General features: G+C 42.3%; 2 protein-coding genes across 5 annotated transcripts; both read left to right on the top strand.

Annotated features, from left to right (window-relative positions):
* The first annotated feature begins 4,120 nt into the window (after window positions 1–4,120).
* LOC138750440 (microtubule-actin cross-linking factor 1-like) lies at window positions 4,121–35,841 on the top strand. Of its 3 annotated transcripts, none has more exons than XM_069912480.1 (8): window positions 4,121–4,490; window positions 16,371–16,580; window positions 20,727–20,955; window positions 21,170–21,486; window positions 22,347–22,514; window positions 25,140–25,263; window positions 26,769–26,864; window positions 31,733–35,839. In XM_069912480.1, exons 1-8 carry the CDS (start codon window positions 4,293–4,295, stop codon window positions 31,738–31,740), a joined length of 1,350 nt encoding a protein of 449 aa, XP_069768581.1. In that variant the 5' UTR covers window positions 4,121–4,292; the 3' UTR covers window positions 31,741–35,839. The 3 variants fall into 3 exon arrangements, with proteins under 3 accessions (XP_069768581.1, XP_069768582.1, XP_069768583.1); XM_069912481.1 differs by lacking the exon at window positions 4,121–4,490 and adding an exon at window positions 7,756–8,011 and having other exon boundaries at window positions 31,733–35,841; XM_069912482.1 differs by lacking the exon at window positions 4,121–4,490 and adding an exon at window positions 8,879–9,369.
* A 4,840-nt stretch (window positions 35,842–40,681) lies between these two features.
* LOC138750437 (uncharacterized) lies at window positions 40,682–47,010 on the top strand. 2 transcript variants are annotated; one of them, XM_069912478.1, is made up of 2 exons: window positions 40,682–46,307; window positions 46,413–47,010. In XM_069912478.1, exon 1 carries the CDS (start codon window positions 40,693–40,695, stop codon window positions 41,803–41,805), a length of 1,113 nt encoding a protein of 370 aa, XP_069768579.1. In that variant the 5' UTR covers window positions 40,682–40,692; the 3' UTR covers window positions 41,806–46,307; window positions 46,413–47,010. Both variants share the same exon structure in this region, with proteins under 2 accessions (XP_069768579.1, XP_069768580.1).
* The last annotated feature ends 25,079 nt before the right edge of the window (window positions 47,011–72,089 follow it).

Here is a 72,089-nt window from a genome sequence, read left to right on the forward strand (position 1 = left end):
ACTTTTGGGGTAATATAAGCCATGGTCCCACTGCTGAAGTTTGAGACTCTCCAAGAGGTGGCAACATCTCTCAGCAAGAAGAAGAACTTCAAGAATCCAGCTAACGTCCCGGTCAAGGGAGGTGGAGAAGCTGCTACCAGCGCCCCGACAACCTTCTACAAATGTGCAGTCGTTGCCTTGCTTCAGCAGTTGGGACCAGTCCAGGTGTTGATGTATAATTGGGAAGGGCTTGCATATTGTAGTGTGAATTCAGATTTAAATTTAGTAATAAAGCCTTGTATAAACTGAACTGCTCTCGGTGTGTGTGTGTCTATTTTCTTTCGGTAGCTCAAACACTGTGACCAATCTAAAACGAACAAAATGAGAGGTATAAGTTTACCCAAGACAGGGTGTAGGGCTTTCCGTCGGTTGCAGGGCGGAAGTATGCTGAGGAGGTGTAGGGCTTCCCGTCGGTTGCAGGGTGGGAGTATACTGAGGGGGTGTAGGGCTTCATGTCAGTTGCAGGGTGGGAGTATGCCGAGGGGGTGTAGGGCTTCCCGTCAGTTGCAGGGTGGATGTATGCTGAGGGGGTGTAGGGCTTCCCATCGGTTGCAGGGTGGGAATATGCTGAGGGGATGTAGGGCTTCCTGTCGGTTGCAAGGTGGGAGTATGCTGAGGGGGTGTAGGGATTCCTGTCGGTTGCAGGGTGGGAGGGGGTGTATGGTTTTCTGTACGAGTACTGGTTGTTGGGAGTGTATTGTTTGGCGGGGCCCTTTGGGGTGATGTGATGGTTGGCTGTCCTAGTGTCTGTTGCCTTCATGCTGATCCATAGGGGACTGTGAGTCTCCCACATTGTCCACGATTGCAACCGGTGCGAAGTCCCTGGTGGCCACCGAGTCTTCCCGTCCGTCCCTGAATGTGACAAATGCATAGTGGGGATTCGCCTGGCTCAACTCCACTGGGTCCACCCGTGGGTCCATTTTGTGGGGCTGGGCAGTGCTTCCAGAGGAGTGCTGGTCCCAGTGTCATCAACCATCTAGGCAGCACTGTGCCTGTCGCGGCTTTCCTCGTAAAGGAAAACATATGGTCATGTGGTGTTGTGTTAGTGGTGGTACACAATAACGAGCGTATAGAATGTAAAGCCTCTGGTAACACATCTTGCCATCTTGTCACGAGTAGGTCTTTTGCCTTTCAGATCAACAGGATGGTTTTCCAGAGAGAGGCATTTTCCCTTTCTACTTGCCCATTTCCCCTGGAACTGTAGCTTGCGGTGCAGTTGGTGGCAAAACCTCTGTCCTGTAGGTACTGGGTCGACTTCGGCATTCATAAAGCGGAACCCCTCTTTGTGTACATAGCTGGAGTACTCACACATGCTGAAAATGGATTGCAGGCACTTTACTACTGTGGCTGCCGATACGTGGGGACATGGGATTCCAAAAGATCAGTGGGAGTATTCGTCTGTGGCATTAAGGAAATAGACATTCCTGTCGTAGGAAGGGTGCGGGCCTTTAAAGACAAGGCTGAGGTGCTCAAAAGATCTAGTAGCTTTCATAAGTGTAGCTTTATCCGGCCAGTACAATTGTAGTTTGCATTCCGCACAGATGGGACAACCCTTGTTTACTGTCCTTACTTCCTCTCCCGAGAATGGGAGATTTTGGGTCCTTTTGAAGTGAAACAGTCTAGTGACTCCCGGGTGGCCCAGCTCATTGTGCAAGCTCTGCAGTTGGGACATGTGGTTGAGGGCCTCACAGTTGTCCCTGGACAGTGTATCTGAGGGCTCATTGAGCCTCCCTGGATGGTAAAGAATGTCGTAATTATATGTAGTCAATTCTATCCTCCAGCACAAGATTTTATTGTTTTTTTATCTTCTCCTGTTCTGGTTGGCGAACGTAAAAGCCATAGATCATTGGTCCTGACAAGGTTTCCATGCCAGATAATCTCTCCAGTGCCTTACTGCTTCCACAATGGCTTGAGCCTCCTTTTCCACTGCTGAGTCTCTCACCTCTGACCACCGTAGGGTCCATGAGAAAAAGGCTACCGGTCGCCCCTCCTGGTTCAGTGTAGGAGCTAGCGCTACATCTGATACATCGGTCTCCTCTTGGAATGGGATCGTCTCATCTATGGATGGCAGGATTGCTTTTGCAGTCAGGTCCTTAATATCTGTGAAGGCTTTGACAGCTGCTGGGCAGGTTGGGAACCGGAGGCTTTTATCAGTGGGCAAGCCCTGTCCTCATAGTTGGGGACCCACTGTGCATAATATGCAAAATGTCCCAAATATCTCTTTAAGGTTTTCTGTTAGTGTGGGACTGGGAGGTCTGGGAGCAGGTGCATGCGGACAGGGTCTGGGCTGATTTTCCCCGTTCTGTACCACATATCCCAGGATGGCCAGTTACCTAGTGCTAAAGACACACTTGTCCCTATTATACATTAGATTGAGTTCCTCTGCTGCCTGAAAACAAATGGAAGGTTAATGTCATGGTCAGATTGTGAGTGGACACCTACCAACTGATCCCTTCGCCATGCGGACACTCGGTCCTGGGCAAGCGTGTGCACCCTGTGGGACATTGGGGTTGGCTAGGGGTGTCTCAGAGTTAGCAACCCATCCAGGAGATCCTGGTAGTAGATCATGATCAGGAGGGCGACTTGTCGTACGCCTTCTGCCCGTGCTTGTCGCGATCCTTAATTGTAAGTCAGAAACCCAGGTGGTTGCACGGCCAATCCCGGTTCCGTTGAATTAACTAACAGGCGGAGCTGTATATATATATATATATAAAAATATATATTAGTCTATTAAATTGTGACTAACATCAACCACATTAGACAGAGTCCAAGTTAAATGCTAGTTTTAATAGACAAGTATATAAAGCAAGTTCTTGCCTCTGTGCAAGCCCAGGTCAGAATGGAGGAGCCTAGGATTGGTCGGCTTTATATATGAGGTTGTCAGGTGGTGGTGCTGGTGACCTAGAGGAGTAATAGCATATCACCACAGTATATTCTCCACTTATATAAATGCAGAACATTTATAAAGAAGGGCAAGACAGGTCAGGTGCCTATTCTTTGAAGGTGAAAAGAATGATGTCATTAGAACATAGAACACTACAGCACAGTAGAGGCCCTTATGCCCTTAATGTTGTGCAGACCCATATATTCGTTCCAAACTAAAATACTAAAGTCTTCCTGCCTTGTGACCCTCTATTATTCGCTAATCTAGGTGCCAGTCTAAGGGTCTCTTAAATGCCCATAGAGGGGAGGCAGCACCCACTTTGGGAATCACTATGCGATGTTAACTTTTGGTTTACGGTATCTTGACCTTTTCTCCAGCACGGTGAAGGATGTGAATGTGTCGTAACGGCTCTTTGTCACAGAATTTACAATCTTCCATTCATCTTCACGTCCAACCCAAAACTGTACTCTCCGAATGTGATCTTCCCAGCAAGAAGCCAGTGCAATCCTCTGGTGTTCCATAAATGGAAGAGAGGTATTTCAGCCCCTGAATGCTGCTGTCCTGGTCAACCTGCCCGAAGGTCAGTGCCCACAGAACACCTGTGTAGGATTCCACTATTGTCCTGGGAGTTGGGGCTTAATGGGTTAGAGAAGAACACATTGTCGATGTTGACCACGGCATACCAGGGTTTGTCGCCCCTGCCCGTGATATCCTCCACCAATTTAACCACATCGAAAACGACCGCAGCAAGAGTGAGTAGGGGGGGGGGTGGGGGTGGGGGGGTGGGGAGTGAATTTGTCCAATTTACAGTATCATACACCACGTGCCATTTTTATTACAGACAGGCCAGATTGGGCTGTCTTATCACACCCCCTCATAGAGGAGGGTATCAATCACTTCCCCGATCTCCTTATAGCCCCCTGGCACCCGATCCAGGTGGGTGCAGACTACCTGGGAGGGAGGGGCAATGACAAGAGGAGTCCACCTGGCTGCCCCGACAACAATGGTTGGCGGGAGACCCTCAAATATAAACTGCCCCTTGAGTACATTCATTCCGAGAATGTGGGGGGGTTGGGGTCTCATTGTGACATCATAGCGAGAGAGTAAATATTGGGAGATTGCCATGGTTTCACTTGTCTTTCTGTATTATTGTGTAACAATAAACCCATTGATGACATCACACAGCCAGCAAACCCAGTTGCTGAGACTGCAGTCGTGTTCATTGTGAGGGTTGAACGTGGTGCGAGCGCGTGGCACAGTCTTTGCCGAATACCAGGGCTTTTTGGCCAAGTGAGGCTCACGGTGGTGACGTATTTGAATTACTACATCACACGTCACTGGAAACACCTCGCGTGTGACTTGCAGGAGAATGGGCAATGCCTTGTGCTGTCTACGAGTGGCACGAGTGGCTGGGGAAGAGGAGCAGAGTAGGAGATCCCTCACTCCTCGGAAAAGAATGACGTGCAACTGCTGCAAGAAGATCAGAGGCAGGTGGTTTCATTCCCGAGTTGCTGCGGAGGAATCGTCAGACTTCAACGTCGACCGCAGGGAAGAAAACACGCAGCAGGTACTCTCGGTCACGTGTGAAACCTTCTATGAGGCAATGTCGAAATGAACATAAGTTGTACTGTGTGCACAAGGTTCATTACTCACGTAAACATCAGACACTCATCCTATAAGGAGAGTTTGGTGTTTCGCAGCTAATTACCTCCAATTCAGTGTTGGTAAATCAGTTATGCTTTGTCTTATCTTTTTCCAAAGCATCTACAGATTGGGTGCTTCATTTATTCTGAAACTTAAACAAGGTCTTCAACAAGTGAATCCTACTTGGAATTTATACATTCCTACTTAATAAATGGGTCCAGATAGTCTTATTTTTGTAAATTAAAATGAAAAACATTCTCTTTCCTTTCACAGCACAAAGGATCCCCAAGGTTTAAAGTGTAAATGATAAAACTGGAATTACTGGATATTTCAATAAGAACAGAAAAGGCTGGAAACTCCCAGCAAGTCAGGAGGTGACCAACCTGCTGACTATTTCCAACATTTTCTGTTGTTACATTTGAAGTATAATTATTTTTAATATTTCTTCTGGGAACAATTGGCTGTCAAAGGCAGGAATTAAATTCTCTTTATTGTTTTGGAGTAGGGAGAGTTTAGTGCTTTTTTTAGGAAGGAATATATGGGTTGGCACAACATCAAGGGCTGAAGGGCCTGTACTATGCTGCAGTGTTCTATGTTCTGTGTTTCTGCCATGGTGATTTAAGAGTAAATATTAACCAAGGACCCCCAGAAGAATGTGCCCTTTCCTTTGGTTTCTGCCCTGGAAGAAAGACTGATGAAAGACTGGAGTCCTGGTTTTCTAGCTGAAATCAAAACAAGAGTGTTCTTCGTAAAGATGCACCAAGAATCTGTGGTTTGCCTTTCATCAAATTCAAGTCAGAAACCTCAGCCTTGAGTGTATAGGTGTAAAATCTGAATGTCTCTGGGGATTGACCCTGTGCCATGTGTTCAGTTGCAATGCCTTCAGCAACCCTTGAACCAATGTTCATTGGGCCAATCCTGAAAGGTGTTTTGCCTTGCTTTTTCCAGATACTTTTGTTCTGTTCACTGCCATGGTTCACATGATGAAGATAATGCTTTGCAGTGGATTTGAAAATAGTCATTAAGTTTTAACTGTGACTTTTACCTTCAAGACCACATGCTTGTTCTTGGTAAAATGTTTTTATTGAGTTTAACATATAAGCATACATACAGAAATCTGAAAACCACGTGACAATTCATTCCATTACGAGTAAGGACACGCGAAGAAAACAAAGTTAATGAAACTACATTCAGGATGACTTGTTAACCTCCAAAACAATTACACTCCAACTCCAATCATCCAAAATCAGATTCGCTGAAATCCTCATTTATCCAAAAGTTTACAAAAATTCAAATAAATGAAGATATCCAAAACAAATCAGGAATCTGCATTTATCTGAAATATTTTTCAGAGACAAACTAACCTCTCAGGTTGAAAAAAAAATTATTGCACGTGAAATTAGAACATCGATTGTTCTCGTTTCAGGTAACTCCCTCCCCTCTCTTTTTCTATTCCTTCTTTACCTTCCCCTATTGACTTTTCTCTCCAACTCTCCCATCAAACTGCACACCACTCACTCCCAGCAAGTGGTTAGAAGAATCCCTTGTCCTGCCGTCATCCAGGAGAGCGGCCTCTCGTCAGCAGCCGGTTGGTCACAGCCCTTTCAGATAATCGGAGTTGTAATGTAATAAGAAATAATCTATATGGTGAACCCATTTATTGAAATAAATTGTACAAAACAAAAGAAGAAAAAGAAAACAACTCGAAAAATTAAATCTAAAAAATACATCTAATCTAATGCCTCTCTCTAATCAAGGTTACCTTGCAGACAGAGTAAAATGGGGATTTTTGTTTAAGGTATTGGAAAAATTTAAATTTGGGCCACTCTTTATTGGTTGGGTGAAGGCCTTATATAAAAATCCATTGGCTAGAGTGGTGACAAATGGACAAGTATCTTCTTCGTTTATATTATCTAGATCAACTTGACAGGGTGTCCTTTGTCACCGGCTTTATTTGCTTTGGTTATTGAACCGTTAGCGCGAATGATTAGACAAGATGGTGATATTAAAGATATTAAGGCAAATGAGGAAGAGTATAAAATGAATTTATTTGCCGATGATGCTTTGATATATTTAACAAATCCTACGCAGTCGTTAGGAAGGTTACATGCAAGGTTGGAACAGTGTGGTGCATTATCAGGATATAAGGTTAATTGGGATAAGAGTGAAATGATGCCTTTGACAAGAATGGATTATGCAAACTGCAGATATTGTTACATTTAAGCGGTTGGATAAAATTAAGTATTTTGGGATAAATGTAGATGATAATTATAATCATTTATATGAGTTGAATTATAGACTATTATAGCATAAAATTAAATTAGATTTAAATAGGTGGAAAGATTTACTGATAACTTTAATAGGGCGATGTGGCGGCGCAGTCTCCCATGGTGTATAACGCCACATGGCGGAGCAGCCATGGGAAGATGGCGCTGTCAAGGTTTTCTCCCTGCCTCAAGTCACCTGCCCAGCGCACGCCTGGGGCAGCGATTCTGATATCACAATGCACGAGGTGACTGAGCTTAGGCTGCCCTTAAGCGGGCGCGGGCTGAATTTGAATAAAAACGTCATTAATGGCTTTCAATGTGGTGGCTGAGTCTTTCTTGGTTGTGTCCATCACGACAGTGTTTTAAAATGAATGTTTTCCCCCGTATTCAGTATTTTTGTCAATCAATTACATGTGGGATTCCTAAAAGGTTTTAAGGATTTCCATGTGCTGGGAAGATCTTTATTATGAAAAGGTAAATTGGCAAGAGTATCTATACAAAAATTGACTTGGAGTTTTATAATTACCACATTTTCAGGATTATTATGAAGCGGCACAATTCAAGTTTATTAATAGAATGGTTGGATCACAACAATCTTTACGTTGGGCTAAAATCCAAATGGCTCAGCTTCATGAACAAAGAATGCAACAGTTTATTTATAAATGGAATGCTCAACTTTTCCAAAATTATCCTTTACCGGTGTTAAAACATTTCATGGAAATATGGTATCGGACCAACGTTGCTATTGGTGCTGAGGGCAAAATTTCGGCTAAAACCCTTTGTATTAAAATAAGCTTTGTATAAAAATAAATCACGTATTCCTGAATATTTGGGAAAAGAAAGGTATTATCTTGGCCGAAGATTGTTATGAAGCTGGAAATTTTGTTTCATATCAGTGATAGAATGAAAAAATGGATCAGGTCCATGCTTAGTAACTTTGTTACTAGATAATTTTGGACACAGTTTGAGATTACCTCGAAGGAAGAGATTTGAATGTTCAATTATTGAAGGAGGGGAAAGGGGATTGATTACACAAATGTATGCTTTATTACAAAATAAGATGCCTAAGTCGGATATTTATAAAGTGAGAAGTAAAAGGAAGAAGGATCTGTCGGTTTTAATTTCTCAGGATGATTGGATGACATTATGTGAGGACAGTGTGACTAAGCCAGTAAACGTAAGATAAAGATTCGTTCATTATAATTTTATTCATCAACTTTACTTAACACCTGAGAAGTTGAAGAGGTATAGATTTATCTCTTTGGATATGTGTTTTCAATGTGGGGAATAGATAGGGTCTTTTTTACATTCAGTATGGTTAGGTGATCAGGTGAAACCCTTTCTGAATGGAATTATGGAATTTTTATTGGGACATATGAAGTAAAATGGAGTTTGGAAATGAAATTGGATACATTTCAAATTGCATTTATTCAGTTGGAATAGGCAGTAGCGAGAAAATGTAAAGCTATAACCTGGAAAGATGAAATTGAATTAAGTATTCAGAGATGGCACATGGACTTGCAATCATGTATTCCATTGGAAAAGATAACTTACAATTTACGCCATCCGTCTACCATTTTTGTTAATGTGCGGGTCCCTCTGTGAAATGTATGGGTCTAAATATGTCATGGTTGATTGGTGACATCAAACCCGACTATGATGGTTTGTTTCTTTAGTTTGAGGTTGTAGAGGATGGGAGGGAGCTAAGAGAGGGGGTGGGAGGGGGGTATATATGGGGGAAATTTTTGTATGTTAATATGATGTGTTTTATTATGGATTTTGAATTTGATTTTAAATAAAGTATACAAAAAGAAGGTTACTTTGTAGACCACATGCTAATAGTTCCTTTCATTGTTGTTCAATAACATCTGATCCTTTCCTGCTTCTAAACTGTATTTCTGTGAAATCTCCACACAGCGGCTTCTCTGTGTATTTCCGGCACTACCTGATCCAATGCACTAATTGATAAGGTGGTGTCTGCAACCTATCTTAAGGAAGGCTGAGACGACCACAGATCGCTAGTGATTGTTGTTTACTTTCAAGCAAAGTTGGCTCGGCCAAGGGTTCTTCTCAGATCTCTGAATGTGCAGTGTGACAAGAGTTTTAGAGGTAGCTTGGAATGAATTACTCGAGCAGCTTCCACACACACACATTTGAAAAGCCAGAATTTTAGCAGGATTATTGCATCCTGCTTTTTGCAAAGGAGCAACAAAGTATCCACATACAGCTTGCCTAGGAGAGCATGTGGCGTTAGCAGGCAGAGTTAGAACAGCTTTGCTCTCAGAGAGGGAGGGAGTGAGAGAGAAGGAGTCAGAGAAATCTGTTCCAGAGGGACAAGCTGCCAAACTTTGGAAGGCTGCCTGGTCAAAGGAGAAGACTGATGGTCTGAAAGATGACCTGAAAGAAAAAGGATCATCCGGAGAACCCTGAAGGGGGCAAGTTCTGTCAGAAAGACAGAATTAAGAAGAAATCAGTTGCAGATGCTCTGGAAATGGAATCTCTCTCTCTGAAAACCAGCAAGAGCCCTTCTGAGTGGTAACCATATGTCTGTTAAACACCAAAGCTTGGTGAACTTTGTTAATGCTAATGTATGAGCACTGTTGCAAGAATTGCCTGCAACCAGTGAGATTGGACTGTGATCCAAAGAACTTTTCTAATCTTCAATACACATTACACTCACCTGCACTTAGTATTTGAGGGCGGATTAAGTGGGTTAGGTAGGTTAAGTAATAAGTTAAAGTTCAATTCTGTTTTCATGTTCAAATAAAATTCTAAACTACTTTTGTTTAAATAACCCTGTGTTGTCGTGCATATCTATTGCTACTGGTTTTTGGGATCATCTGGACTCCGTAACATTTTATGGGGGCTCATCCTTTAGGATTTGAACATTGCAGTTTCATGATTTATTAGTTGATTGGGATGTTTTTGCAGGCTATTTTTACAAGCTTACAGAAAGCTTGTGTCTGGAAAAACTGCAGCAATGGATGTTGATACATTTTTGTTACAACCATCACCTGCAGAACTGCAGAAGGTGAGAAAATAGGAAGTGATGGCTATTTCTGAGGCATTGAAAATTGTTGAAGTTAAACATTGGATGAGAAAAGTACAAACGTAGAGGATTATAATAGTGAAATATTACATGTGAAGGAAAATTTGTTGAGGAAGACTCACAAAAGGACATTCCAGAATAATAGGCATTTTCAGAGAGCTCATGTGGACCAGATTAATAAACCTGTTCATGAGGTTAGGATGGAGCGGGATAGTAGGGCTGAAATAAAGTCTGGAGAAAATGTTCAGAAAAAAGATGAAGGAAAGGTAGGAAAGGACAGAACTTCTGTATTTATATGCCATTTGTGTAAGAAAGCTGGTCGTGTGACTGTCTAGTCTTGAAACAGAAAAGGTAAAAACAGGTTTAACCAGAACCATGTATACAGAAACAGTGGAATTTAAGGAGAGCAGAGGTGCATAACCTGATCAGTAGGTCATGGATGTTTTCAAGCCTTTTGTGTCAGAGGGCTTTGTCTCAATAAAGGAGGGAGAACCACAGGTTCCAGTTAACATTCTTAGAGATACTGAGGCTGCTCAGTCATTGTTGTTAGAAACCGTTTTAACTGTGGATCAAAGGACAGACACAGAGGAGACAACTTTGATTAAAGGTGTTGGAGATGAGGTAGGGTCAATATTGCTTCACAAGGTTGTGCTAAATTCAGAATTAGTCAAAGGAACTGTTGTAGTAGGAGTTACCCATGCAAGGTGTCTCGTTTTTGCTGGGGAATGATTTGTCAGAGAATAAAGTTGGGTCAGTTTTAAGATTGACAAATTGGCCTAGTAAGGATGTGGTTAGAGAGGATGGTGAGATATATCCTGCATGTGCGGTAACTAGGTCTGTGACTAAGAAAATGATGACAGCTGAAGATGATCCAGATGGGGGGAGTCACGTGATGGAGTAGTGGCCGGTCAGGGAATTCCAGCCCTCTCCGGAAAAGTTAAAAAACGCACAAAACACAAAGGTACAAGATTAAAATTTAAAACAAAGTAAAAATAAAGGTGAGAAGAAAATGGCAGCGAAGAGAGAAAAGTCGAAAACAACGGGAAGAAGAGAAGAAGAAAAAACGTCGGAAGAAGAAGGTGAAGGCCTTACCTGTCCGAGGAGGCCCGCCGCGGAGAGAGAAGCCCGCTCCCTCAGGTCAGTGGAAGTCCCGGGCTCGGGACTACAAAAATGGCTCGCAGAGCCGAGTACAAGTGCGCAACCGCGCAAGAAAAAAAACACACTGACGGGAGGGGGAAACAGCTGCGGAGTCGATCTCCACAGCTGAGAGAGACACCTGCAGCACAGCAGCTGGTGCAGAACAGAGACAATAACGACAACAAGAAAGAAGAAGGTAAAAAGAAAAGAAGGAAACAACAGATGGTCAATCCAGAGGAAGAAGAAGAAGAAGAAGAACAGAAAGAAGTGGAAGAAGAAGAGAAAGGCAAGACAATGGATGTATCTTTTTTCAAAGAATATATGGAATCAGTGAAAGAATGGCAATTACAAGAATTTAATGAGGTAAAAAGAAGAATTAAGAATGCAGAAGAAAAAATGAATAAAATTGAAATGGTCATATCAGAGATAGGAAAAAGAGTGGAGAATGTGGAAGAACGAGAAATAATCGTAGAAATGGAAGTAGAGGAAAAAAGAGAAATTAGAAGAATCTAATAAAAAAGTTAAAGAGGCACATGAGCTGTAAGCTCAGAAGACAGATATAATGGAAAACTACATTAGAAGAAATAATATAAAGATAGTGGGCCTTAAGGAAGATGAAGAAGGCAAGAATATGAGAGAATTTATAAAAGATTGGATCCCCAGGGTCCTAGGAAGACCAGAATTACAGGAAGAAATGGAAATAGAGAGGGCACATAGAACATTAGCCCCGAAACCACAACCGCAGCAAAAACCAAGATCCATTTTAGTAAAATTTTTAAGATATACAACAAGAGAAAATATATTGGAGAAAGCAATGAAGAAAATAAGAGAAGACAAAAAGCCACTGGAATACAAAGGTCAAAATTTTTTTTTCTATCCAGACATAAGTTTTGATCTCCTGAAGAAGAGGAAGGAGTTCAATACAGCAAAAACGATCTTATGGAAAAAAGGATATAAATTTATGTTAAAGTACCCAGCGGTACTTAAAATAGTTATTCCAGGGCAACAAAACAGACTATTCTCGGATCCAGAGGAAGCACGAAAATTTGCAGAACAACTACAAAACAAGCAGAGAGATGAAGACATGTAATGAGAGTAAAAATGACCACGAACTATATGTATGTGTGTATATGGGTATATGTATGTATATATTATATATATAAATATATATATATATATATATGTAGATGTGTATGTATGTGTGTGTATACATGAATGTATACGTATTTAGAGGAAAATATATAGAGTATAGATAAGAATTAATAAGGGAATGAAAGGGAATAGAGGGAATTAAAAGAGTGACCTTTGTTACATATGAAAATTGAAATCTTTTCCGGGGGGGGCTGGGTGGGGATGAGTTACGGTCACTGCAAAATCAGTTGACATTTGCGAGTGAATTCGCAAATCCAAATGGAGAGGGGAGATGTGTTTGCCCAACAAGAGATAAAGGGCAACTCAGGAGGGGGAGGGGAGAATGGGGTTAAAGAAGTTTTAAATAGGAGAATAAGGAAAATGTTTGATGTTTTAGAAATGTTGTCTTATAAAGTGTTCAAAACAAGAAAACAGAAATGGATAAGAAGGAAAGGTGATGATGGAGAAATGGAAAGGGAAGATAAACAAAGTTTGAAATGGCTACATTGAACTATATGACTTTAAATATTAACGGAATACATAACCAAATCAAAAGGAAGAAACTGCTAAATTTACTGAAAAAAGAAAAAATTGATATAACATTTGTGCAAGAAACACATTTAACTGAATTGGAGCACAAGAAATTAAAGAGAGATTGGGTAGGACATGTAACAGCAGCGTCGTATAATTTAAAAGCAAGAGGAGTAGCTATATTAATCAGTAAAAATGTACCAATTAAAATAGAAGAGGAAATAATAGATCCAGCAGGGAGATATGTAATGATAAAATGTCAGATATATTTGGAGTTTTGGAATCTACTCAATGTATATTCACCTAACGAAGAAGATCAAAAGTTTATGCAAGATATTTTTCTGAAGATAGCAGATACGCAAGGGAACATATTAATAGGAGGGGATTTCAACCTTAATTTGAATTCAAATATGGATAAAACTGGGAAAAAAATTAACAGAAAGAACAAAATAACCAAATTTATAATTAAATCGATGCAAGAAATGCAACTTTTGGATATATGGAGGAAACAACACCCAAAGGAAAAGGAATATTCATATTATTCGGGTAGACATAAAACATACTCAAGAATAGACCTATTCCTGTTATCAGCTCGTAAGCAAGATAGAGTAAGAAAAACAGAATATAAAGCAAGAATATTATCGGACCATTCACCCTTGATATTGACAACAGAGTTAGAGGACATCCCTCCAAGAATGTATAGATGGAAATTAAACTCCATGCTACTTAAAAGGCAGGATTTTAGAGAATTCATTGAAAGACAAATTAAAATGTACTTTGAAATAAATACGGAATCAGTGAAAGATAAGTTTATACTATGGGATGCAATGAAAGCGTTCATTAGAGGGCAAATAATAAGTTATGTAACCAAGATGAAGAAGGACTATAATCAGGAAACAGAGCAGTTGGAAAGGGAAATCTTCTTTTCTTTGGCTTGGCTTCGCGAACGAAGATTTATGGAGGGGGTAAAAAGTCCACGTCAGCTGCAGGCTCGTTTGTGGCTGACCAGTCCGATGCGGGACAGGCAGACACGATTGCAGCGGTTGCAAGGGAAAATTGGTTGGTTGGGGTTGGGTGTTGGGTTTTTCCTCCTTTGCCTTTTGTCAGTGAGGTGGGCTCTGCGGTCTTCTTCAAAGGAGGCTGCTGCCCGCCAAACTGTGAGGCGCCAAGATGCACGGTTTGAGGCGTTATCAGCCCACTGGCGGTGGTCAATGTGGCAGGCACCAAGAGATTTCTTTAGGCAGTCCTTGTACCTTTTCTTTGGTGCACCTCTGTCACGGTGGCCAGTGGAGAGCTCGCCATATAATACGATCTTGGGAAGGCGATGGTCCTCCATTCTGGAGACATGACCCATCCAGCGCAGCTGGATCTTCAGCAGCGTGGACTCGATGCTGTCGACCTCTGCCATCTCGAGTACCTCGACGTTAGGGGTGTGAGCGCTCCAATGGATGTTGAGGATGGAGCGGAGACAACGCTGGTGGAAGCGTTCTAGGAGCCGTAGGTGGTGCCGGTAGAGGACCCATGATTCGGAGCCGAACAGGAGTGTGGGTATGACAACGGCTCTGTATACGCTTATCTTTGTGAGGTTTTTCAGTTGGTTGTTTTTCCAGACTCTTTTGTGTAGTCTTCCAAAGGCGCTATTTGCCTTGGCGAGTCTGTTGTCTATCTCATTGTCGATCCTTGCATCTGATGAAATGGTGCAGCCGAGATAGGTAAACTGGTTGACCGTTTTGAGTTTTGTGTGCCCGATGGAGATGTGGGGGGGCTGGTAGTCATGGTGGGGAGCTGGCTGATGGAGGACCTCAGTTTTCTTCAGGCTGACTTCCAGGCCAAACATTTTGGCAGTTTCCGCAAAGCAGGACGTCAAGCGCTGAAGAGCTGGCTCTGAATGGGCAACTAAAGCGGCATCATCTGCAAAGAGTAGTTCACGGACAAGTTTCTCTTGTGTCTTGGTGTGAGCTTGCAGGCGCCTCAGATTGAAGAGACTGCCATCCGTGCGGTACCGGATGTAAACAGCGTCTTCATTGTTGGGGTCTTTCATGGCTTGGTTCAGCATCATGCTGAAGAAGATTGAAAAGAGGGTTGGTGCGAGAACACAGCCTTGCTTCACGCCATTGTTAATGGAGAAGGGTTCAGAGAGCTCATTGCTGTATCTGACCCGACCTTGTTGGTTTTCGTGCAGTTGGATAATCATGTTGAGGAACTTTGGGGGACATCCGATGCGCTCTAGTATTTGCCAAAGCCCTTTCCTGCTCACGGTGTCGAAGGCTTTGGTGAGGTCAACAAAGGTGATGTAGAGTCCTTTGTTTTGTTCTCTACACTTTTCTTGGAGCTGTCTGAGGGCAAAGACCATGTCAGTGGTTCCTCTGTTAGCGCGAAAGCCGCACTGTGATTCTGGGAGAATATTCTCAGCGACACTAGGTATTATTCTATTTAGTAGAATCCTAGCGAAGATTTTGCCTGCAATGGAGAGCAAATATAGAAAAAGAATTAGCAATGAAGGAAGATACAACTAAAAGTAGAGAATTGGCAGATCAAAAAATAAAATATGAAACACTACAAACATATAAGGTGGAGAAGAACATAATGAAGACAAAACAGAAATATTATGAACTAAGGGAAAAAACGCACAAAATCCTAGCATAGCAGCTTAAGACAGAACAAGCTAAGAAAATGGTATTGGCATCAAGGAAAAAAGACAAACAAATCACATATAATCCAACGGAGATCAATGAAAACTTTAGAGAATTCTATGAACAATTATACCAAACTAAAAACGAAGGGAAAGAAGGCAAAATAGATGAATTTTTAACTAAAATTGAACTACCAAAATCACAAATAGAGGAATAAAATAAATTAACAGAACCATTTGAAATAGTAGAAATACAAGAGATAATAAAAAAAAACTACCAAATAATAAAACACCAGGAGAGGATGAATTCCCAATAGAATTCTATAAAACATTTAAAGATTTATTAATTCCTCCCCTCCTGGAAGTAATCAACCAGATTGACAAAACACAAAGCTTACCAGATTCATGTAAAACAGCAATAATTACAGTAATACCAAAGGCAGGGAAAGATCCACTCGCACCAGCATCATATAGACCAATATCATTACTTAACACAGATTATAAGATAATAGCTAAACTAGTAGCAAACAGATTAGCAGATTATGTACCTAAAATGGTAAATCTAGACCAAACTGGATTTATTAAAAAAAGATGCACAACAGACAATATTTGTAAATTTATTAACTTAATTCATGCAGTAGAAGGGAGTAAAGCGCCAACAGTAGCAGTTGCTTTAGACGCAGAGAAGGCCTTTGAAATGAAAGGGGAGGGATTAGACGAAGGGGCCCGAGAAATGAAGGCAGTGTTAGGGAGACATGAGCAGGGAAATGATGAAGCGGAATTCCGTCGATGCCCGTGTGTGTGTATAGGAGGCTGGTCTTTAGTATTTTCCATCCTTTTCGTATTGATCCAAGGCTGGGCAAGACCACGTGTTGCCCATGTGCATATTCCGATGAAATGGTGTGGAATGGCCCCTGTTTATAAACAGGCATCTTCCACTCAAGTGGTTTCACATCCTCCTCAATCCCAAGGGTTTGCAAATAGATGAGGGAATATGGAATTGCTGCCAGGAAAGTACAACACGTCTTCAAACTAACAGGATTTTGCAATTTGTAGGAAACAACAGAAGATCACCTACAAAAACATAAGAAGACAGTAGGTGATCTTCTGAAATGGTTGGCAGTCGAGGGTCACTATGGAGTTCATATCACCGAAGACGAATTCTACGCATTAGGTGATGGTTTCCAGATGGAGGAAGAGGACGATGCGATGGGGTCATTTGCTGAGATGGGCGAAAGACTGAATGACCACCAGCAAGGCCTGAAGGTATGAACACTTCCAGGTGTTTTGGATAAGTGTATATTCGAACAATTGTAAAAATATTTTGGATTGGACTTTTCATCAGAACCTCTGATCAGTACAGATTTGATGAAAGGCGACTGACTAAATTTCACTTAAATAATGACTAACACAATTTCCAAATAATGTTGAATTGAATTTTGACGATCTTCTCCCAATCCTATTCAAAGATCTAGCAGATCCTCTTTCTAACTCAGTCCTACTTTCTGTTCTTTGCTCTGGCCCAGTCACGCAAGTGATGAGAGATGACGGGAATATGATTAACTCACTAGTGAAGGGGCAGTGATTGACGATGGTCACAGAGGCCCTTCACTAACAATCTCACCATGGCAGCTTCTTAACAAAAACTCTTCACCTCAGTAATGCTGTATTCTCAGATAATGTGGATCTTGATGTTGTAAAGGGAAGAACCTCCTCCCCTATTTTGATAACTCCAGCACCCACTCATGTGATTAACTCTTTATAACCCATTGAATGGGCCATGCAAGCTATTCACAACCAAAAAGGGTTGAGGAAGCATACACCACCGGAATGAATTCTGGCGTAGCAACGTCACTGTTCGTCCACTCAACCAGGCCAGATCCTTGTGCAGATCTAGGGATTGGTTTGGAAAAGAGAGTGAGTAAGGCTACACCCCCTCACTACCACAATTTTCCTGTTGTTGAGGCAACTGTTGGTGACAGCAGGAGCAGAAAGACTCATCCCATGTTTCTCCAGGGGCTCCCTCAATTCTGATGTGTGGTAGCACCATTGTGCTAAATGGGATAGATTCAGAATAAATTGACAGCTGGAATCACAGTGGCCAAAAGGTACGATGGGCCTTTAACATTTGCAGCAGGAAAGTGTTACTTACCATCGTTAGTTCTCCCATTACAACCAAGACAAGTCATCACCATGGTTTAATAGGGAATGCAGATGCACATGAGGTGCCAGACTGATAATCTTACAACACTGGACAGTGGGCAGGCAATGCAGAAAAAAAAATAACATTCCAAAGACAGAATTAACCACTGATGAAATTTGAGCTCTGTCGTCCTTCCGGCTGGGTCATGAACAGTAAACAGGAAAAGAGGGACCAAGGGTCTCCTCATTCTCAGTGGTGGTAGGCCTCAGCTTCTGAATAACAATGTTGGGGTTAAGACACTTTCTAGCATGTTCCATCAGGTTCTTCCGACACCATCACAGAAATCACTTTCACCCTATTTGATTTACTTAGGAACACCAAGTGCAGCAGACAAATAGGACCAGACTCCATCACATTCGAAGTACTGGAGAAGTTCAGTCTAGATTTTTTTGCACCTCTTGTCACAGTTGATCCACTGACATCCTTCTGACAAAGTGGCAAATTCTTCAGGTACCTGGTCCATCTACCAAAAGCAGGACAAAGCCATACTTTATTTAATCAGCTGCCCGATGGGAAGTGTGTCGCACACACTGTGACATAAAGTGGCATTGTTCACCAATAACCTGCATAATGGTACTTCAATTGGGTTTTGTCACATGACTCCAGGTCTCCTTCTCACTGTGGTCCTAACATGGACCAGCCACTTTGAGTACTGTGATAACTAAAACAGATCAGAGGCTACCTGTCAAGCAGTAGGTGGCGAACCTTTGCTCCGCACTTGACTGGATGAGCACAATTCCCAAAGGGCCCAAGGAACTCAACAGCAGAGCAAAGCAGTTGGCTTGATTAGCCCTCCATTCATTCTCTCCACTGAGGTAGTCCTGTATTCTATCAACGGAGTGAACGACATCTACTCGACTCCAAGAATATGTCCAAAGAGGAGCCTTCTGACATGGAGAGGGACGTGCATTAGGTCCGTAGGAACATTACTACCTGCTGATTCCCCTCCACACTCCTCTCCCTTCTAACTGGGAAAGATATTGCCGTTCGTTCAGTTTGGGCCCTGGCAGGGACACCTGCATCTTGAAGCACTAATGTGAAAATGATAATTACCCAGAATGTTTTCACTCAAATGGGGATAGATTTTCACGTTTGTCATTCCTTAATATGCAGTGCTCAAGTCAGATTTTCATCGTTAAAAAAGAGCAAAGATCTTTAAACATTTACCAATTGATGTTATCTTCTTTTCGTAAAGCATTGCTTAACATGTATGCAAATTATTGCCCTGTGTGTGCTTGACAGCCTGGTTTGTTTTGGAATAAGGCGACTTGAATAAAGTCTTGTAAAGTCCAAAGGATGTTGAACAAAATGGTAAAGATCAATACAATAAAGTCACCGTTATGTCTCTGTGTGGGAGGCTTCTTAAATAACTTAGAGATGCAAGATTCAAATAGCAGAAGAGATTTTACTTATTGATGCCTTCCACCATGCCAGGAAATGTTCATACTCACATAGACATGCACCCCACATTGGTGCACGACATTTACGACAGTGAGAAGGGTGTGTTATCTCGTCAGGATCATGTGAACTCTTTTGTAACTTCCTAGGAATACACCCTTCTCACTGTGGTAACCGTCGTGCACTACTGGGGGGCACCTATACATGAGTATGAGTGTGAACAGTTTCCTGAGATGGTGGAAGGCATCAGTAAGTAAACTCCCTTCTGTTATTTGAATCTTGCATCTTTAAGTTATTTAAGAATCCTCCCAGGTAACACGGAGACAGAACATGTTGGCAGTGGTCGGTCTGAGAGAACAAGAATAAAACTATAAAATGGATTGGAAGTGACTGAAATCTGAAGGGGAAGAAGAGAAAAAGTACACCTGGAAATGAATGGCTGGTGCAACAGCAGTTCACCCAGTGATGGACGGGAGGCTGAAGACATGGTTGAATCGTTTAAAACGTTTCAGCAGATGTACAATTTAGCAGTGAAAAGCTATTTTAAAAATGCAACAGCGAGGAGAAGGTTAGTTCTATACATGTCTGGACAGGGGAGCCAGGCCGTGACTTATTTAATAGCTGAGAGCTTACGGGGTGGAGAAAAATGATCCAGAGCAGATATTTGCAAAGGTTGTTTCTCACCTTGAACTCAGCTCTAATCCTAGACTTGAATGCAATGAATTTCAAGGTTTTGTGTAAGAGACTGATGAGACTGTTACTAACTTCCTTACTACACCAAAAATTAATGCTGCAAAATGCAGATGGAAGGATATAGAGGAAAGATTAGCTGATCCACTAATATGCCCATCCTGAAGTGCAAAAGTCTCTTCTAGGGAAGGATAGCTTGAAATTGGCCAAAGACTCTGACACAGCCAGAGTCTTCAAAGCCACGAGGACGCAAATGAAATCCCTATCAATGCAGACCCACCCACAGCAAAGAGAAGGAAGGGTTGATGCTATAAAAAATACAATCAGAAAAGTGCCACCCCCAGGACCTGTAGGAAGGGCAGCGGACAACACCCCTCCGTGACCAAAATGATTGCCCCGCATACGGTTCTGAATGTGGAGCCTACGGCATAGCAAACCACTGGGCGAAGATGTGCAAGTCTGGCGTGAAGGAAACAGTGATACCAGTGAAGAAAAAAGACAAGAAGATCCACCATCTCTTAAAAATGTTGACACACTCATATACATAGACATCCACCCCACAGTTACTTCAGTGAGAAGGGTGCATTCTTACACAGTTACAAACTAGTTCACATTCTCCTGACTAGATCACAGTCACCTCTCGTTAGATTTCACGTGTTCTCTTTTACATCATGAAAGAATATTAAATCCCTGAATTGAAAGTTAAGGATGAGATCATTCAAATGACAAAAGTTTAATGTGCTTAAGTTTAAATAAAAGTAAGTCTGTTTGACAGGGAAGGGATTGTGTACAAATACTGAAGGAGAGGATTTATTTTCTTGTCAGTCAAATTAAATATGGAATATATTCTACTCCATCTCAGCAGGATTCATCCTTTGACACAAGCAAAGAATTGTAGATCAAGGTAGTTGATTAAACCTCCGAAAGCATAAAACCATTTAGATTTCTGGACTTGAAGTACGTTTCCTGTGTGTATTTAAGGGTGTTTTGGTACCCTGATTTTTAATAAATTGGGAAACCTGAATATTTTATTTCAATTGCAAATGCAATAAATAGAAACCTTACCTCCCCCAAGACAACTTGGAGCAATAAAAATGAACCTAGGATTGTTTCTTTTCTAGGAACATCGCCAAAAGTTGTCCCAGAAAGAGCAAGAGTTGGTTTTGGCCATAGAGGCAGCTCAGACTTTCCTGGAACAAAATGTCCAGGACCCTTTGCGAGACGAGGAAGTTGCACTGCAGGAGAACTTGAATGTCTTGATGGAGGAGTACGAATCCGCTTTATCAAGTGCAGATTCTCAATTAAACGTGATTGAGGATCTGCATCTAGAACTGCAGAAGTTCCGAAAAGGTGAGGGAAAGTATTCATTTATTTTCCAGATTACTATAAAATACTATTTACTGAGAGTTAAAAAGAATTCTAAGTAAGACAACTGAAAGCTACATGTGGTTTGGAATAACCCCAACTTGTAATTATTACAGGATCCTGTCAATGTGTCAAAGTCTATATAATCTGGTATTATTTGATCATTTTGATTATTTCACCATTATATTCCTTTAAACAGATCATGATGAATTTGAAACATTAATGATTCATTCAGAAAAGGAACTACAAAAAATAAAAGCTGAGGAATTTGACTCCACGTCATTGACATTCAAACTTAAGAAGCAGAAATTCCTCTTCAATGATCTTCAGTTTCTCAAAGGGGATCTAAGATACCTCAGACGATCTTGGAAAAGTCTCTTCGATGCTGCCTTTCTCTTTGAAATCAGGAATGCAATTGAAAGCTACAAGATCCCAATTGATCCTGATGCCATAAGCCAACGTGTGGAGGAGACGGTTGAAAGCGCCGATGCTCGCTTCAACGCACTTCGATCAGAAGTATGACATATCTCCTTTTTTTTGACTAATAGCATTTAAACTCCAATTTTACTTTAGATCAGTAACATGAGAGCATTTTGATAGACTGAGCAACTTGTGTAAGTTTTAGTCTTATAAGAGTGGCTCTGGAAAAGGTTTGCGGCTGTGATTAATAATACCCATGAAGAACAGGAACAATGATCAAATCTTTCCAGTATTGTGGAGCTCTCTTGGTGGCCAAACTCACTCGAGTTGGACAGAGACCACTGCAGAAAATAAGTCATGAACTCATTTCCTTTTAATAAAATCAAATGTCGAACAGATCATAATTGGTGAAGATTTTCCAGACTGGCCTCCCACGTGCATTTGTCACTGAACACGGTGTAATGTGTCCAATCCACAAAGGTCACCTCGCTGGCTCAGTATGTCCTAAACCCAAGGGTTAGGCTTGAATGGCATAACAGAAATGCAGAGTGTTCGGCTGGAACAAGCCCAGCCCCAAAAGAATTTCTGTCTAATCTTCACTGACACACTAAATTTGTGAAGGTTTTCAATGCTTCTGATATATTCCTGACCATCAGTTTATTTTGAAAGCAAACTCAAAATATTAATTAAAAGATTTATTGACATAACAAGAAAATGGAACAGTACGGCAGGGTAACAGGCATTTCACCTTTGGTGAGGAGTGAACATTGCCTTTTTGTCTGTGACCCTCAAAAAACTTGATGCAGGGAACAAAAAAATGATAGTTGGCATAAGTAATGGACCAGTAATGTATCGCTTGACCCATTTTGGATCGATTGGACACTCGATATTTGATCGCGTCACAAAATCGTACATTTTAAAAATCCACATACTCATTCATTTCTTTCACTCTATAGTGCATTGGACTTGGAATCCGTCTTAGCACCAAGGTATTTGAACAATGGCAAGAGAAGGCAGATGAGCTGCGTTTGTGGCTAGAGAGAGTAGAAAGAGAAAGACGAATGGTTCAGCTGGAGGCCATCCCTAATCCAGAAATCTTGCAGCAAGAACTTGAAAATATCATGGTAAATTAAAGTTGTTATTTCATAAATCACTGTGTAATGTTGCTTATTCTAATTTACGAGTAGAATGATGAATGCTTTGAAATAATGATAATGTGCACATCCAATAACAGTGGTTAAGGCCACATGGGAGGTTGTAAGTTTGGCACCTGAAATAGGAAGTTGAGCTCCATTCATTCCAACTTGATCAGGTTTTAATGGGAGCCTGATGAAGATCCAACAGCCAATTTGCTTCCAGATGGTGGGGGCGAGATTGGAAACTGTAACAAAGAAGCCAAACAGTTCTGCTCTCATTGTGTGTCTATTTTCAGTATGGGTTTCCTCAGACCTTATCCATGTTTAATGGGGGCCTAAGAAAATGGTGGCAGAATTTTGGACGACCTCCAAGATTATAACAGCAGAGCAAAAAATCTCAGCAAATCATTAATGGGATCATCAGGTGCAGAGACGATAACTCCATAGATGGGGGTTTCAGGAACAGGTGAAGGGGGGTGGGAGGAAAGTGGTGATTTGGAGCACATTTGGAGGTAAGATTTGTTTGCAAAGTGGCAGAGATTGATTTATTCCAAAGAAGTATTCGAACCATAGAACCTTACAATATTACAGAACAGAAACAGGCTCCTTTGGCCCTTCTTGTCTGTTCCGAACCCTTTTTCTGCCGAGGCCCTCTGACGCACCTAGTCCATAGCCCTCCATACCTCTCCCATCCATGTACCAGTCCAAATTCTTTTCAAATTAAAAATTGAGCCCACAGTCACCACTTCAACGGACAGCTTGTTCCACTCTCCCACCTCTTCACTCTGTGTGAAGACGTTCTCCCTCATGTTCCCCCTAAATTTATCCCCTTCACCCTTATCACATGTCCTCTGGTTTGTATTTCACTTGCTCTCAGTGGAACAAGCCTACCTATATTTACTCTGTCCTCCACATCATTTTAAATCTCTCTCTCAATTCTTCCCTCATTCTACACTCCAGGGAATAAAATCATAACCTGTTTAACCTTTTCCTACAACTCTGCTCCTGACGTCCAGGCCACATCCAAGTCAATCTCTGCACAATTGCCATCCTTCCTGCAGTTAGGTGATCCAAACTGCACACAATAATCCAAATTGGGTCTCACCAATGAAAATTATACTTTATCCTTTGATTGATCAAGGTCAATGTGCCAAAAGTTCTCTTTGCAACCCTATCCACATGTGACACCATTTTCAGAGAATGAGGTGTCTGTATTCCCAGATCCGTCTGTTCTATCGTACTCCTCACTGCCCGACTGGTTACCATGTATGTCCTTTCTTGGCTTGTCCTTCCAAAATGCAACACCTCACACTCATCTGCATTAAATTCCATTTGTCAGCCCATGTTTCCAGCTGGTCCTGATCCCTCTTCAAGCTTTGAAAACCTTCTTTAGTGTCCACAACACCTGCAAGCTTACTCATCCAATTTACCCCATTATCATCCACATAGCCTTCCTGGTTTCTTTCTTGAGGTTTTTTCTTGCATTTTCTATACTCTTCAAGCACCTCATTTGCTCTGTGATGTCTATACCTGCTGCACACCTCTCTTCTTCCAAACCAGATTCCTAAGCCTGCTAATCTTGACAGGAACATGCAAAGTCTGTACTCTCCAAATTTCACCTTTGTAGGTCTTCCACTCACCCCGCACATACTTTTCCAGGTCAACACCTTCTCATTCCTTTCTAATTTCCTCAAATTGGCCTTTCTCCAATTTAAAATCTCAACCCGAGTCCCAGACCTATCCTTTTCTATCATTAACGAAACTAATGGCATCATGTTGACTGGAGTTGATGTTTGAGGAATTGGAATTTGCATCAGAAAGACAAATCAGAAAGTTTTGCTTTATTGAGGTGGAGGGCATTTCTGGTCTTGCAGTCAGAGAAAAATCGGACCATTTATTGCAATAATGGCCTGGGATTGATGGTCATGGAGAAAAGCTGTGGGCCATTAAGTGCTCGAGAGAATAGGAGTTGCAAACGGGTCGGATTGCTGAGGGAGAACACATATTTACCTTTGAAGGATGATGGATTGGGGAGAGGGGTCATCTGGAGTAAAAGTAGACAGGCAGAAAAACGATAATGCAGAATAACCCTCTGCAGCCAAATCTATGTCCATTAGTGGTGAAAAGCCAAATGAGTTCTTCAGCATTATTTTATCAATGCTGATGTAAATCTAAGCATCAGAACATTTTTAAATATTTTCTTGTGACCTTGATGGTTTGCAAGGGGACTTCAGGGCCGGTCAAGAGATGTAGACAAGATAAAGATGATGAGCTCAACAGCATCAGAAAATGCTCAAACATCAGGCGTATTAAATACGTCGAAGCATTAATGAGTAATGAGTAATGATCAATAGAAAGTTTGATCTGGTTGTTTGAGAAAATTCCAATATCCTGTGGTTATTGGGTCCTTGAAAATGTTCGCCTCCTCACCCCAAAGCAGGCCAGAGAGTTGTTGGTATTTATGATAATTTATAGAATCGCCTTCACAGGCTGTTTATCTCCTTGACCCAAAGACAATATCGAAATTAAGCAAGGCATCGGCAAATCTAAGATATACAGAAATAAATATTAATTTTATTGTGAATGAGTCATTGTGTCATTTTGAAATCACAGGTTCTTCAGGGAGAAATTTCTGAACATGAAGATGGTGTCGAAAAGTTACAGGAGGCAGCAAAGTGCCTGCTGAATTTGAGCAATGACGTTGTTCCAAATATAGTCCAGCTTCGAAAGACCACAGGTACCATTTCAACATTTGATGTTTAGATCAAAAGGTGGTTCTCTAATTCCAACAAATACAAGTGATGCTTCCAGCTGGTAAATTAGACATTTTCAAATTGTGCAAATTACCAGTGGGGACCCACCAACCTCTTTGAACCATTCTAAAATATTTCTTGCAATTGATTGGATTTCAAATGTTGAATCATCTTTACCTAGCACGTCATAAATAGGCTATCATTTCATAAACAGCTCTGAAAATGACCATTTACTAAAGAACTGTGCACACTTCAATGTTTGAATAAAATGCAGTATTTAAGAAAGTTCAATCGAACTTTCTCCACTGAATTGTGGTCAGTGATTCAGACTCGTAGGCCAGAATCGCAATAGTATTGCAAAATGTGTGTTTATTGAATGAAATTTCTGCTCGAGAGGTGCATCTTAGAAGTGTTGGGTCTTATAAAATTGTTGCATTAAAGGTACTGAATTGAGAACCATATTTGGAGCGTTGGAAATGAAAATGGCGGCAAATGGGAATTCTTGCAGTGAATTCGTTGAAAGTGATGCTCTGCGATTATTTAATAAAGCAGCCAGGCTCCAGTCATGCATACTTGTCCGTGGCTCATCAATTAAAGAGAAGATTGAATGATTGGAAACCAGACAACTTCCAATCATAGAAACAAGACTGGAAATAGGAAACATATGTTAAAATATGCCAGCAAGGCGGTGAAGTCACGAGCTCCATCGAAATGTTAATGTTGCTTTTCTTTTTTCCAGATGCTCTATCAGCTCATTTATTTTTATACATTTTTGTTTCCTTTCCTAAACCTCAGAAATTCTATATTTTCCGTTTGTCTTGTTGATCAGTTATTAATAGAAATAGAGGGTATGTAGAAATGGTAGAAGGTTAAGCAGCGGCCATTTACCAAGTGTGAACATCTGGCAAACATGCAGCCAAGGAAGTGTTTAGGGCTGTGATGTCTCAAAGACCCCCCAATGAGAGGGGATTTCTCATGCTGTGCTGGGAGGGCACTGAAGATCCATGCATCTGAGCACCTGAAGGGCGGGATACAGTTCTGGTGAGAACGGTTGCAGCTGCTCTCAGAGTCTTCTCTATTCAGCAGGGTATTCTTTGTTGTTCCTGCTCCTCCCCGGCCCCAGCTCCCCCCCACTTCACCTGCTCCTCTCGATGAGTAAAAGGCCTTGAAGTCAACATGTTTTCAACAGAGTTGCACAACTGTCCCTCTCTTTCTCTCTCCATTTTCTTTTGCAAATGTCCCTTCCTTTTCACTGTTCTTCATTTCACTTGTCTGCTATTTCACGCTGATTCCCTCCAAACTTTTTTCATTCCTTGCTCACCTTTTCTCTCGTCATCTTCTGTTCTGCATTGCTTTAAATATTACTAAACCCACAGTTCTCTCTCCAAAACAAAAAAATGTGTTTCTTGGGAAGAAAACACCGGAAACATGGTAAATCTTTGAAGACATTTTTAAATGTATGTGTAACAGAACCTTGTGTTCATTTTAGCTACCATTGAACAGAGATTCCAGCGTTTGCGTCAGGAAACATCAGAGCAGAAGAGGACGTTGGAACGGACAAATGTCCAAGTGGAAGATCTTGAAGGTTTACTTTTACCTGGCACTTCTCACCACTGCGATTTTGGAAATGTTTTATTTCTGGATTGATGAAGCAGGGTCGTTGACCTAGTTGAGAAACATTGCTATTTTGCACACATAACTGGTCCCTAATAGCAATGCAGGAATGACCAGATGATGTTGATTGCAAGATAAATCTTGGCTGAGACAATTACAGTCCAGATACAGGACATCTCGGCCCCTCGAGTCCACACCGATTTAAGTGGGCTCCTCTAGCCCCACTTACCCACTCCCTGTCCATAACCCTCCAATCCCCTCACATCCATGCAGCTATCCAACTTGTTCTGAAATGACACAGGAAGTTACATCCCAGACCCTGGCACCAATCTGTTTCCTTAATCGTATCCACAGAATCCACAATTTGTCATCCTGACCATCGAATCCCCTAACACTATTACTCTCCTCTTCCTTTCCCTACACTTTTGGGCAACAGAGGTTGACCTTGTGCTAGAGATACAGCCACTGATTCCTTCCCCAGCCTGAATGCTCCTCAAGGAGGTGTACCATTTGTTGAGTGCTTCAGTCACAGGTGCCCCCTCCTGTATCTGTCTCTTCCCTTTCCCCTCTCCTAACTGGAACCCACTGATCCTCCTCCTGTGGCCCTGTTGAGACCACCTGGCTATAGCTCCTATCTATGATGGCCTCACTCTCACTGACCAGGTCGAGGTCATTGAGCTGCAGCTCCAATTCCCTAACACGGTCCCTGAGATGCTGCAGCTCAGTACACCTAGTGCAATCGTGGATGTCCAGGAGGTCGAAGACTCCAGGACCTTTCACATCTAACACTGAATAGAGCAAACTGCTCTCACACTCAACCCTTCTCTCTTCCCCCTCACCTTACAAAGAGAAAATAACAAAAAAAATATAGTCTTACCTTAATCTAGATACACTCGACCTCAGCCTCTACTCGCTGAACCCTCTCGAGCCAAAGCCTCGAAACCCCACTCTTTCACCAGGCCACTTCTCACTGGGCCACTCCTCGCTGGCCTCTCTTTTGCGTTTCCCTCCTTTTATCGGCCTTGACCAATTAAACCTGTCACTCTCAACTCGCTCCACCTCCGAACACTGCCCAAACTCTGGTCTCCGCCTCCTCCGACTCACTGCTCGAACCGACTAGGCCCGAGGCCGGGTAAAGAACAGAATTTATTGTACGATAGAATCTTGTATGTTCTTTAAAAACCATATAGGATGTGGTTTAAGGTCTCATCCAAACCAATTGCATCCACTCATGCAATTTGATTTCACTACTTCCCCAATGTGCCATTTAGAAATGCACAGAATGACGTGGATGTTGCTTCTCTTCACCATCTGAAACAAGTAAATGGGTTCTTACTATTAAAGCTTCTGCCTCGCATGTTCGAAGTTTGAAAAAGATCAAAGCTGGTGCATAGTTTCATGCATCCACAAGTGTATAAAAAATGGGTTGTGGCAAATCATCGGCAATTATCCATGCCTGCTGCATCCAGGCATATTTGAAGATTGGAGCACGACTGCAACGCCATGTCAACTGTGGCGGATTAACTACCACTCCAGGCTGAGCTTTAGTAAAGCCCCCCTAACCTTGCCTCCCTGCCCCACTCTTTGCTGAATCGAATAAAGTGACATTAAGTTACTTTAAATAACATATTAGGGGTCTCCAAAGTGGTCGATATCGACCCTTGGTGAAGGGGTGGGGGGGTGGGTTGGAGAGGCAGCAGCGTGACCCAGATGTGTGGGGGGGGGGTGAGACAGCAGCACCACTCACGTGGGCAAGGAGGGAGATAGACGGCAGCGCGACTCGGGTGGATTGGAGAATGGTAAATAGAGTCCCCTTGTTTAAAAAAGGTAATAGGGAGAATCTTGGGAATTAGGGTTAGTCTTACATTATTGGTGAGTAAACTAATGGAAGGGATTCTTAAGGATGGGATCTATGAAGATCTGGAGAAATACACTCTACTCAAGGATAGTCAGCATGTCTTTGTGAAGGCAAGCTTGGGCCTCACAAATCTAACTCAGTCTTTGGAGGAGGTTACAAAAGAAATTAATGAGGGTACGGTGATAGATGAGGTCTACGAGGATTTTAGCAAGGCGTCTGAGAAGGTCGGTCACAGGAGACTCCTTCGGAAAGTCCTGAGTCATGGGATGAGCGAAAAATTACCTGCATGAAATAAAAGCTGTCATGTCGGAAGAAAGCAGAGTGTCGTAGTGGAATGAAAGTATTCTGCCTGGAGGTTGGTGCCGCAGGGATCTGTTCTGCGACCCCTGCTCTTTGTGATTTTCATGTCACCTGGATGAAGAGGCGGATGGATAGGTCAGTAAGTTTGCGGATGTCACGGAGGTTGGTTTGGAGGAGTTGTGGATGGAGATGAAGGCTGTTAAAGGTTACAAAATGATGAAGGTGGGATGCAGAGTTAGGCAGAAAAGTGGTGGATGGATTTCAATCCAGATAACTGAGAGTTGATGCATTTTGGAAGGACAAACCAGAAAGCTGAGTCCAGAGTTAATGGTCGGTTACTTAAGAGTGTGGATGAACAGAGGAACCTTGGGTTGCAAATCTACACATTTCTCAAGGTTGCCGCACAGTTTGATAGGAGAGTGAAGAAGGATTATGGTGTGCTGAGATTCCTTCATAGGTGGTTTGAATTCAGGAGTAGAGTTGTCATGTTGCAAATCTATAAATCTTTGGTATGACTCACTTAGAATATTATGTTCAGTTCTGGTCACCTCATTATAGGAAGGAGAGGGGACAGAGGAGATTTACCAGGATGCTGCCTGGATTGGGAAACAATTCTCATGAGTCAAGGTTCGCAGAGCTGGAGTGTAGAAGGATTAGAGGAGACGTGATAGAGGTCTACAAGATCTTCGACATCCTCCCGTGAATTCAGGGACCAGAACACTACGTAATATTCCAAATGCGGCGAACCAAAATTTTATACAGCTGTAACTTGACTCACCAACTTTTACACTCAGTGCCCCAAATCATGAAGTCCAGCAGGCTGGATGTTTTTTTACCATCCTCTCCACCATGTTGTCTCTTTCAGGGTGCAGAGAGCGTTCAGCTCAATATCCTTCTCTCCATCAATGCTAGAAAGGATATATTGTAGACTTTCCCTTGCATTTGACCTCCCCCCCTCCCAAATCCAGCACCTCACTCAGGGGAGGGAAAGGGGAAGAGGAGGGAGAGGGGAAGGAGAGGGAGAGGAAAAGAGAGGGAGGGAGTGTTGTCGAGGAAGGGGGAGGGATATAGTGAGAGGGTGAAGGGAAGAGGAAAAAGAGAGAGAGTGGGGAAGGAGAGGGAGGGAGAGTTGTCAAGGAAGGCGGTGGGATAGAGGGAGAGAGGGTGAGTGGAAGAGGAGGAGAGGGAAAGGGGAAGGAGAGAGGAAGAAATGTCGAGGAAGGGGGGAAGGATACAGGGAGAGTTTGAGGAGAAGGAGAGGAAGTGGAGAAGGAGAGGGAGAGAAAAGGATAGGGAGGAAGAGTTGTAAAGGAAGGGGGAGGAATATAGGGAGAGGGTGAGGGGCATAAGAGAGGGGAAGGAGAGAGAGAAGAATGGAGTGGGAGGTAGACTTGTCGAAGAAGGGGGTGGGTTAGAGGGGAAGAGGAGAGGGAGAGGCAGGGAGAGTTGTCAAAGAAGGGAAGGGATAGGGGAAGTGGGTGTGGGGAAGAGGAGAAGTAGATGGATAGGGGAAAGAGAGGAAGAGGAAAGGAGGGAGAGTTGTCGAGGAAGGGTAAGGAATATAGGGAGAGGGTGAGGGGAAGGAGAAGGAGAAGGGAAAGAGGATGAGGGATAGTTGTCAAGGAAGGCAGAGGGTTATAGGGAGATTGTGAGGGGAAGGGAAGGGGAGGGAGGGAGAGTTATCGAGGAAGGGGGAGGGATATAGGGTGAGAGTGGGGGAGGAGAAGAGGATGGAAAGTGGAAGGAATGGGAGAGGGAGGGAGAGTTGTCGAGGAAGGGGAGGGATAGTGGGAGGGTGAGAAGAAAGAGAGGGAGAGAGGAAGGAGATGGAGAGGGAGGGAGACTTGTCGAGGAATGGGGAAGGATATAGGGAAGAGTGTGAGGGTAAGAGGAGAAGGAGAGCGATAAGAGATGGAGAGGAAGAGGAAAGGAGAGAGGGAGAGTTGGTGAGGAAGGGGGAGCGATATAGGCTGAGGGTGAGGGGAAGAGGAGGAGAGGGAAAGGAGAGGGAGAGGAAAGGAGAGTGAGGGAGAGTTTTCGAGGAAGGGGGAGTAATGGGGTGAGGGTGAGGAGGGGAAGGAGAGGGAGGGGAAGGAGGGGGAAAGGGAGAGGGAGGGAGAGTTGTTGAGGAAGAGATAGGGATTTTGGGAGAGGGTGAGGGGAAGAGGAGGAGAGGGAGAGGAAAGGAGAGGAGAGTTTTTGAGGAATGGGAGGGATATAGGGAGAGAGTGAGGGCAGGAGAAGGAGAGGGAGAGGGGAAGGAGAGGGAGAGGGGAAAGAGGAGGAAAGGGAGGGAAATTTTTTGAGGGGAGGGATTTTGGGAGAGGGTGAGGGGAGAGGGAGAGGAAAGTAGAGGGAGGGAGAGTTGTCGAGGAAAGGGGATAGAGGGAGAGGGTGAGGGGAAAAGGAGAGGGAGAGGAAAGGAGAGTTTTTGAGGATGGAGAGGGATATTCGTAGAGAGTGAGAGTTAGAGGGGAAGGAGAGGGAGGGAGAGGGAAGAAGAGTTGTCGACGAAGGGGGAGGGATAGAGGGATAGGGGATTAATGGGTTTCTATTGTCTCTGAATCTTTACGAAAAAGTGAAGATGATTTTGAGCTGAAGACCATTGGTCGTCTTCGCGTGATCTTCCTCAACTCTGTTCATCTCTTCCCTTGAATGACTTTTGTTTCCATTGCTTGTAGATTCGTGAAGCGTAGAAGGGAGGACAACAACTTGTGCTGGAAGTCGAGCTGGTAGCAGGACCAACTGTCAATAAGGCAGCCACACTTGGAAACACAATCAACATGTTCAGGTATTTCTACATCCAGTCCTGGAGGATCTCAACAAAGTTCAAGCGAGATTTCTGCCAACACCTAAAAATTCGACAACTCCAAAAAAATGTAGTGAACAGATCCAACTTTTGTACACGTCATTCATCACCCACACCAAAGCCTTTAACTCTGCATCAAGGAAACAACTATAGGACACCCCTTCTAGTATTAGATGAACTGAAATGGAAGTACGGATCCTGAGGCTCTTCAACAAAGGCATATTGGCCACAGTCATGGTCAACATGAGTACTTGGGAGCCTTTTTGCATGAAGTGAAGAGTAAACAAGGATCTGTGTCAGGTCACTCACCTGAGTGCTACTGGTACCATGTAACCCAGTACTACCTGTCGCATGGTCGAGTGGTCGGCGACTAAACCGGCTCCCCCACCAGGCTTGCCTGGTGAGGAGGGTGGCTAGACACCCTGCAGGATGAAAAACAAGACCTGTCAAAGGGTGGATGAACCATGGACAGAAAGGTCTGGCAAACCATCATCTGAGAGGGAACAGCAACCTTTGAAGCCAGCAGATGTGCAGAAATAGAAGAAGATGAGAGGAGAGGCCGTACCAACCCAAGCCTGATCTGCCATCTGGAACAACCTGTCCTGAATGCAGAAGAACTTTCAAAGGCAAGATTGAACACAGAAGCCACTTGATAGCAACGAGGAGGAGAACTTTCTGACAGACAGCGCAGAATTCAAACTGAGGTCCAGTCCTGACCACTGGCCATGTAAAGGCATTGCCCTAACCACTACATCAACCGTGACACCCTGCTCAGAGAAGCCGGCTGGAATCTCGAGCGTCTGGAGGAATCGATGTGTCAGGCAGCAGTGGGGAGGGGTCGGGGATCAGCGGCGGCAGTGGGGAGGACTCGGGGATCAGCGGCAGTTCCTACCACACCCCCACACACACAAACCCTGACGCACACGCCCCCCACACACACACACATACACACTCGATTCTTTGAAAGATTTTATTTAATATTCTCAAATTACATAAAGAAAATCAAATACACATAAAATAACTGTAAACTACATCCCCTCCCCTTACTAATACAATAAAAACCAAAAAAAGAAAAAAATAACCAAAATAAAGAAAAAAAAAACAACCTCTCCTCCCCCAAAACCTTAGAGAAATGTATCAAATATTCCCTGATTGGTCTGCCAACATTACAACATTGATTTAATTTCTATAGCCATGTGTTTCAAATATAAACACCACATATAAATAAAAAAGTGTAATTACTTACATAATATGTTAATTTTTCTAAATATAGACAAGAGTGCAATCCGTTATGCCATCTTTGCAAGTTTATATTCTTCCATGTGACAGCTATATATTTTCTCGCTACTGCTAACCCAAATCTTAACAAAGCCAAATATGGTTTAGGCATTTTGAATCAACAAATGGAACATTAAAATAACCCAACAAACATATTTTTGGATCCATTAAATATCCCTTTGAAACAAATCCCTCAAAAATTTTATAATTTCCTCCCAAAAATGCTTAATTTTCTTTCACGACCAAACTGAATGTACAAAAGTAACTTTCTGCTCTCTACATCTAAAACAGAAATCTGTTAAACTGAATCCATATCTCTTCAATTTCTCAGGGGTTGAATATAATTGATGCAAAAAATTCTAATTGACCATAGTATACCTCACATTAATTAACTTGGTAACACCGTCAACACACAGTTTTGACGATTCCTCCCATGTCAAAATAATATTTAATTCTTTCCCATTTGTCTTTTTCCATTTTCTCCTGCAACAACCTATACATATCAGAAATAAAGCATTTTTCACCTTTATCTGCAATTAATAATTCAAATTTCTTTTGACCTGGTAAATTTATTTCCTTCCCATAATTCTTCTTTAAATAATCTCAAAGTTGGTAATAAACAAAGAATTTGATGCAATACCATATCTTTCCTGCAACCTTTTAAATGAACAAAACCTCTCTGCTTCAAAACAATCTATTACATTCACTAATCCTTTAATTTCCCAATCTTTTAAGTAAGGATTCTATCATGAAAAGGGAATTAATTTATTCTGATATAATGGTGATCTTATCGAAACTATTCCGATAGAATCAAGAATTAAATTGCGATTTTACCAAATATTCATTATATGTCGAAAAACGGATAATTTAAATTCTTGTAACAATAAAGGATTCCATTTATAAATGAAATGATTAATATTATTTTCCAAAATCTGAGCCATCTTTATCTTTGCCCACCTAGGAGATTGTTGATTATCAAATAACCAATTAATAAACTTCATCGGTGCCACCTCATAATAATTATAAAAACAATGTAATTGCAAACCACCCAATTTATAATGCCAAGTCCATTTTTGGAAAGAAACCCTCGATAATTTACCTTTCCATAAGAATAACCCAACTATGCAAGGAATAGATTGAAAAAAGTATTGTACTCAAGCATAAATGTTCATCTTTATGCAATTCACTCTTCCTATTAATGTCAGTGGTAAATCTTTCCACTTATCTAAATCAATTTTAACCTTATTTAATAAAGGTACATAATGCAAAATAAATCATTCATGATCATTTTTATTTACAACTATTCCTAAATATTTAATTTTATTTGACCATCTAAATTTAGTAATTTGTCTACAATCCATAAAATCTTCTTCTGCTATTGGTAAAACCTCACTCTTTTCCCAATTAATCTCATATCCCGATAATTTACCATACTTATTCAACAAGTCCTGTGATAATTTTAGTGAAGTTTTTGGATTAGTTAAATATACAAAAACATCATGTGTAAATAAGCTAATTTTATTTTCATTTTCTCTCACTTTAAGTCCTCTAACACCAAAATCATGTCAAACAGCCTGAGCTAAAGGTTCTGTCACCAAAGCAAGTAAAGCAGGTGAAAGAGGAAAACCCTGTCTTGTAGAACAAGATAAATTAAAAGATTTTGAAATCTCACCATTCGTTATTACCCTTGTCGTAAGTTCTGCATATAAAGCCCTAACCCAACCCCTAAAAAATGGAACAAAATTAAATTTTTCCAATACTTTAAACAAAAACTTCCACTCAACTCGATCAAATGCCTTCTCAGCATCCAAAGATATATCCGTTGGTTGATTATCTTGTTGTTTTTAGCATTAATTAATGAAATCAATTTAACTATATTATCTGATGACAATTTAACTATATTGTCTTTGACAAACCCTACCTGATTGTTACGTAAAAAAATTTGGCAAATAATTCACTAACCTATTATCTGAAACTTTTGACACCAATCTATAATCAACATTTAATAATGATATCGGTCTGTAAGGTGACACTTTTAAAGAGTTCCTTTCTTTTTTTAGGTATAACTGTAATCAATGCTTTTGAGAAAGATTCTGGAAATACATCCATTTTAGTTGCTTGTTTCAAAACATCTTTATATAATGGAAATAATAAATCATTAAATTTTTTATAAAACACCACCTTAAATCCATCCTCTCCAGGAGATTTCCCATCAGGCATCGATTGCAAAGCTTCTCTCAATTCTAATTCAGTAAATAAAATATCTAAATTCTTTACCTCAAATTCATTCAACACTGGCAAATTTAAACTAGATAAAAATAAATCAATTTGATCCATTTTTTGATAACCCTCTGACATATATAAATTTTCATTAAATTTTAAAAATTCATCAGTATTCATTTATGTAATTTCTCCATTCTTCCTAATAGCATTAATTGTCCTTGATACTTGCTCAGTTTTATGTTGCCATTCCAAACCATATGCACTCTTTCTCCCAATTGATAATAACATTGTTTAGACTGCAAAATCATTTTCTCATATTTATACGTTTGTAAATTATAACGTAATTTCACTTTAGATAAATTTATCCTTTCATCCTCTGTATAATTTTTTTAAATTTTTTTCTCCAAGCCTTCGATTTCCTTTTCCAAATTTAAACTTACGAATAAATAGTTTTTTTCTCTCTTAGTTGTATCGCTAATAATTTGTCCCCTCAAATATGCTTTTAAAGCATCCCACAAAATAAATTTACTTTGAACTGAATTTTCTTTCATTTGTAAATAAAAAATAATTTGATCTCTCATCCACTAAATGAAATCTGGTCTCTTCAATAACTTTTCATTCAACCTCCATCGATAAGCTGTCTCAGTTAATTCAGTCCCTAAACATTTAATGAAGGATATGAGAATAACCTACTTTTATATTCTGCAAAATTAAATCTACTTGTAAATGCACATAAATCAAAAATACATTTATTCTAGAGAAAGAATTATGCAGAGCTGAATAAAGTGAATAATCTTTCTCAGTTGGATTTAATTTCCTCCAAATTTCCACTAAATTTAAATCCTCCATCATCTTAAACAGTCTTTTTGCCATTTTAGTTCTTTCAACAATTTTTGGAGATTTGTCCAACAAGGGATCCAAACAACAGTTAAAATCTACTCCGACTAACACATTCCCATATGCCTGATTCGAATTTAAAAATGTCCCTGAAATAAATGTCTGATCATCTTCATTTGGTGCATAAACATACATTAAAGTCCAACTTTCAGAAAAAAAATCTTCCAATTAACAATCAGTACTCTTCCAACTTTATCAAAAAAAAAATCCACAGCAAAAAGTTTTTTTTTATTAACTAATATCACCACGCCTCTAGTTTTAGAGTTTAATGAAGACAAAATTACATGTCCTGACCAATCTCTCTTCAACTTCAAATGTTCTTTTTCTGTCAAATGAGTCCTTTGTAAAAATACAATATCTACTTTTAGCTTCTTTAAATTTTTATTTTTTCTGCCTTTTTCTCCATTGATTGTAATTCAAAAGATACATTTTTACGTATCAAAATAGCTACATCTTTAGCCTTAGAATTAAATGAAGAAGAATATACATGCCCAACCCAGTTCCTTTTTAATTTCACGCTTTCCTTCACATTCAAATGTGTTTCTTGTAAAAAAGCAATATCAATTTTCATTTTCTTAATATACGCCAAGACCCACGTATATTAATCTAACTATTTAATCCTCGAACATTAAAAGTAGCAAACCTCAACTTTGACATATCTACTATTATTACTAAATACCAATAATATCTTTATATAAAAACTCAAATTAATGTATATAGGCCCTCCAATAAAAAAAATCACAAATTAAAAACTAAAAAAAAATTAAAAATAAAAAAAATTAAAAAATAAAGAAAAAGGAAAAAAAAAGAAAATCCCCCCCCAAAAAAAACTACCAGAAGGTAGTAATCCCCTAAACAAAAATTGGGTGTGGGTCACCCACCAGTGGCTGATGACTAGTAAAGAAAGTCCAAATCTCTCCTTCCCCAGCCAAACAGTCAGTAACATCAAAATATTATAAGAACAAAAGAAAAAGTAGAATAAGAAAATTCTTTTTACCCAAAAGACTCCAATCTTGAAAATCCCATTTCAGAAGTTGGACTCTTTCCATTCCTGTTTTTTTCCCATTTTTGCCATTTCTTCCTTTTCCAGAGCAACCAAAGTTTTCTTTAGGAGATAATGCTGGACTATGTCTTTGTCCTCTTATATCTGGCCATGAGTCAGCAAAAATCATTGCTTCACAATCAGTTTCAAAAAACCAAAATTGATAGACTCCGTAAAACACCTTCAACACTGCAGGGTAACGAAAAGTAGACTTATAACCTTTATGCCACAAAACTTCTTTAACTGGATTGAATCGACGTCGACCTGATGCATTTCCAACAATGGAGACATTTTCCTGTGTGCTCCCTCCATTGAAATCAAAAGGCTTTCTACTTCTTGGGAACACGCACCATCTTCCGGGGAATGGGTAATTCCAGCGCCATCCTTCATTTGGTAGCAATAGATTTTTTTTCAGCCCGCACAGGAAATCTTTGGGGTCTAGGCAATGAAGAAATTGAGCCAGGGGCTGTTTCAGGTCGTCTAGTCCCCAGATCCTCAGCACTTCGAAAATGTATATTCTTATGAACTTGAGGTTTAATCTTTTTACCATTAGTGGCCATAATAATTGCTTGATACTTTAAACTAAAATTTAAAAAGTTTAAACTTGAAAACAAAGGGTTAAAAAACAGGTATTTAAAAATCTGGCCAGAGAGGTCGTGATTACATGTCTAGACTCTACGCTATCTTGCCACGATCCCTACTTTTAGCTTCTTAATATAATCTATCACACATTGCCTTTTTATTGGGTGATTTAAACCCTTAACATTAACAATTGTAAAATTTAAATTACTTATTACAACTTACACAATGGCACCCAATCTTTCACAATTAACTTAAACAAAAACCCTCCACCAACAATAAAAAACACTAGACCCCCCCCTGAAAAAACTGCAACACACTCGAGACACATACCCCAGACACATACCCCAACAATCACACACCTCCCACACACACACCCTACACACAACCCCCAACACACATCCCCAGACACACATTCCACACATACAAGCCCCGACTCACACCCCCCACAATCACACACCTCCCACATGCACACCCCACACACACATACACATCCCAGGAACACACCCTCACGCTCACAAACTCCCACACATACACTCTGCGCACACACACACACACATATCCCCCATACACATACTCCCCCACACACAACCTCTGACAGATATACACAAACACTCTTCGACACTCATACACACCTTCCACACCCTCACTCCACAAACACCCAATGCACCCACAGTCCCCTTCCCACACACCACACCTACACATATACCCCGACGCACAACCCAGAAACACCGCCCACATACACCCCTCACACACACCTTCACACATGACCACCTCCCACACACAACTCACAAAATCAACTCCCAGCCACACATCCCACACATAAACGCACACTCACACTCACCCGATACAACCCCTGGACAGATAAACCTCCCACACACATACCCGTACACACATCCTCTCACACTCAGTCCCCCCCACACACACCCACCCACACCCCATATACCTCTCACGCACAACCCCAAACACACACACACCTTCACACTTGACCACCTCCCACACACAACCAACACAAAATCAACACCCAGCTACACACACACACACACACGCACACTCACACAATACAACCCCTACACAGATAAACCTCCCACACACATACCCGTACACACATCCTCTCACACACACAGTCCCCCCCACACACACCCACCCACACCCCATATACCTCTCACACACACACCTTCACACTTGACCACCTCCCACACACAACCAACACAAAATCAACACCCAGCTACACACACACATACACGCACACTCACACAATACAACCCTACACATCTGCCCCAAAAAACATGGCCCCAATGGACATCCCCCACTCACTCCCCACATACACACCCCACACAATCATAACCCTACAGACTTCCCCACAAAAACAATAACATACCCGTCCCACACACACCCAACACAAACCACACACACACCCATTCATAGACCTCCACCCATCCCCCAAACACATACCCCACATACACACCCAGCACATGGACGCCCCTCCATATTCACCACCGCATTCACACCCCTGCACACACAACCCACGCACAAACCCATTCCCAATCATGCCCCCTACACACTCCCTCCCTCGCATGCACTGCCACACTTATTTCTCCGCACACACACCCTTCACACCCTTGACACAAACATTGCCAGACAAATCCCACCATGCACACGCACTAATGCGACCCTGCACAAACACCTTCCCACACAAGTCCCTCACACATGCACTCCCACTCACATGGCCCTACACACACATCCCGAGCCACATACCCCTACACACACACACCCCATAAATACGCCCACACACACACTCCCTCATACAACCCCCTCACACACAAACCCGCAAATCCACCCACCCACACCACCCCACACATATTTCCCCCACACTCATGCGCTCACACAGACACACACACATTCCCTCCACGTATATCACACACACACACACACACACACACACACACACACACACCAACCCTCCATATGCAAACCCCACACAAGCCACACATCCCATACCCACACACACACTCTCTATATTCAAATCCCACACACACACAAACCCCACTCATAAACACCACACAAGCACAAAACCCCTAACACACACAAACTCACACACAAAAACACCACACAAACACAAACAACCCCCACACTCAAATCCACCCCACACACTAACCCACCACACACACTAACCCACCACACATACACACCATACTCACATCCCCAAACATCAGAGACTTAACCAAATTCCCCACACACACAAACCCCAAAATAGTGCCCATGGTGGAAGTGAGGGCATTGGTGCAGTCGCTGACCCATGGGGAGGTGTGGGTGAGGGCATTGGTGCCATCGCTGATGGAGGGAGGGGGTGGTGCCGTCGCTGATGGAGGGAGGGGGGTTGGTGCCGTCGCTGATGGAGGGAGGGGGGGTGGTGCCTTCGCTGATGGAGGGAGGGGGGTTGGTGCCGTCGCTGATGGAGGGAGGGGGATTGGTGCCATCGCTGATGGAGGGAGGGGGGGTGGTGCATTCGCTGATGGAGGGAGGGGGGTTGGTGCTGTCGCTGATGGAGGGAGGGGGGTGGTGCCTTCGCTGATGGAGGGAGGGGGGTTGGTGCCGTCGCTGATGGAGGGAGGTGGATTGGTGCCATCGCTGATGGAGGGAGGGAGGTTGGTGCCATCGCTGATGGAGGGAGGGGGGTGGTGCCATCGCTGATGGAGGGAGGGAGGTTGGTGCCATCGCTGATGGAAGGAGGGGGGGTGGTGCCATCGCTGATGGAGGGAGGGAGGTTGGTGCCATCGCTGATGTAGGGAGGGAGGTTGGTGCCATCGCTGATGGAGGGAGGGAGGTTGGTGCCATCGCTGATGTGTCAAGGGGTGCAAGATGACGTCGTCATTGACAAGTATGGGGATGGAAGTAGCGCTGACAAGCGGGGTGGGGGCGCATGCAATGCTTGCCATGTCCTATATACGTTGATGCCCCACACAGACACTGACACACACACTCACCCTGCCACACACACCCACTCACACATACACACCCCCACACACACCCCAAACCCACACCCCTCACCCACTCCCCATACACCCATCCCCCACAAACTCACACCCCTCACAACCACACACACACCCCTCACACACACCACACATAACCCACACCCACACCCCTCATACACACACCCTCACACATGCCCCACAACACACACCCCTCCACATCATCTCTCCACCCATCCCACACACTCTCACCCCCCACCCACACATCCACACACTCAGACACCCCCACACTGCCCCCTACATATATTCTCACAAACACACATCTACACACACTTCCCACACACACCCATCCCTCACACACACACCACATTAACACACCATACACACACCCACCCCCACACACCCCACTCCCCACACACCCACTCCCCACAAACACACATCCCTCACAAACACACACCACACATAACCCACACACACTGCCACACACATACCACACAACACACACCCCTCCACAACACCCACCCACCCATCTCACACACACTCTCACACCCCACCCACACACTCAGACACCCCCACACAGCCCCTACACTTATCTTCACAAACACTCATCTACACACATTTCCCACACACACCCCTCTCGCACCCATCACTCACACACACACACCCCACACTAACACACTATACACACACCACCCCCCACACACCCCACTCCCTACACATCCACCCTCCACAAACACACATCCCTCACAAACACACACCACACATAACCCACACCCACACCCCTCATACACACACCCCTCCACACCATCTCTCCACCCATTTCACACACTCTCACCCCCCACCCACACATCCACACACTCAGACACCCCCACACTGCCCCCTACACTTATTCTCACAAACACACATCTACACACACTTCCCACACACATCCATCCCTCACACACACCACATTAACACACCATACACACACCCACCCCCACACACCCCACTCCCTACACATCCACCCCCCACAAACACACATCCCTCACAAACACACACCACACACACCCACAAACACATTTCCCACACACTCAGACACCTTCCACATTGACTCCACACAACACACAGACCACACACAATTCCCACACACACCCCACACACCCACATACTTACACACACTTCCCACACACACTCCCACTTACACACACACCCCACATCCCCACACTTACCAAACACTCACCCCACACAAACCTCTCACATCCACTTCCCACACACTCAATCCACACACTCAGACAACTCCCACAGTGACCCCACACACACACACATCCACACTCCAATAGAATCTCTTTTCTCCCTCTCCCCTTAATCCCGTCTCCGAACCAGATTCTTGTATTTAAAGTAGACTTTGTTCCTAGACGAATATAATATGGGTCTGGAAGTCGGGTTTTAGAATGAAAGGTTCTGAAAATCGTTCAGGATAGGTCCCCCCAATTATTTCGGGGCAAATTGGAAGATGTTCTTTTATATCAGCGACATGTTCTATCAGTGAGATAATTTTGTCGAGTTCCTTCCATTTGACGTCGATGTTGTGCTTTGTACAAATGTCTGCATATATTTGTTCACTTATGGAAAATGGAAAGAAGGAAATGCACACACGCACACATACCCACTCCCACACCCTCCCACACGCACACATACATACACACAACCTCCCTCACACCCCTTCTTACACACACCCACACACATACCTACCCAAAAGGACCCAAGCACATACACTCCACACATATCCACCACACAATCCTACCCACACACCCCACACACAACCCCTCACCCATTCGCTCCATACCCCACATGCAGACCCCAAACACACACCCCAATCCCACACACACATCCACACACTCAGACACCCCCACACTGCCCCCTACACATATTCTCACAAACACACATCTACACACACTTTCCACACACACCCATCCCTCACACACACACCACATTAACACACCATACACACACCCACCCCCACACACCCCACTCCCCAAAACTCCAGACACACATCCCAATGATTTTGGGGCAAATTGGAAGATGTGCTTTTCTATCAGGGACGTTTTCCATAAGTGAGTTAATTTTGTCGAGTTCCTTCCATTTGACGTCGATGTTGTGCTTTGTGCAAATGTTCTGTATATATTTGATCGTTGATATATTTGTATATATTTGTTCACTGTTCTGTATATATTCTGTATATACTTTTTCACTGTAAACAAAAGCCCCACATATCTGCACACACACCCTCACACACACACCCTCCCCCACACCCCTTCTTACACACGCCCACACACATTCCCACCCACAAGCAACCATGCACATATAACCCACACACATCCACCGCACAATCTCACCCACACACACCACACACATCCACTCACACGTTCCATCCAACACCCCAATACCCGAACATGCAGTCCACAAACACACAACCAATTCCACACAACTCCACACACACATCCCAAATCCCACACACAACCCCAACTATTTCGGGGCAAATTGGTAGATGTGCTTTTATATCAGGGACGTGTTCGATAAGTGAGATAATTTTGTCGAGTTCTTTTCATTTGACGTCGATGTTGTGCTTTGTACATATGTTCTGTATATATTTGATCGTTGATATATTTGTATATATTTGTTCACTCTTCTGTATATATTCTGTATATATTGTAAATATTCTGTATATACTTTTTCACTGTAAATAAAACCCCCACATACATGCACGCACACACACACTACCACACACACCCAAATGCCAACAGACACTCCCACTCCCTCACACATACACACACACACACACACACTGTCCCTCACACCCCTTCTTACACACGCTCACACATATACCCACCCACAAGCACCCATGCACTTATACCCCACACACATCCACTACACAATCTTAAAAAATCAAACAAAAGATGAGAAACATTAAATCGGACTGACCCGACAGGACGGAGGAACTAAGGTCGTTTGGAATCAGCAGATGCGATAGAATCGGCAATCTCCGTCAGGCCGAGGGACCTTGAAACACCACACAAGTACAAACTAAACTGGATGAGAGGGTCCTTGCAGAGAAATGGATTGGAGTCAATCCACAGGACCCTCAGAGCAACAGAGAGGATCACTGGAGTCTCCCTCTTCCCCATCAGTGTGATCTAGCAGGATCCTTGTCTGAAGAGGCCATGCCAAATCCTGGAGAAGCCCTTTGACCCTGCCCACAGCATCTCTCAGCTGCTCCCATCAAGGAAGAGAAAGGAGGATCAGAACCAGAATCAGCAGGATGAAGAACAGCTTCTGTGCAGGGGTCGGGAGAAGGTTGAAGCACCAAAGGAACTGCTCCCACTCACCATCCAAGTGCAAACAGAGAGCGCATGTAAAATGTTCAATGATGGGAATGTATGGACATGATACTAAGGGCTGAAAGAGACTTGGAACAGGGTTTTTTGTGGTCGATCATTTATTACGAATAAAGTCTTACACGAAAGGGCAAGAAGCAGCTAAGGTTGTTCTTTCCACACAGATCTACTGTTAGTCCTCTAATTCTATGGGAACTGTCGCAGGGTTGTAGCTCCCAGTTGTTGGGATAGGCTGACACAAAGTGGTAGGTCCAGGTACTAATGAGGATGCCATCAGATGGTTCCCCACCCTCCACTCTCTCCCCACCACCACTGCCAACATTAGTTCTTTGTATTACAAATAAAGATGAGTGAAACACAGAAGTCTGCAGACGCTGTGATTATAATTACAAACACACCGACATGCTGAAGGAACTCAGCTATTCTTTCCAGCATTCAGGCCTGAGCCCTTCTTCAAGGAATAAACAGAATAACCCAGAAGCAGGAAATCTCAGAAAGGCTCAGAATTCTGGTTAGGGGACAAATCCAGCCCAACAAAAGGTGTTAATTGGATGTGATAGGGATGAGGTTTTTCATAGCAGGCCGAGCGACCATGTGGTCAGGCGGGCCGAATCGCTGTCCCAGTCAGTTGGTACAAGATGGCATAGGCCCCCCTTCCCTTCTCATGAGAAGCATGCATTTGGTGACACATGTTGCCTGGGAGGGAGATGTCGCCACATCCTGGTTGCAGCAACTCCGCAACGCACTGACATCACTCCCCTAGACCAGCGCACCCCAGAGAGGAATGAGGTCGTCCCCTAAAAGCAGCACGAGAGGTTCATATAAAGGCAGTTACTGGTTCACTTCATGCTGTGTGGAGGTGCTTCATTTCAGTAGCACCACCTTTTGCAGTCACGACAAGACCATGAACAGGCTGTCAGCAAGAGAATGGGATGGGGAATTGAAGCAGGTGGCCACTGGGAGATCCCCGCTCTTGTGGCGGACATGGAGAAGTTTGTGTTTATAGGATAGCTATAAATTCCGATGGAAATACAACCAGTATAGGTTTTACTCACTCACAGGCTTCCAAAGTGGGTGAGAAAATACAAGTCTTTAGGCCAGCAAATCTTCCAGACAGGGTTCAATGATCAATTCTTCCCAACAGGGTCCCAACCTCCAAAAGGCAGCCCATTCATATATTGGTTTCCCGCCCAAACACAGCTGATTGAGTCTATTACCTATCAGATGTGAATTGTCAAAAGCTACAGTAAGCGTTCAGTAACCTTAACAACACCTTCCAGTGCCAGCTTGAAATTGTTTCTGCTCAGAGGTTTCGCCCACGATTGTTCACAGACGAAGGTGAATGATGCTTGTCAGTGACACATGGGTCTCTCTGGAGGTTGAACTGATCCCAGGGCACTGAGTTCTGGAGAAATGTCCACACCAAATTTGATGTTGCTGAATGGAGGAAACACTTTCGTATGTCGCATGGCACCTTTCACTTCGTGCTGGAACTCTAAGAACCTCACCTGAAGCCGCATAGACCAGGCGCAGCAACCATGGAGCCGGGATTTCGATTAGCTGTGGCTCTGCGCTGGTATGCCACCCCTTATGAGTATCGATCCATCAGTCCCATCTTTGGAATAGGCATCAGCACCGTGTGCATGGTGGTGCAGGAGGTGACGGCCGCCTTGACGAAGTTCCTCGGTAAACGTCTCATGTCCCTGCCCATTGGAACACGTCTCCGTGAGACCAATGACAGCTTGGTGCAAAGGGGATACCCAATGTGTGCTGGTGCCATTGATGGATCACATATTCCCATTATTTCCCCCAGCTTGCATGCTGCAGCCTACTACAATCGCAAAGGCTGGCATTCAATGGTTCTGCAAGCGGTGGTCGACCACAGATTCTGGTGAGCTAAGCCTTTATTGGTCTTTATCACATCACATCTCAATGTCTATCACTTCACTGTGCTTTCCATTCACGTTACAGCTTCTCAGATGTGTTTGTTGGCCGGGCAGTACCCATGATGCCCGAGTGCTTGCAAACTCTCCTCTGTATAGAAAGGAAGAGGACCAGGGCGGATACCACTTCCCACCTGACGTGAGTGTTCACCCTACAAAGCTCCATGTGTCAATCTTATGTATGCTTATTGTGTCAACGGTCTTGTGTATGAATTAACAACATTCTCCATTGTTGTGCCTGCAGGTGTCCAAGGATGTTAATGGAGTGGAGGTTCCAGCGCACTTGTGGGTCATCTGGCATATCCACTACGAAATTGGCTGATGAAGGGGTTCACACAGCACCAAGGACTGGATCTGGATCTGAAAAGATTTAACAAGGCCCTTAATTCTGCAAGGATAGTGGTGGAACATGCATATTGCCGTCTAAATGGCTGCCGGTGGTGCCTGTCCAACCGTCTGGATATCTCTACCACCTTAGTCCCAGGTGTTGTGTTTGCTCGCTGTGTCCTGCACAATATATGTGAGATTAACAAGGAAGACTTTCTGTCAGAGTGGACGTTGGTTGAAGCAGATGGTCCTGCACCCATTAGCACAGATTGTCGCAATCAGCAGGCCCATGGGCACCAGGCCATCCATTCTGCCATTTTGTCCATCCTGTAAGGGTATGACCCTGCCACCTAGCTCCTAATTTCCACAACTTGTTCCCCCCTCCACCCTCCCCACCCAATGCGACAACATGAGCCTACTGCCTGGCATGTTATGTGTTCTCGTGAAGTAATGGTTGCATATAAATGAGACTTGTGTGCTTGTCAAAAATGTAATAAAAAACATTTTTTGAGAAATCTTATTGCTTCATAAATATCTGAGTTCGACATAGCAATGTAAACATTTCACATTATGTTTAAACTAAATGTAAACCATGGAACGGACAAATCACATTGCAAATACCCTCCACACTTGAACACCGCAGAACAAAAACAAAAATGGTAAACTCAACAAACACCTCCACCCGGCACCACAACATTTCTGTGTTGTGCCGATTATACCTCTCGGAGGAGGGTTACCAAGTTCATTTGGCAGGCGCATCCTGCGCATTCAGGTGGCCTTCCGGCATCCCATATTGCCATTATATGGGGCTTTACAAGTGGGGCATTTGGCCACCTGAAAGTGCCTTTTCTAAGAGTTCCTGTATCTGGCTCATTCCTTGAAGAAGGGCTCAGGACTGAAATGTTGGGAATATATCTTGATCTCCTATGGACACTGAAAATCCGGGCTGAGCTCCTCCAGCTTAACGGTGGGTTTTTAAGCACCACATATAGATGCACATCTCAAGACAAGGCCACAAAAATGTGCCACCTGGGGAAATTGCATAACAGGGGCATCTTGTGGTTCCACTTGGCTGCTTCTTACATTATTTGGCCAGGACTTTCTTTGCAAATTTCCCAACACCTATTCTGTGTTTTCTCCAGCCTGTCAATTCAAATACACTTGTTTTCTTACTTCTCCAGTTCTTGGTTTCTCTGCTTCCTGACCTGCTTTTTCCAGCAGTTTTGTATAACTTATATTCCAGCAGTTGCTGTGGTTGAACTTTTACTGATTTAATGAATTGTTTTCATCAGAATCTAAATGTGCTTGAGTCCACGGTCAGCCATGTAAGCATTGAAATGGGTGGCCACAGGGAGATCCACCCTGTTGCAGCAGACAGAGTTGAAGTGCATTAAATGCACCCAATGATTTGGTCACTGCAGCCACCAGTTAAAAAATTCAAGAGGTTCTGCAGTCTGTGTGTCAAGAAATCCCTCTGCACCTCTGTTTTTAGTGGGAATCCTTCAACCCTGAAGTTGTGCTCTCTCGTCCTTGACTCCTCTAACATGGGAGATAATTTTACCAAATCTACTGTATCCAGGCTTCTCAACATTCGAAGTGCTTCTTAGGACCCCTACCACTCATCATTCTTCTGAACACCAAGGAGTATAGTCCAAGATCCATCAAACCTTCCTCATATATTAATCCCTTCATTCCAGGAATCATTCTTGTGAATCTTCTGCAATGCCAGCACATCCTTTCTTCAATAAGGAGCCCAAAACTCTCTCCGCTACTGCAGGTGCAGCCTCGCCAGTGCCTTCTTAAGCCTCAACATCACATCCCTGCTCTTATATCCTATTCTTTGTGATATGAATACCAACATTCCAATCAGCTGATTGACCACCAACATGGAAGTTAACCTATGGGGCATCCTGCACGGCGATGCCAAGGTCCATCTCCCCCAGAATTTTCAATCGGCCCTTTTATTCCTTCTCCCAAAGTTCATGACCAGACATTTTCCTACTTTGGAATTCACTGGCCTCTTCTTTTTCCATTCTCCTAATCTATCTGTCTCTCTGCAGCCTTGCTGTTTTCTCCCAGCTACCTGCTGCTCTGTAACGGGTGAAGAAAAAGAAATGGCCCCCAGAATTGTTTCCCAGCATTTCTGCACACCTGCAGAAAGCCACATAACACAGCAATTGCCTTCTGGTCGTTCCCCCTGATAGTACAGATTCTAACACCAATGTGTATCTGTCCAGAGTGTACTTTAGGATGACTGTGATTGGCTGAGAGTGTAGCCACACCTACTGGCAGGTCTTAAAGGATTTCTCCTAGCCAGACCAGGTCATTCTGGACTGGTCGACCCACTTATGATATGCTCCAGTCTTTTAGTTAATAAAAGTCTTGGTTTGGATCAACAAGTGTTTGGTTCTTTCGACACACTCTGCAATGTTCCCCCTTCCTGCACCTTTGCTCTTTGAGATGTGTCACCAGCAGTGTCCTTTCCTTCTGTTCCTCAAAATAGATACTTTATTTTCATATTTCAATATGTGCGCAACTCGGAGTTCACAATATTAGCCAAGAGCTGTTAAAATTCTCGGGAAAACATTGCAAATTATAAAATCTTCTCAAACAATGAAAAACCATGTACAAAAGTGAAAACAGTGACTCCTGGTGGGCCAGGTAAAAACTATCGGGAGATACATAAAAAGGTGCCTTTTTAGAATCTTTTTCTGCTCATGTAGAGAGGGTTTTGAAGGTTAATTGGAAACTATTTTCAGAGGCTTGGACATGGATGAATTTTTACGGACTGAATGAAGATGATGTTCACTTTGTTCCTGATGCATTTTTATATTTGAATCAATCAATGAGAATATTATGGTTGGAGGAGATTTTAATTGTTGTTTGGATCCGTTGTTGATTAAATCTCCAAAAATTGTGAAAAAAGACAAAATGGCAAAAAGAATAACTGAGTTAATGGGGGTTTTAAATTTAGTGGAAATATGGGAACGGAGGAATCCGACCAAAAAGGATTTTTCCTTTTATTCTGCACGTCATGATTCGGTTTCAAGAATACATTTTTTTGGTATCAGCCCATTTGCAGGATCGAATCAGACAGGCTGAGTATAAGAGTAGGATTCTGTCAGATCACTCATTATTGTTAATTTCACGTAGTATCGCTGAGATGGTGGAAACTTGTTATTGTTGGTGATTTAATGAAACGTTGTTTAAAAAAAAACCTGAAATTATTACGCTTGTAAGAGATCAGATTAGGTTTTTTTAGAAACGAATGAGGGATCAGTTCAAAGTAAGTTTATGTTATGGGATACTTTAAAAAAGATATTTACGAGGTCAAATTATTAGTTATATAGAACAAGTGAAGAAACAATATATAGCAGAAATTCAGGGCTTAGAGAAAGAAATTGCAACATTAGAGAAGACATTTAAGAAAAATTCAACTGAGGATAATAAAATACAGTTGTCCAAATTGAAGCTTTGTTACAATACAATTGTGAAAAAATAATTCAATGATGGAAACAGCTCTACTATGAGTTGAGGGAGAGAGCACATAAGGTTTTAGCTTGGCAATTGGAAACTGAACAAGTGTCTAGAATGCAGTTAGGAGAAATTCAGAGATAACATAAACCACAGGATATTAATGATGAATTTTGTACATTTTATCGGGACTTTATCTGAAGGGAATTCGGATATGGAGCAGATTGATTGTTTTTTGTCAAATTTAAATTTACCTTTATTAGAGGAAGTGGATATTAAGACTTTGGATGGTTCATTTACTGATTTGGAACTTAAGGAGGTGTTACAATCTATGCCAAGTGGAAAATCACCTGGAGAAGATGGATTTACATTGGAATTTTAGAAAGAATTTTATGATTTGTTATTTCCGGAATAACAAGCCACTGATACAGGTTTATTTCCAGAGTGGTTTTCAAGGGCATTAATAACAGTTATCCCAAAGAAAGACAGAGATCCATTAAAAGTTGTCTCATACAGACTAATATTAATAAATATTAATCTTGAATGTAGATTACAAAATTGTAGCAAAGGTTTTAGCAAACAGATTGGCTAACTTTTTACCGCAATTAGTACATGTGGATCAAGCAGGATTTATCAAGGACAGATGTTCAGCTGATAATATTACTAAATTAATTACAATAATTAATGCTTCAAGACAACTCAACCAGACAATGATATTAGCGCTAGACGTGGAAACGGCTTTCCACAGTGTGGAGTGGAATTTTTATTTAAGGTGTTAGAAAAATATAAATTTGGACCACTCTTTACCAGTTGGGTTAAGGCATTATATTCTAATCCTTTGCTCGGGTGGTGACGAATGGACAGATTTTGAAGGCATTTAATTTGTTTAGATCAACTAGACAGGGTCATCCGCTGTCACAAGCCTTATTTGCATTAGTTATGGAACCAAGCAATTAGGCACGAAATGAATATTAAGGGAATTACATTTGGTGGGCAAGAGTATAAAATTAATCTGTTTGCAGATGATGTGTTGATATATTTGTCTCAACCTAAGAATTCTTTAGAACCATTACAAAATTTGTTGAAAAGATACGGGGTAATGTCAGGTTATAAAGTAAAGTGAGATATTACTAATATCAGATGGATATTATTCAGATTGTAAACAACTTATGAAGTTTAAATGGTCAAATAAAATTATTTGGGCATTATAATGGATAAAGAGTATCAAAATTTATACAGCTTAAATTGTGTACCATTATTAAATAAGATTAAGTTTGATTTAAATAGATGGAAGGAGTTACTGCTAACACTGATTGGATGGGTAAATTGTATTAAATTGAATATATATCCTCGCATTCAGTATTTGTTTCAATCTATTCTGAGTGTTATACTGGGAAAGATCTTTCAGGAATTAAATAAAGCAGATTGTTTCTTTCTATGGAATGGTATGTTGTCTCGAATCTCTATGCAAAAGTTAACATGGAGGTATGTTTTGGGAGGTCATCAATTACCACATTTTCAAAATTATTATCAAGTAGCACAATTAAAATTTATTAATAGAGTGTTTGATATTGACCAACCTCCGATGTGGGTGAATGTGGAGAGGGATCAAATACAAGAAAGAACAATACATTATTTTATATATAAATGGAATCCTCTGCTTTTGCAGTAGTATCAACTGCCAGTATTGAAACATTTGATAGGAGTATGGTATAAATGGAATCAGTTTATAGGATCGAAAGGTAATATTTCAGCTAAGACACCATTATATCAGAATCAGACAATTTCATTTTCTATGAATAATTCTTATTTGAACGATTAGGAATCAAAAGAAGTGATATTATTGGAGGACTGTTTTGAAGTCGATTCACTTCTTTGGTTTAATAGACAGAGAGAAATTTGGAATATCGCAAAATACTTTATTTGCTTACTATCAAGTACAAGATTTATTATTGGAATGCTTTGGTAGAAATTTAGTATAACCTGGTCAAATGAAATTTGAGAGATTCATTGTTGATAAGGGGAAAAAAGGGATTTGTTTCTGAAATGATGTGTTATTACACAAAGAGATGAAAAAGGTAGATATATTTAAAATAAAGGATAGATGGGAGAAGGATTTATGTGTTCCTATTTCTGTGGATGAGTGGTCTTACATGTGTTTGGTTAGTGTTATGAAATTAATTAATGTACGATATAGTTTAGTTAATTATAACTTTCTGCATCAGTTATATTGAACTCCTGAAAAACTGACAAAATATGGATTTAGTGGGTCAGATTTGTGTTTTTGATTTGGTGATCAGACAGGTACTTTTTTTATACTCAGCGTGGGAATGTTTAAAGTTGAAGCCCTTTTGGTAAAAAGTGATTAAATTTTTGCGATTTCTTTTCAAATGGATTTATATGTGGATCCATGGGTATGATTACTGGGATACATGAATACAATTATGGCAAATTTACGCTTGGAGAAACCTCAAATTGCATATATTCGTTTAGAATTAGCAGTGGCTAGAAAATGTATAGCTGCAACTTGGAAAAATGATGTTGAATTGAGTATTTATAGATGACACAATGAAATTCAATCATGTATTTACTTTAAGAAAATAATGTATAATTTGCAAAATAATTATTCTTTTTTTATAAAGATGTGGAGTTGGTATTTGGAATGTATGGTTTGAGATTTTAAGTAAAAGCCTTATACGTGTTGCAAGATGTAAATGGATGGCGCACCGTAACAGCCTGTTATGAGACGATGTCATTCAGTTTTTTAATATAAGCTCTGTAGGGGTGAGGGTTATAGGTGCTTGGAGAGATGGGAGGGGAGGAGGGAGGTAGTAGAGGGTAGTTATAGATTACACTTTGTATTTTTTCCTCTGGGTACTGATGTCCTCTCACATCCCTCAGGTAGGTGTAAATGGCACCTTGATGACTGATGTGGATTGTTTTATATTTTAAATACAACATCTATGTTGTACATGTAATGACAATATAATTCAAAGAATTAGACTCAACTACAAAACTGGGAGGAAGGATGTGAACCTGAAAGATTTAGTTATGGCCACTGATTCTTAAACAATTTGGTGAGAGGACACACACATGGTTACCGGGATGAACTCAGGCATGAGAGGTTTCAGAAAGGAGAAGAGACTGTTCTTGATCAATCAAGAAATTTTAGAGATCACCCAGTAAATGTTATGAGAAGGCACATGCGCACGTGATGCCATAAAAGGAGTTACGTTTATATTGCATATTCAGTTAATTTTTAATTTAGACATACAGCATGGTAGCAGAACATCTCATGCCCTGAAGCCATGCTGCCCAATTTACACCATTAACCTACACCCCCTGCACATTTTGAATGGATCATGGAAACCAGAGCCACTGGGGAAAATCCACGCAGATACAGGGAAGACTTTCAAACTCTTTATAGACAGTGGAGGACCTGAACCCAGGTCCGGTCCCAATCACTGGTGCTGTGATGGTGTTGTGCTAATTTCCACACCAACCATGTCATCCTTTAGATGCCATCTTATTCAGAATAAAGAGTGTTTACTCTTTCTCTCTTTTAACCATCTTGAACACAATGTCAAACTGTTTCATTAACCTCCAAAACAATTGATCAGAAATAATCTATAGAACACCGTCTAACCTGTTTACTGAAATAAATTAAATGGAAGGAAAAAAGAAAAAATTAAAAGCTAAAACTAAAAAAAAACCTAAAAATTAGGTCTAATCCAACCTCTCCCTCTAATCAAGGTTACCTTATGTAATGAAGAAAAGACCAATCGTGTGGAACAGCTGGCAGCCCCCAGAGAACAGGCAATGAACGGCCAAAACACACATTTAGTTCCTCCAATTGTAGAAAATCTAAGAATGGGCCCCCATTATTTCATCAATTGGAACTTTCTATCTTTAATATTAGATATGATTGTCTCTAAACTTAAAAGGACATTTCATCATGTAATCAGTGTATGGGTCAGGGAAGAATCATCTTTCCATTTCAATTACATTGCTCATCTGGCTATTAACGTAGCAAAAGCTCAAATTTTTTTTTCCTGAGCTGCCGACAATGGTTTATCTGGATCACGAGAAAAACCAAACAGTGCAATTAACGGACAAGTTCAAAATTGATAGTAAGAACCATTGATAAAGTTTGAAAAATGCCTTTCCTGAATTTCTCTAAGTTTGGGCATTCCAAAAACAGAAGAATTAAAGAGACTTGGAAAATTTTAAATTTCTCACATAGTGAATCAACACCTGCATACAAGCGAGATAGTTTCAGTTTGGACATATGTATTCCTGTACCATCTTAAATTGTAAAAATAAATGCCTAGCATAAAGTGAAGAGTCATTAATCCGATTGAGAATAGAATACCAAGCTACTTCTGGAAATTTTATATTTAAATCTCATTCCCAACTGCTCTTAATATTGGATTTTAAACCCAATACATTATTATAAATACATGCTATTAATCCACCATGAACATAATGCCATAAATTTAAAGAAATAGAAGAAGAACATTAGTCTTATAAATTCACGGAAAATCCAACATCTTAGGTTGAAGAAAATGTCTAAATTTTCAATGTCCAAAAAGAGTGATTACTAAGTTCAAAATTTAGTTGATAATTGTTTGAATGTGGCAAAATTAACTGAAATAAAGGGGTAATTGAAACTTTGAATATCTATTCTATACAATCCTTGAAATCTACATCCAACAAGGATGGTGGAAAAAGATGGTTATCTATCATAGGGTTGCCCAATGTAAAACTATTTAGCCCAAAACAGTTCCTAAATTGGCCAAAATTCTCTATCAGTTTTTCAATCATGGATTATGTGTCAAATTTGGAAAATGGTGAAAATGATCCTATTGTAGAACTTTTTTGGAAAACTGTAATTCCGTCATGGCCCATGAAGGGCGATTCACTGATTTTTCCAAAATTATCTAAAGCAAGCCTGATCCAAATGCTATACTCTTTCCATTTATTACATTCCCAGCAGAAGTTGGGGAATTACAACTAGTAACAAGGAACTGGCTCTGTTATCACCTCTTCACACAGGCCATAAAGTTCATAGTTGGAGCAAAGGTCTATCTTGGATCAAATGAACCGATAAAAACAGGATCCAAAGCAAGATTTAATTTGTTATTTTGGCCCAGTATTTAATGGCAGAAACTTGCTGAGCAGAGAGGGCTTTTATAATAGATATATAATATTGAAATATTACAGACCTGAAGGGCTTTTATGTATTCATTAAATAAACAGAAAAGGGTTTAAAATAATCAGACAATAGTCCAATTTTATAAATTAGATCAGGGTATTATATTATAAGCCCAAAGTTAGGGTTGTACCTAATGGACAAATGTCCTCAGCATTCCCATGAACCAGGTGTAGTGGGCAGGGATGCCCATTATCTCCAGCTCCCTTCATTTTGATTCGAGAACCGTTGGTGGAAGATATTCACTGAGATCCAGACATTAAAGGATCGTGGGTAAATAAACCAGGAAGAAGATGAGATTAATCTATTTGCAGATGATGTCCTGATATGTTTGACAGACCCAGCAATTTCATTGGTAACACTACACTTTAAACTGGAAGATCATGGGAAGATCTTGGGATATAAAAGGACCAAAATAATTAACTTCCACGTATGTAAAAGGGAATTAATCGGGTGAAACTCTGGCCTGTGGTAAATCTGACATTTGTTGTTGTCCAGGTTTTCATTCTCTCTGTAAGTCACAAAGATATGAACCCTCATGATTTCATTATTAATATATTTAAGCACTGATGTACTATCAGGCCAAAACTCAGAATCTGCTAACTCCATCTGTAATTCTCTTCTTAACATAGTGTCCATTTTGCTCACCGTAGTAGCAGCAGTCAATTCCATTCAAGGTCTGGTGACTGACTTTAATGGAGTAACTCTGGCTTTTCCCATTACAAATCCACCATGTACTCGCACTTGGTTTTCACAGGACTCAGTAACTGACAGGATCAAAATCACCTTCACTACATCAGCAAAATGGTGTAACAGCAACGTGGCCACTCCAAAGTCTGTTGACTTCAAACGTCCAAGTATTTGAAGACACTCAATCCAATTTCTCCAATCTTGTGCAATGGATTCTGAGATAGTTTCATCCCATCCAAATTTTCTTCTGCACAATTCTTGAAGAATTTTCTTTCATTGAATATTTTATTTAAATCAACATATATATGAAAGTTATAACAATTAAAAATCAAATCACAATGTTACAGAGCTTACAAATATATGTTGATAATATATAAAAAAGAAAAGAAAGGAAAAGAAACTAAGATACTACAGTAGCGGCAGCTACAACCAGGCAGGTTGAGTTCAGTGAGCAAAAATTCCTTTATTCAGGTTTGCATGGCTGGTCTTATGTTCCCAGCCCAGACTTGGCTGAGAAGCGTACCGGGGGGTCACGTGGGCCGCAGTTCACGGGCTTCTGAGCCTGGTGCCGAGGTAGGGGAGAAACCCACGACGGTGCCATTTTGGACGGCTGCCCCACCGCATGCATGACATGAGGGGCTGGATCACATGCCTAATGGCATGCGCCACACAGCCCCCCCCCAGAACCGGTGCCAATGGCCTTTTTTGTCGGGCAGCCTCGCTTCTTGGGTTGAGCCGCGACCGCTGGCTCATTGGGGTTGAGGTGTGCTGGCTTTAATCTGTCCACAGTAAACAGTTCCCTCTTACATTAATGTCTGGTGTGAAGGTGGATCCTGAATGCTGGATGACTCTGTACAGTAGAGGTTAATGGTGATGTATGGGAGACTACGTAGATACGTTGATACTGGGCTCAGACTGGGAAGAAGGTTTATTGGTGATGTATGGGAAACTGAGACAGTTACTGTGACACCGGGTTAATAGTGGGGAATATGTTTAACAGAGCTGTACGATAACCTTTGGCGAATATAGTGACACCAGGTTCACAAAAGGGAGAATGTTTAACGGTGATTTACAAGAAATTGTGGTAGATGCAGTAACACCAAGCTCACATTGGGGAGAAGGTTTACTGGTGATGTACGGTAGACTTTGGCAGACACTGTAACACCGATTTCACAGTAATGAGAAGGTATAATAGTGATGTACGATAAACTGTGGCAGATACAGTAAAACTGGTCTCACAATGGGGAGAAGATTTACTGGTAATCTACGGGAAACTGAGGCAGATATTGTAATACCAGCTTCACAGGGGGAGAAGGTTTAAAGTAGATGTACATCAAACTGAGGTAGAAACTGTGAGAAAGTTTTCACAGTGGTGAGAAGGTTTAACAGTGATGTCAGATACTGTGACACCAGGTTCACAGTGGGTAGAAGGTTTAATGGTGATGTGTGGTAAACTTAAAAAAGTAACTTTCACACCAAGTTAACAGGGGGAGGAGGTTTAACGTTGATGAACGGTAGACTGAGGCAGAAACTGTGAGACAGCATTCAGAGTAATGTGAAGCTTTAACAGTGATTTACTCCAAACTGTGTCAGCTACTGTGACAAAAAGCCACCTTCCCCAGTTAGACTATAAAATGGTCAATTTTTAAAGTTGTAAAAGTGATTAAAATACTGTTCATAGACGTTGGAATAGTGAACTATCAAAACGGCTGCAAATGTGAAAAAAATCGAAAACTCAGTTACAGAAGAAATTACCTTACAAAAGTGTTAAAGAATTGAGGCCTACCTATCAAGTTGAAGCAACAGAATCGTCGACTGGAGTCTCCAAGCCTAATAGAACTCCTGCCCAGCTAAGTATTACACCAGTTTAGCATTGAGTTTGCCCAATTTCGAATCGTGTATTCGTGAACCCGGGCGCATGACAGGCCCGCGAGCCCACAGCATTGCCTGGTGGTCCGGGGATGACGCACCTGCGTGTTGGTAGACCTACCGGGCAAGCGCAGTGCGTCAAGGGTCCACGGACCTTTGGAGAAGGTGTGGGCTGTGGGGGAGCCCAAGCGACGGTGAGCTGATGAGGTTGGCACACTGTCGTTGGGTGTCCAGACCTGCAGCCGCACCGGAAGAGGACCTACTGCTTTGGAGGAAGAAGAAAGCTCAACTTCATTAGAGTTTGAAGAACTGGGGACTGAGGGAAAAGAAGGTCGGCCTCAAGGGAGGTGATCGATCCTGGACTGGATTCTGTGTTTCCAATTCTGGAAGGGATTGCTCAGCTCATGGACGATATGTCAAATATGTCAATGAAGATGACTCATCAGATGACTCAAGGATTTTCGGAAATGAAAACTAAAATGAACACTGTTTGTGAAGAAGTAAATTTTCCGAAGGAAGATATTAATGCAGTTAAGAGTGATGTTACGAGATGGACACCATCAGTGGATACTGTGCAAGATCATTTTAAAAAGATTGAGGAGGGTTTCTTGAATGCAAGAGTCAAGTGGAGCGTCATTAGTAAAAAATGGAAAAAGTGGAAGATCCTTTTGTAGATTGGGGGATTCAGAAGAAGGAATTATTGAAGAAGTTTGACTCATTGGAAAACCAAAGTCGAATAAGTAATGTTAAGATAGTTGGTCTTCTGGAAGATATGGAAGGTTCGGATCCGGTGAAGTTTTTTAAGAAATGGATCCCGGAAGTGTTGGGCTGGGAATTCTTTCCGGATGGACTGGAATTAGATCGAGCAAATAGAGTGTTAAGGAAGAAACCATTTCCAGGCCAATTACCACCAGCAGTTTTTATTTGCTGTTTTAAATATCAAGACAGGAAGATGATATTTCGATTGGCGGTGCAGAAAGCACGGCAAAATCAGGCTCCAATGATGGTTCAAAATAATAGGGTTTTTTTTAATGCAGATCTGAGTCAAGAAATTATCAGAAGACACTGAGAATTTAATTCGGCTTAAAAAGTATTGTGGAGAAAGGGATATAAATTTGCTTTTCATTACTCGTCAGTATTGAAAGCTTTTTATGGGAATTTTCAATCTCAGTTTTTTGAAAATGACCATGATGCATGCAAGGAAATGGGCGATCGTCACCAATGTCACCGAAGAGAAGGGTCAATGGTAATGGAAATGGGAAGAATATGAAAAAGTTGAATTGACGCAAAGTCTTCTCGATATTGAAGATCCGGAACAATCATTGGGACTGGAATCACTGGGTTGAATGTTTTTGTTTCAATACTTTGTGAAAGTCTGACTGGGGGAGTGGGTGACACTGAGTCCTTTAGTCACCTGCCATTTGTGGACTTTACCACACCCAGATTTTTAGGGAGCTACTACTTTTGAGTAGCTCGTTTGGGGATTGATTTTTCTCTTTTTTTTTGGAATTTTTTAAATAGGTGGGGATTAGAATACTGCGAGATTTAGAAGGGGAGCATTATTTTATAATAGGATTTACATTCGTGGGAAGGTTTAACAGTCATATACTATGAAATGTGTCAGATACTGTAACACCAGGTTCACATGGGAATAAGGTTTAACGGTGATGTATGGTATGTTGAGGAAGATAATGTGACACCAGGAGTACAGTGGGGAGAAGGTTTAATGGTGATGTATGGTATGTTGAGGTAGATAATGTGACACCAGGAGTACAGTGGGGAGAAGGTTTAATGGTGATGTATGGTATGTTGAGGTAGATAATGTGACACCAGGTGTACAGAAGGTAGAAGGTTTAACAGTGACGTATGGTAGGACTGAGGCAGATACAGTGACACCAGGTTCACAGTTGGGAGAAAATTTAATGTCATGTACAGAAGACTGAGGCAGATACAGTGACACCATGTTCACAGTTGGAGAAGGTTCAACGATGATGTACGGGAGAGTGAGACACTTATTGTGACACTGGGTTCACAGCAGTGAGAACGTTGAACAGTAATGTCCGATAAACTGTATCAGATACTGTGACACCAGGTTCACAGTGGGGAGAAAATTTAACGGTCATGTACAGTAGACTTTGGCAGATACTGTGACACCGAGTTTACAGTAGTGAGAATGTTTAACAGTGATATACTATAAACTATATAACATAACATAACATATATAACATTACAATTACAGCACTGAAAGAGGCCATTAGGCCCTTCTAGTCCACACTGAACCAAACACCCCTTTCTAGTCCCACCTCCCTGCACAATGCCCATAATCCTCCATCTTCTTCTCATCCATATACCTGTCCAACCTCTTCTGTGTCAGATACTGTGACACCAGGTGCACAGTGGGTATAAGGTTTAACGTTGATGTACGGTAGACTGAGTCAAATACTATTACTCCGCATTTTCAGTAATGAGAAGGTTTAAAAATGATATACAATAAACTGCGGCAGACACTGTGAAACCAGGTTTACTGTGGGAATATGGTTTAATGGTGATTAAAAAAATAAACTGTGGCAGATAAAGTGACACCAGATTCACAGTGGGTAGAGGTTTAATGGTGATGTACGGAAGACTGAGGGAGATACTGTGACACCGGATTCACAATGGGGAGAAGGTTTAACAGTGATGTATGATAAATTCTGGTATATACTTTGACATCGGTTCATATTGGGGAGAACTTTTAACGGTAATGTATGGTAGAGTGAGGAAGATACTGTGACACCATGCTCATTGTATTGTTCATTTATCTTAATTACAATATCTAATTTATATGCTCATTTCTTTTTGTGGCAACTTCTGAACATTCCATAAACTTCAATTCTAATCAGATTTTGTTCATTTAAATAGGTCACCACTAAAAGCTGAAATTGTTTGGTCTCTAAAGTACGCTGCACAAAATTAAATTCTTTACTTGGGTTTGGTTGCAACAGCTCTTCAGTCTGCTTCATTATTTTTTCAGTCCCTTGTTTTGTGTTTTCTTTTTTGCCTGTTCAGCTTCACCAAATGGGCATCCAACTCTCTCTTCTCAGCTTGACCCAACGTCCCCTCTGTAAACTTAAGCAAACCAAGGAGACCAAAGTTAAAATTTTCATATTTGCATTTTCAAAAACAAAAATGGCGCTGTGACTTGCAGTTTCACATCATAATCCCTCTTGCTAAACTTGCAAGCAACTGCACTGCATCCAACAGCTGGAAAATTGCAAGAGAACTGCTGGGTTAAAGCAAAGATTCCACCCAGTCACCCCATTAAAGGCCTCCAAGTTAACAACAGATAGCAACCTGAAAGTTAAACACAAAGATCTGTATCAGGAAAATTAACAGGCTTTAAAAAAAAAATCATTTCCACTATTGAAAGAAAACTGATCAGGGAACACCAGGCTCTTGTTGAACCATTCCTGTTGTATTCCTCAAAATGGTTTGAATCTTGATTTCAAGCAGAGTCATTTGGTGAGATTGTTGGTCCAGAACAAACCCTCCCTACACACTCCCTTAAATACCTGAAAAGTCCCGGCTCAGCTCTGCTCCATTCTTAAGCTATCAGAGCTTTTCTGAAGAGATAACGGACGTCAGAATCTGGTACTTTGTCAAAAAAAAACACTAATGCTTCCCTGAACAACACACCTTTCTCTGAAAACCAACAAGAACCTTCCGAGTGGTAATCATTCACCTTTAGAGCACCAAAGCCTGATGAATTTTATATATGTTAAATTCTGAACACAGTATAAGAATGGCCTGCAACCAGTGAACTTGGAGGAATGAGAAGTGAGATTGAACTGTGAACCAAAGAACTTTTCTGAACTTACAGACATATTACACACACGTGCACTTAGAATTAGAAGGGGGCTAAGTTAGATAAAGTAAATTCAAGTAGTAAAATAGTGATCAGTTAAAGTGTAATTCTGTTTTCATGTTTAAAGATAATTAAAATCAACTCTTGTTTAAGTGACCATTTGTCTTGGTGAATATCTATTGCTGCTGGGTTTGGGGATCCTCTGTTCTCGTAACACAGCACCAAGCTTCAGGTTATGATAATTGTCCATAAATGGGCTCCGGCATGTTTTGAAAGTTATTATTTGACTCTTTAATAATTTTTTGTAAATTTCAACAGACATAATATCATTTAATTGTTGTTTATTTGTCGTTGGAGAATTACCTTTCCATTCAATCAGATTTAGAGTTTTGGGTGCCGTATTTGAGAAAAGATGTGCTGGTGTTGGGGAAGGTTCAGAGATGATTTACTGGAATGATATCAGGAATGAAAGGGTTAGTGTATGAGGAACATTTGTTGACTCTTTGACTGTACTAGTTGGAGTACAGAAGGATAAGGGGGACCTCAGAGGCATTTCAAATGCTGGATGGCCTGAGCAGAGGACATATGGCAAAGATGTTTCCCATGGTAGGGGATTCTAGAACAAGAGAGCATAATTTCAGGATAAAAGGGTGTCGATTTAAAACAAATTTTGTCAGTGGGTCGTGAATCTGTGGAACTGAGGTCATTGGGTTTATTTAAGGAAGAAATTGACAGGTATTTGATTAGTCAAGTAATTATGGGTTAAGGGGAGAAAGTTGGGCAGTGGGGCTGAGTGGAAGAATGGTGGAATAGACTCGATGGACCTACTTCTGCTCCTATATCTTGTGATTTATATCATGCGGAAGACCAAGACAACCTCTTCTGCATCATGTTTTTATGTTATGTGAACCCATTTCCGAGTGAATCCCATGTTACGTGGCCCACACTCCTCCGGAATATTTGCTCTCATGTTATGCCATTTTAACCAATTCAATAAGATCGCTAAAGACCGCTGCGTTTCTCTCAATGCAAATTCTACATTGACAGAATTACAGCTTCCTCATTTAAAAAATTAGTATCGAGCAGCTCAAATGAGATTTCTTGGTTCTTTTTTGAAAGGGTTAAAATAGAATCAAATAAAATAGGAGAGTGAAAAGCAGAAGAATTTATATAAAAGTGGGAATTGAAATTAATGGTTGGTGATAAAGATACACCATTGTTGAAACATTTGATTAATATATTGAATAAAATAAATGATGAAATTGGTGTAAGTGGATGTACATCACCCAGAATAGCTTTGATTCAAAATCCTCATTTCTTTTTCAAAGGATCATCAATTTCTGGATAGTTGGTTTCGTAAGGAGATTATAAACGTGGAAGATTGTTATGAAAGGGGTCAATTAATGTCCTTTGAGCAATTGAGAAATAAATATCTATAACTCATAGCAATCTTTTTTTCTATTTCCAACAAAGAGCATATTTGAAGGATAAGTTTGGACCAACTATGTTGTACTGAAATAGAAATTCCTTATAAAGACGAATTGTTAAAAAATTTACTTCTCTGATGTCCTGTTTATTACAAGTAGGAACTTTTAAATGAGGAGTTCATGAGTCAAGATAAAGGTGGGAAATGGATCTGAATATTGTATATGATTGGCTAATATGGGCAGATCCATATAAGGATCTCAATGTAAGAAATAAATTGGTTCAGTATAATTCTTTATACATCAATCATTTATCAGATGTCAGCAAGGATTTTATCTGAAAGCAGCACCTGGAGTCAGGTGACTCAGGCAGTTGGATTTGAAAAGCTCTACAGGAAGCTGATTTGGCAATAGAGATCACGTGATCCAGGGGAGTTGTATTAATTCACTTCAACTTAACAGTCTGGAACTATTGACCAGAGTTCCACACTGCAGCAGTGAGGAAGGAATTCACAACTAGTTTTTCTTCTACAGTTTCTGTGGAACTCACTACATAGCAAGTTTATACTGTGGAACTCACTCACATAACAAGTTTACACTGTGGGAATCTCGCACATAACAAGGTCATACTGTCGAACTCACTCACATCCCAATGTTACACTCTGAGACTCATTAACTAAACAAGGACGACACTGAGGAATTCACTTCCATAACAATATAACACTTTAAACTGACTCACATAGCAAGGTTAGTGTTATAACCAGGTTACACTCTGGAACTCACTAACATTACATTTTCAATATTGAACTCACTGACACAACAATGTCAAACTGTGGGACACACTCACATCACCAGGTCACACTGCGAAAATAACTCACATAACAAGTTTACACTGTGGGACTCACTAACATAATGTTAACAATGTGGGATTCACTAAGAAAACAAGATTATACCGTGGAACTCACTCTCATAACATTTTCAGTGTTGATCTCACTGATATAACAAGTTCAGAATGTGGGACTCACTCACATAACAAGGTTAGAGAGTGGTTATAAATCACATCACAAGTTCATTCTATGGAACTGTAATGGAGGATTTCGACCAGCTTATGCAAGAATGTATAGATGTGAATCAGAAGACATGATCTGAATTCCACCATGAGGCCCAGAGATGCAGTTGCCTTTTGTTGGTCGCAGACTGTCAGGAGTCCTTGAAGATAATTAAATCAGTTATTCTAAGAGATAAGCTATGAGTAAACAACTTTTGGGTAATATAAGCCATGGTCCCACTGCTGAGGTCTGAGACTCTCTGAGGGGTGGAAATCTTTCTCAGCAAGAGGAAGAACTTCTAGACTCCAACCAACGTCTCAGTCAGGGGAGGTGGAGAACCTGCTACCGGCGTCCCGACAACCTATTACAAGTGTGTGGTCGTTGCCACGCTTCTGCAGCTGGGACCAGTCCAGGTGTTGAGGGGTTGGGGAGGGGAACAGGCAGGGGAATGAGGAGGGCTACGGGGTAGAGGAAATGGGAGGTGAACGGAGGAAGGCATCCCTACCCCCTCCCTCACCACCTGTTCCCCTGCATTTCCCCTGCTTCTCCTCTCCACCTTGCAGAAGAAGCTGGGCCTCATTGCAGCCAGAACCTCCCTGTGGTTCTAGAGCCTCCATTTCAGGAAGTGCCTTCGACACTCGCTGCTGGACAGACGTCTTGTCTCTTGATTCATTCTGTACCATTGTAATTAAATTAAAAAATGTGTTGGCTTTTTAAAGCTTGAACACAAAAGGCTGGTCCAGATAGACAACACACAAACAGGCCCTTCAGCCCCTCTCTCCTGCTGGCCGGGCTGTTGTAATCAGTCCATATTCCTCTCCCTTTTTTCATTCTTTGCTCCCATCCAGCTCATGTTGCCTTGTCAATCTCACGGCCTGTGAGAAGAAGCTATTCCCTGCCTGGCTGCTCTGCTTTTATTCCTCAACATCTCTTTCCTGATGGCAGGGGGACAAAGATGCTCTGTGCTGGATATCTATGAGTCTCTTTACAAATCCCATTCCTGCAAATAATCAGGGGACCCTTGTCTTGAGGTTCCACCAATGTTGCCTCTCCCTCAGCACTCTCTCGTCGGAACACCACTGCACCCTCCTTCCCCTCGTCCACCAGGTCTCAGTACCCTGCTGACAATTCCAGTCAGCTGCCATGTCTATACCCTTCCCACCTAAACCGATGGATCAACCAGCGCCTTCTCTTCTCAAGAGTCCGAGGAATCCACTCTCTCGCAATGTCCTGCTATCGAATGACCTGCTTCCTCCTTCCCCTTGGCTTCCTCCCGTTATCAGGCACCTGGATTGACCCCAACCTGTTGAAACTACCCGTGTTCTCTCTGATCTCTCTGTGCCTCTGCCCTCCATCCAGGGGTCTTGGTTGTCATGTGGGGCTGGTGGAGAAAAATGCACCAACTCAAGGAGATGGTGAGCACTTTGGAGACCCCCAGCTTCAGGAGACCAGGAGCAGTACAGAGACCCCTCAGATCCAGGAGACAACGAGAACCACAGAGATGCCCAACTCTATCAATCGGCGAAAACCTGATAACCAGGTGCAAGGTGCAAGTTGCAAGGTGCAGGGAACTCTCGGTACTGCTGCACGTGGGGCAGGTGTGGCCCATCCCCACACCTTCACCCTGGCAATTCCCAAAACAGTCTTCCTATTCATGTGGGGGTCCAAAATGGGTAGAGTCTGGAGAAGGACGATGTTCGGCATCAATCAACGGGGGCAAGGGTGTAACCAGCATGGCCATCATTGTGTGTGGCTGTGTGTGGAACCAAAGAGCAAGGACACCAAAAGCTGCTATGTGCTGAGGTTCTACCTGGCTCAGGTGTTGCGAAAGATTTGTCTGGCCCTGGTGCCACACAATGTCCCAGTCAGCAGGACTTTGCCACATCTCCTTCCTCGGAACAATTCGATCGACAAACAATTTTGACCACAAGGCCATCAGGCAGTGGTCAGCAGAGAATTGCTGACATAGAGACTCTAGGACTCGATGGGATACATAGGGGTGGTTCCCTGAGCAGAGCATCCAGAGCTGCTGGAAGACCAGAAACTCGGTGAAAGATGCCCTTTGGTCTGCCTGAAATCCAAATGGGGGTAGCAAATATGATGACATCTGCCCAAAGCAAAGGGAGGAAGGTTTAGGGGAGATATCAGGGGTATCTACCCAGAGTTGTGGGTGCCAGGAATGCCTTGCCAGGAGTGGTGATGAAGGCAAAAATATTAGGGGCCTTTCAGGGGTTCTTAGTCACATTGAGGGTTGAGACCAAGGAGGATATTCTCCAACAGCAGAGGGTGGCAGTTACCACAAGATGTCAAAGTGGTGGCAATGAAGCTAAACAGAGACCATCTAAGGTGACTGTGCGCCTGTCTGCAGGAATTTGGACTAACTATAAACCTTGCCAGTTCAGGCTGGAAATGTTCGACTTCTTGGGGCGTCAAATCAACAGGAACATAACTAAACCCCTGCTTAAAAAGGTAGAGGCTGTTCAGTGCTTCCACAAACCTCCCCCCACAGTGAAGGGGTTGTAGGAATTCACTGGTACGATTAATTTTTATCACCGATTCATACCGGTAGTGGCCCGCATCTTGTGGAGAAAGGTAAAGACATTACCTGGGACAATGAGAATTTGGAGAGGTTCCAGAAGGCCAAGGACGCACTGGCCAACGCCACACTTCTGGTACACACCAGGCCAGAAACACCCAAATTCGCACAGTAGATGCTTCCAGCACAACAGTACGAGGCACACTGGAACAATTCATCGAAGGGCAACGGTAGCCCCTGGCCTTCTTTAGCAGACACCTCTGGCCACCCAAACTCAACTACAGCACCTTTGGTTGAGAGCAATTGGTGCTGTACCTGGCAGTCAGGTACTTCAGTTGTTTTTTGGAAGGTAGACAATTCAGAGTCTTCATGGACCAGAAGCCGTTAACTTTTGCCTTCCATAAAGTGTTGGACTCCTCTCACATGAGTCTGAGTTCACTACAGACATTCAACACATCATGGGTGATGCACTGCCTCATCTCGCAATCAAGTCTGTCCAGGCCCTGTCCCAGGGAATAGACTATTTCGCCCTAGGCAGGTGATGGCAGGAAGACCCTGAGATCTTTCAATGCAGGACAGCAGTTTCAAGGCTCAGGCTGGAGGATGTTGCCATCAACCCTGGTAAGTAGACGCTCCTCTGCGACATTTCAATGGCAAACCCCGCCTCATTGTACCGGCAGAATGGTGATGACAGTTTTTTGATGAGATGCAAAACCTAACGCACCCAGCCATCAATCCTGTCAAAATGGCGGTCAGTAGGTTCGTCTTGCAGAGCCTCCGGAAACAGGTTGTCACTGGGCCAAGACCTGCACACTCTGCCAGATGACCAAAATGCAGACATGCGTGAAGGCATCACCCCAGACATTCAAATCATACATACGTGAAGGCATCACCCCCAGACATTCAACTCAGCACCACGTAGGTTCAGCCATATCTACATTGACATTGTAGGGTCATTACTGGCCTCCCACGGGGCGAGTTATCTTCTCACCATGATTGCCTGCTCCATGAGGTTCCCCGAGGCGGTCCAGCTGGCTGACACAACCACTTGTGTCCTCCATTAAATTGGAAGTGGTAATAAAGATGAAGGAGCGATTGATAATAAATAGTCTCCCTTGTAGTTGGGGTACAATGTATTTCTTGAGATCAGAGGAATCCAGGAGCCAGCACAAAGTGATCCTGTGTTTCCCAATGATTTGATAGTTGGGGTAGTTGAAAGTGGAAGGGCCGAAGGGTCTCCTGATTCTTCGACTGCCTCTCTTTTCTGTCTTGCGATGCTGATTGGGTGTGGCTATGTGTTCCATCGCTCGCTGATTGGTTGCTTCAGTTGCGCGAGCCAATGGGCTGATTCGGTGAGGCCGCTATTGGATTGGATGCTCAAGTAGGGTTAGATTGATGGGCGGGTTCGCGGGCTGATTGGCTCTTGCTGTGAGGAGGCGGGATTTTGGCCTTGGCATCGTCTACTCGGGGTCCGTCGCGTCAAAGCGGGTCTAACGGGAAGAAGTTGCCGGGACCTTCGTCAGCCGCGCGGTCCAGGGAAAGCGGGCGACCAGCAGCACGCCGGGACCCACCCGTGAGAGGCCTGTACCGATAGGGTGTTTGGGTGGAGCTGAGGTGTCGTTGCGAGGCCTGATGGCGCCAACAGGGCGAGGCCGGAGGCCGCGGGGTAACTAGCAGCGACAGGGGGCGGAGGAGGGGCAAGAAGGAGATTTAGACGTTTTTGGTTGGCGCATGCGCGGTGGTTTCGCCACTTGGCGTTCTGTTTGCGCATGTGCGGATGATACGCATGTGCCAAATGACGGCCACGAAGCGAACCCTTTGCGCAAGCGCCAACTGATGACTCGCGCATGCGCACAGAAATTAAGATGGCTGCTCCCAGCCGATGGAACCCGAGACACTGAGTCACAAACTCAATCCGCACATGTCTCTGTTTTCATTTGGCAAATCATTTGATGTTAAAAATATGCTCTTCGACTTCAGGGCTCCTCACACGGGTGGAAAACTCCGACCTGCGACCGTTTTGGTATCTGTCTGATCATTCGGTCTCCATGACGGTCGCAAGTCGGGGAGGACCTGTCGGGACATTGGGTCGATTCGGAACGGATGGAAAACCAATCCCTTTTCTTTGCTTCCCAATGCTCATAGAATGTGTCTGATTCCATCCGTTTTTCCTGATGTAGGATCACATTCTTCATCAAGATAGATGTTATTTTTTAAAGTTGTGTCACTTGAACAATAATGTTCCAACCCTTCTGATCCTGACGTACCTTGTTTAAAATGTAATATTTCTCAGTTACTTGTCCGAATGCCTTGAAAAATAGAGGGACTTTGGTGTTAACAATTTTTTCTTTGGCTTGGCTTCGCGGACGAAGATTTATGGAGGGGGTAAAAAGTCCACGTCAGCTGCAGGCTCGTTTGTGGCTGACCAGTCCGATGCGGGACAGGCAGACACGATTGCAGCGGTTGCAAGGGAAAATTGGTTGGTTGGGGTTGGGTGTTGGGTTTTTCCTCCTTTGCCTTTTGTCAGTGAGGTGGGCTCTGCGGTCTTCTTCAAAGGAGGCTGCTGCCCGCCAAACTGTGAGGCGCCAAGATGCACGGTTTGAGGCGTTATCAGCCCACTGGCGGTGGTCAATGTGGCAGGCTCCAAGAGATTTCTTTAGGCAGTCCTTGTACCTTTTCTTTGGTGCACCTCTGTCACGGTGGCCAGTGGAGAGCTCGCCATATAATACGATCTTGGGAAGGCGATGGTCCTCCATTCTGGAGACGTGACCCATCCAGCGCAGCTGGATCTTCAGCAGCGTGGACTCGATGCTGTCGACCTCTGCCATCTCGAGTACCTCGACGTTAGGGGTGTGAGCGCTCCAATGGATGTTGAGGATGGAGCGGAGACAACGCTGGTGGAAGCGTTCTAGGAGCCGTAGGTGGTGCCGGTAGAGGACCCATGATTCGGAGCCGAACAGGAGTGTGGGTATGACAACGGCTCTGTATACGCGAATTTGAATACAGCGTAAAGATTTCACCACCTTTTGAATTTATGATCTTTGGAATTTCTGGTCATGCTTTCTATTTAGGTTGGTGTATCTTGCAGATCTGTTTGGTTGCAGCAAGTAAGAAGTTATCACCTTGTAGCATCCGCTGCGGCTGCGCTACCAAATAAAGAGAAGTCCACACAAGGTAGTGTAAAACAAAGACTGGCTTTACTGGTTTAAATTCCCCACATGTGCTCGCTGGCCCGCCCACTTCTGGTGACGCACCCCTTGACATCAAGCAGTGACGTCATTGCATCGTGACGTCACTCTCTGGCTGCTACGCGGAGTGAAGGGCTCCTCAATCCACACATGGCACTTGGCGCGGGCACCTTCTTGGCAATGAAGGGGAGTCCGTGCCATCTTGGACTCACCTGGTCGCTTGGCGTGCTACAATCTCAGCGTTTATAAGGGGGAAATTCTTTCAATGTTTCATTTACTTTTATTACAGAATTCTTCCTAGATTATCTGTGTAACATTGAAGGTTATGTGTTTTCATGAATAGCGATCATGATTCTACTCATAATTTGGTGACGAAATGGATGGGACACTTTTTACTAATGCCCCATGTGAATCAAAATTAAAATGAAGTGACAAAATTAGGAAGGTTTGTTTACCCTTCATTTTAAGCAGGATGTCAGGATGATTTTTATCTTGCTTGCTGAATTAAAATGTAATTTGTCTGTTCTTAATGGCAGCTGCCATATTGGCATTGAAAGGAGAGATGGGAAGTGGGTCAGGTCCTTGGTTGTCCCAGTAATGCAATGGAGAAAGATGTCACGGGGCTGAATGTGGTTTAGGGAGGGAGAGGGTATTAATTTTTAGGAAACATATGTGGCCAGCCACCTATCAATATTTTTCCTCAAATAGAAACTCCTGCTAGTAGAAGCCATTTCCTGCTTTGAACAGGCCCAATGTCATTATCTAAGCAGATATTGTTACGAGCCCAAAGGACCCCAAAACCAGGCAGCAAAAGACATTCACCAAGACAGGTGGCTTTTAAAACAGAAGTTATTTTTAATCAACTTTAAACATGAAAATAGAATGAAACTTTAACTTAACTAACCCAAATTAAGAGACTCTTAGACAGGCATACATGGGTGAAACTAAAACAGGTTGTAGAGGGCACCACCGTCAGTTCACAGACTTACCTGACACATTGTGGGCTAACAGTGCTGGGCGCCAAAGTACAGCGAGTGGATCAGATGAAGGCCCAGGGCTATAAAGCTTATAGCTTTAACGTGATGGTCCAGCAGCTGTTCGCCAATGAGCTCATTAACATGCAGGGAATAAAAGATCTGTATGTCTGCAATAAACCAGTCTTGAGTTGACTACCTTTGTGTGTGTTTGCCTTTATTTAGTAGCTGTTACAAATTGGTGATCCCGAAGTTAAGATTTAACGAATTTGAATCATAATGGAAAAGGAAGACATTTCAACACGGCAACAACTGCCGCCGCCATGACAGTTAATGCAGTTGGGCTTCATTTGCCTCCTTTCTGAACACATCAGCCACATATTTGGTTTCTTCAAGCTGAAACCCAGTTTCATTTTTGGGTTATAACGGCGGGAGACACAAAATTTTGGCATGTCGTGATTACATTGGGCATGGCCACTGCATTGTGAGTAAGCAAGTTTATTGCTCATCCTCCGGCAGAAAACCAGGGCACCAGGTTCCGGCAGTTTCTTCTTGACACATTGGAACTTACTTGATGAACGTGGATTTGAACATGGGAGGCCAAACTGACGAGAATCCATCAGACCTGATGAATGAGATGTTGGCATTGTCAGATGGTCCTTCCCATTGTCTGCTTTTTGAAGCCTTATTTCTGTCAAAACTTCCCGCTCACATGGCGATACACATTGGTAACATGGATTGTCGCCATCTTCATGATGTGGCTCAAGAGGCTGACAGGCTCTATCGTACTCCTACACAAGAGTCTGCCCCAATACATCCTGTTTCAGTTGCAGAAGCATCTCCCACATCCTACCAAACTCCAGTATCTGCAGTCCAAACCAAGAAAGAGGAACATGCTGATGTACATCGAGAGTGGTATTTTTACCATCGCCTCTGGTGAAACTATGCCCATAAATGCGTCCAACCATGTACCTACCACAAAAAGAAGTCAGGGAACGAGAGAGCCGGAAGCTGGCATATATACAGGCCTATTGTATCTTCAGGATGATGCGGGCAAGCACAAATTTCTTGTAGACACAGGTGCTGAACTTAGTTTGCCGACCTATTTTGAAAGGACTCAAAAAACAGCACTTGACACTGAGAGCAGTGAATGGAACTGCCATTCCAAGTTTTGGGGAAGGCATGACCTTTACAAAAAGAATGGGTTACACCTAAACCCAAAAGGGATCAATATATTGGCAGCTAGGTTTGGTGCAGCCGTCGGATGCGGTTTAAACTAATTTGGCACTGGGATGGGAACCTGTATGATAAGCAAAGGACAGGAAAGATAAAAT

This window comes from Narcine bancroftii, unplaced genomic scaffold, assembly GCF_036971445.1.
Source record: "Narcine bancroftii isolate sNarBan1 unplaced genomic scaffold, sNarBan1.hap1 Scaffold_149, whole genome shotgun sequence".
NCBI lineage: Eukaryota > Metazoa > Chordata > Chondrichthyes > Torpediniformes > Narcinidae > Narcine > Narcine bancroftii.

Coding starts and splice junctions, on each gene's coding strand:
- LOC138750440 (XM_069912480.1), top strand. CDS start 4,293: ATGGGCAATGCCTTGTGCTGTCTACGAGTGGCACGAGTGGCTGGGGAA. Junction 16,581..20,726: donor ACCACCAGCAAGGCCTGAAG/GTATGAACACTT, acceptor TTTCTTTTCTAG/GAACATCGCCAAAAGTTGTC. Junction 25,264..26,768: donor CCAGCTTCGAAAGACCACAG/GTACCATTTCAA, acceptor TGTTCATTTTAG/CTACCATTGAACAGAGATTC.
- LOC138750437 (XM_069912478.1), top strand. CDS start 40,693: ATGGAGGGAGGGAGGTTGGTGCCATCGCTGATGTGTCAAGGGGTGCAA.